Source organism: Lissotriton helveticus, chromosome 5_1, assembly GCF_964261635.1.
Source record: "Lissotriton helveticus chromosome 5_1, aLisHel1.1, whole genome shotgun sequence".
Lineage (NCBI taxonomy): Eukaryota > Metazoa > Chordata > Amphibia > Caudata > Salamandridae > Lissotriton > Lissotriton helveticus.
The window spans coordinates 1,223,934,534-1,224,006,287 of record NC_136065.1 but is presented as its reverse complement, the minus strand read 5'-3'; the positions used below and the strand labels follow the sequence as shown (position 1 = coordinate 1,224,006,287).

General features: G+C 43.0%; 15 non-coding genes across 15 annotated transcripts; all 15 read right to left on the bottom strand.

Moving 5' to 3' along the window:
- Positions 1–6,297: 6,297 nt before the first annotated feature.
- On the bottom strand, positions 6,298–6,370 carry TRNAR-CCG (transfer RNA arginine (anticodon CCG)). Its single transcript has one exon. It is a non-coding gene; the product is annotated as a tRNA-Arg (tRNA).
- Positions 6,371–19,732: 13,362 nt separating this feature from the next.
- Positions 19,733–19,805, bottom strand: TRNAR-CCG (transfer RNA arginine (anticodon CCG)). Its single transcript has one exon. It is a non-coding gene; the product is annotated as a tRNA-Arg (tRNA).
- Positions 19,806–26,447: 6,642 nt separating this feature from the next.
- TRNAR-CCG (transfer RNA arginine (anticodon CCG)) lies at positions 26,448–26,520 on the bottom strand. Its single transcript has one exon. It is a non-coding gene; the product is annotated as a tRNA-Arg (tRNA).
- Positions 26,521–29,804: 3,284 nt separating this feature from the next.
- On the bottom strand, positions 29,805–29,877 carry TRNAR-CCG (transfer RNA arginine (anticodon CCG)). Its single transcript has one exon. It is a non-coding gene; the product is annotated as a tRNA-Arg (tRNA).
- Positions 29,878–33,161: 3,284 nt separating this feature from the next.
- On the bottom strand, positions 33,162–33,234 carry TRNAR-CCG (transfer RNA arginine (anticodon CCG)). Its single transcript has one exon. It is a non-coding gene; the product is annotated as a tRNA-Arg (tRNA).
- A 3,285-nt stretch (positions 33,235–36,519) lies between these two features.
- TRNAR-CCG (transfer RNA arginine (anticodon CCG)) lies at positions 36,520–36,592 on the bottom strand. Its single transcript has one exon. It is a non-coding gene; the product is annotated as a tRNA-Arg (tRNA).
- A 3,285-nt stretch (positions 36,593–39,877) lies between these two features.
- On the bottom strand, positions 39,878–39,950 carry TRNAR-CCG (transfer RNA arginine (anticodon CCG)). The gene has a single exon. It is a non-coding gene; the product is annotated as a tRNA-Arg (tRNA).
- A 3,285-nt stretch (positions 39,951–43,235) lies between these two features.
- On the bottom strand, positions 43,236–43,308 carry TRNAR-CCG (transfer RNA arginine (anticodon CCG)). Its single transcript has one exon. It is a non-coding gene; the product is annotated as a tRNA-Arg (tRNA).
- A 4,504-nt stretch (positions 43,309–47,812) lies between these two features.
- TRNAR-CCG (transfer RNA arginine (anticodon CCG)) lies at positions 47,813–47,885 on the bottom strand. Its single transcript has one exon. It is a non-coding gene; the product is annotated as a tRNA-Arg (tRNA).
- A 3,341-nt stretch (positions 47,886–51,226) lies between these two features.
- On the bottom strand, positions 51,227–51,299 carry TRNAR-CCG (transfer RNA arginine (anticodon CCG)). Its single transcript has one exon. It is a non-coding gene; the product is annotated as a tRNA-Arg (tRNA).
- A 3,244-nt stretch (positions 51,300–54,543) lies between these two features.
- Positions 54,544–54,616, bottom strand: TRNAR-CCG (transfer RNA arginine (anticodon CCG)). Its single transcript has one exon. It is a non-coding gene; the product is annotated as a tRNA-Arg (tRNA).
- Positions 54,617–57,900: 3,284 nt separating this feature from the next.
- TRNAR-CCG (transfer RNA arginine (anticodon CCG)) lies at positions 57,901–57,973 on the bottom strand. The gene has a single exon. It is a non-coding gene; the product is annotated as a tRNA-Arg (tRNA).
- A 3,285-nt stretch (positions 57,974–61,258) lies between these two features.
- Positions 61,259–61,331, bottom strand: TRNAR-CCG (transfer RNA arginine (anticodon CCG)). The gene has a single exon. It is a non-coding gene; the product is annotated as a tRNA-Arg (tRNA).
- A 6,422-nt stretch (positions 61,332–67,753) lies between these two features.
- TRNAQ-CUG (transfer RNA glutamine (anticodon CUG)) lies at positions 67,754–67,826 on the bottom strand. The gene has a single exon. It is a non-coding gene; the product is annotated as a tRNA-Gln (tRNA).
- A 3,325-nt stretch (positions 67,827–71,151) lies between these two features.
- TRNAR-CCG (transfer RNA arginine (anticodon CCG)) lies at positions 71,152–71,224 on the bottom strand. Its single transcript has one exon. It is a non-coding gene; the product is annotated as a tRNA-Arg (tRNA).
- Between the last annotated feature and the right edge of the window lie 530 nt (positions 71,225–71,754).

The window sequence follows — 71,754 nt, the reverse complement described above, 5'->3', positions numbered from 1 at the left end:
CAGTACCCGGCCGCTGACCCCCTGAAATCAGACACTTTTGTATCTTGAACTGAACCTCTGTCAGAAGGATTGCTGTGCTGCTTTAAGAACTCAACTATACTCCTTTTCTGGAAGGACTGCTTTACTGCTTGATGCCCTACTGCCTGCTGCTCCCTGACGGCTGGAAGGACTCTGTCTTCCCTCCAAGTGATCTCCAAGGGCTTGCTGGTTTGCCTCCTGTTCTTCTGAAGTTTCGGGGACACAAAAGACTTCCTACAATACTTGCCTGAGGTGCCCCCTCCAAGCTCTGGGCCTCAGAAGTGGGATCTGCAGCTGTTTCCATCAAAAATCGATGCATTGTATCGACTGCGTGTGAAATTCTGCTGCATCGCCCTTCGACACCCACGAAGCAGCTGCCTGACATCGGCGGTTCCACAGCCTGAGTTGCTCTACAACAAGGTTCTGCACGGCTTGGTGACACATTACCTTCACTTCAGAGAAGCTCGACGAAGACGACACAGCAACCCGACTGCATTGAAAAAATCGATGCATCAAGAACTCCGCTTCGACTCTTTGCTCCATCCAAGATAGTTTCTCAGTGGGCCCTGTGTGGGTCCTGTAGCTGGCCTGTCCGCCATTGCGGTCAGCCTGAACTTTGGATTTGCACCTGTCCCTCACGACCACAGGTAACCTTTTGACCGCTTGTGATTTCTAAGCACTATTTTTGGAGTTTTCTTTAAAAATTCACATCTTGACTTCTTCTTGTTGGATTTTTGTCAATTTGGTCTTATTTTTCTCAGATAAATATTCTTTATTTTCCAAACCTTTGTGGAGTCTTTTTATGGTTTATTAATTGTGTTAATATGAGACAGTGTTGCAAAAATACTCTACACATTGCCTCTTTAGATAAGCCTTACTGCTCTGTGCCAAGCCACAAGAGGGTGAGCACAGGTTTTCTTTTAGCGTGTGTCTTGCTTACCTTGACTAGATTGGTGATTCCTGCCTGGTGTCGGTCGATACCTTAGCCAACCAGTAATCTAATTTTAAGACTGCTACATTTCTTTGTAGTCCAACTTAAACTCTGAGATACCTATGTATTTGCACAACCAATGCTGAAAGTTCTATTGCTGGGCATCAATGATTTCGTTTGCTTACATTTTAATGATAAAGACAACTAAAATCATTCCTTTAAAAAAATACTATGCCCATGCATTCTCTCAGGCCAAATGGTGTAGATCTCTGGCACAACTCAGTGAACTCTCACATTTCTGGAGACCAGAAGGTCACGTTGGATCGTTGGATTCCAAGGGAAGCTGCTAATGTTAAATGTGATGTCAGAATATAAGGGAGGGGATTCCTTGCGGATAATGTGATGACTTCTGAATCTGTGGAAAGGTCTCTCTGCAGTGTGGATCGGTTACCACTAAATTATTTAAGTAGGACATCAGCAGAGATGCAAGCGACCTTTGTATGCAAGGAAGCAAGCTTTCTAAATGGAGAAGAGGAACGGCTAAAGCGAAGGAGTCCACAACCTGAGCCCCAAACAGCAACTCCTCAGTTTTAATGGAGTTGTGTTGGAGGCATTTCATACCATTCACAGAATGACTGCCTTCATGCAGTCCCAGAATCTGGCAGCAACATTCTTCTCCTACGTAACAAGTGAAACAACGATTTGCGAGTCATTGTGATTGGATGTTAATGCAAAGCCATGAGATTGAATCAGTTCTGCTAAGGGGGTGACATATATATTATAGAGAGTAGGGCTAAGCGAGGACACCTAAGGGACCCCGCAGGGAAGAGAGAAAGAAGTAGAGATAAAGTCACCAAGTCTTACTGATTGCTTGTGACCAGTGAGGTACGAGTTTAACAACTCCCAACCTGTTCTGGTGACCCTTATCCTCCTCAAGCGATCCACCAGCAGCCCGTGATTTACAGTCTCAAAGGCTGCTGACAGATCAAGCAGGATCAGGGCTGCTCTGCTTCCCTGATCAAGTGACATACTCATCTGCTCAGTCACTTTAATGTGGGCAGTCTCCATAGTGTGCTCAGCACTAAAGTCAAATTGGTTGTTATTGTGACTTTGCTCCACCAAATGTTTGTCCAGCACCTTTGCAATGATCATGGCCGGCAGTGGAAGACAGGAGATGGGTCGATAGCTGCAAGGGTCTCGTTGATCGAGGGAAGATTTTTTAAATTAATGTTAGAGCCAACTCTGCTTCCAGACTGAATGGAATACTCCTGACTGGCACATTATTTGGATAATGTCGGCCAGTATTGGCCCAATAGTATGTGCGGCAAGGATGGCAACTATAGGAGGACAAGGGGTGCATGGCGAGCCCAATTTAGAGGTTTTGATCAGTTTCGTAAGCTAAAACATAGAAGGTGGCATGAAGTGGCTAAGCGAGGAACCCATATCAGTTTGAATTGGAAATAGCACAGCTGATGAGGATGTAGTTGTAAGAGAGGAGAAGTTATTGTAAACGTCTTTAACTTTGAGGCAGAAGGCCTCCGCCACAGAGTTAGTAAAGGATTGCCTACAGTATAGAGGCGAGGAGGAAGTGTCAGTGGTGAGTTATTTGATAGACGCAAACTGTTGTTTTGAGGAGTTTGCGTCCGCCTCAATTTTGTTGGGGAAGTAGGCCGATTTCTCCTTGTGAGTCAGCATCTAATATCTATATAGACATATCTTATATTTTACCTTTTCTGAGTCACAGTATCTGACTCTCCATCTTTTCTCTTGTCTCCTGCAGAACTGTTTAAGTGCCCTTATGTCATCAGAGAACCATAGGCAGGTAGATGATCTCATTTGATCTTGGTCCTTTTCACAGGTGCCAAGATGGTGCTGGCCAAGTTTGGCTCGATTGTCTTTCATCTTGCTGGAGACAATTACATGACCTTCATGATTATGCTAATCTAGATACCACCATAAGCACAATATGGCCATTTAAGAAAATATCATAAGATCCAGGTGGGACTCGAACCCACAATCTTCAGCTTCGGCGGCTGAAACCTTATCCATTAGGCCACTGGGCCTTGCTGTAAAGAAGAGATAAGAGAACAATCACATCTGAAGAAAAGGACTATTATCAAACAACCTGCAGAGAGCATTAGGAGACTAAAAGATACATCTTAACAGCACACTGACCACATCCAAAGAGTCAGTATGCCAATGGGAAGTAATTAAAGCATGGCAGGGGTAAGAAGCCAGGAATGGAGATATACCGACATTACAAAACACTTCAGGTCCTGGCATTGTGGTTATTGCTTCTAGATTAGATTGTGTAGAACAGAGTGTCTGCCCTGCCTCCGGAATATTAAGCCATGGGCAGTCTGACATCAAAATGATAGATAATCTTATAAGAAGGCAGGGGCGGCAGGAAGAGATACACCCTGTAAATTAAGTGTGATTTCATGACTCCCTATTGTTTTATAAATTCACTCTTGTAATGGCCCAAAGAAGATGTTGGCATACTAGGTTACACTGTAATACCAGTAAACAATGAAGGGAAAGGGTCAAGCAGGCAAACCCTCTCTTCAAGGGTGAGGATGGTGACATTTGAACTCACAGATTGCAGGTTTATCCAGAGAAGATGGTGTCCTCTGAACTAAGGTAAAGATTCTCCCTACGGGAGGTTGGTGGCCTCGGCATCAAGGAGAAGCATCTCTCTGAATACGGAATCCGAAACTCAAGGACAGTCATTACTTTGATGAATAAGTGGGGCCTCTCGATTCAAGGGAAGTCAGATCTCTGATGACTGGGGCCAATGGATTCAAGGATGGTCAGCTCTCTGATGACTGGGGCCAATTAATTCAAGGATGGTCAGCTCTTTGATGTCTTGATGCTGGCCTCTGTACTCTTCGGACGGAGAGTCCCATACAAGCAGAGATGTGCGACAGTGTATCCATTTTTCTACACAGAATTTGTTAAATTCCTTAAACATTGTCTGGCATTACACAAAACAGCAATGTCAGAGGGAAATGTTTTTTCCGGGTTCTTGCATGACATTGTTTAAGCAAACGGACCCCTCATGTGAAAACAACTCTCCAAATAAAACAGGAAACTAGCACTAACACAAATTGTCTTTCTGCAACACATTTTCATTGTAAACCACTCTCCCTCAGATATATTGTGAGACGTCTTAGGCAAGTTGCACTCTGCTTAAAAAATGTTAGGCAAAATTGCTCAGGAGACATTTTGATAAGACTAAAGAATTACACAAACATGTAGGATTTCAGAAGCATAACTTAAAGTTTGCCCAGCCCCAGTGGCAGAGGATCGTAGATGTCCAATGGACTGCACTGATGGAAGTTCCCAGAAGAATATAGAGAGTGGGCGTAGCTCACAAAGGAGGTTTTGGAAAGCAACGATGTACCTGACTCGTGTCCCTATCAAAATATAATTTTGATTCATTATCTTCTACGTTCCTCTGTATTCCATACTTAAACTGTGATATCCCAGTGTGTTTCCACAACCGGTACTGAAGGTTCTGCTGGTTGGCATCAATGATTGCATTGAGTGATGTTTCAATGAGTAAACACAAATAAAGGAATTTTCTTTTTTTAATTATTTACCGATGCATATTCTCTCAAACCAAGGGGTGCCGATCTCTGGAGAGCACACAGTCAACTCTCAAATTTCTAAAGAGAAGAAGGTCACCTTGGATGCAAAGGGAAGCTGCTAATGTTAAATGTGATGTCAGAATATAAGGGAAGAGATTCCTTGGAGAGAATGTGATGACTTCTGGATCTGTAGAAAGGTCTCTCTGCAGTGTGGATTTGTTACCACTGAATTTAAGTCGGTCATCTGCAGAGATGCAGCTTACCTTTGTATGCCAGGAAGCAAGATTTCTAAATGGAGAAGAGGAACGGCTAAAGCGAAGGAGTACACCACCTGAGTCCCAACCAGCAACACCTCTGTTTTACAAGAGTTGAGTTTGCGGCATTTCATAGCTATCGGCAGACTGACTGCCTTCTTGCAGTCACAGATTCTGGTGGCAACATCCGTGTCCTCAATAGCGAGTGAAACAATGATTTGCATACAATCAGAATATGATGTCAATGCAACACCATGAGATCAAATCAGTTCTGCCAAAGGGGTGACATATATTATAGAGTAGGGCTAAGTGAGGACCCCTGGGGGACCCCACAGGGAAGAGAGAAAGAAGTAGAGATAAAGTCACCAAGTCTTACTGGTTGCTCTTGACCAGTGAGGTACGAGTTTAACAACTCCCAACCTGTTCTGGTCACCCATATCCTACCCAAGCGATCCATCAGCAGCCCGTGATTTACAGTCTCAAAGACTGCTGACAGATCAAACAGGATCAGGGCGGCTCTGCTTCCCTGATCAAGTGACATACTCATCTGCTCAGTCAGTTTAATGTGGGCAGTTACCATAGTGTGCTCGGCACGAAAGCCGAATTGGTTGTTAGTGAGAATTTGCTCCACCTAATGTTTGTCCAGCACCTTTACAATGATCATGGCCGGCAGTGGAAGACAGGAGATGGGTCGATAGCTGCAAGGGTCTCGTTGATCGAGGTAACATTTTTAAAATTAATGTTAGAGCCAACTCTGCTTCCAGACTGAATGGAATACTCCTGACTGGCACATTGTTTGGATAATGTCAGCCAGTATTGGCCTAATAGTCTGTGCGGCAAGGATGGCAAATATAGGAGGGCAAGGGGTGCATGGCGAGCCCAATTTAAAGGTTTTGATCAGTTTCGTAAGCTCAAACATAGAAGGTGGCATGAAGTGGCTAAGCGAGAAACCCATATCAGTTTGAATTGGAAATAGCACAGCTGATGAGGATGTAGTTGTAAGAGAGGAGAAGTTATTGTAAACGTCTTTAACTTTGAGGCAGAAGGCCTCTGCCACAGAGTTACTAAAGGATTGCCTACAGTATTTAGGCAAGGAGGAAGTGTCAGTGGTGAGTTATTTGATAGAGGGACACAGTTGTTTTGAGGAGTTTGCGTCTGCCTCAATTTTATTGGGGAAGTAGGCCGATTTCTCCTTGTGAGTCAGCATCTAATATCTAGATAGACATATCTTATATTTTACCTTTTCTGAGTCGCAGTATCTGACTCTCTCCATCTTTTCTCTTGTCTCCTGCAGAACTGTTTAAGTGCCCTTATGTCATCAGAGAACCATAGGCAGGTAGATGATCTCATTTGATCTTGGTCCTTTTCACAGGTGCCAAGATGGTGCTGGCCAAGTTTGGCTCGATTGTCTTTCATCTTGCTGGAGACAATTACATGACCTTCATGATTATGCTAATCTAGATACCACCATAATCACAATATGGCCATTTAAGAAAATATCATACGACCCAGGTGGGACTCGAACCCACAATCCCCAGCTTCGGAGGGTGATGCCTTATCCATTAGGCCACTGGGCCTTGATGCTAAGAAGAGATAAGAGAACAATCATAACTGAAGAAAAGGACTATTATCAAACAGCCTGCCGAGAGCATTAGGAGACTAAAAGTTACATCTTAACAGCACACTGACCACATCCAAAGAGTCAGTATGCCAATGGCAAGTAATTAAAGCATGGCAGGGGTAAGAAGCCAGGAATGGAGATATACCGACATTACAAAACACTTCAGGTCCTGGCATTGTGGTTATTGCTTCTAGATTAGATTGTGTAGAACAGAGTGTCTGTCCTGCCTCCGGAATATTAAGCCATGGACAGTCTGACATCAAAATGATAGATAATCTTATAAGAAGGCAGGGGCGGCAGGAAGAGATACACCCTGTAAATTACGTGTGATTTCATGACTCCCTATTGTTTTATAAATTCACTCTTGTAATGGCCCAAAGAAGATGTTGGCATACTAGGGTGCACTGTAATACCAGTAAACAATGAAGGGAAAGGGTCAAGCAGGCAGACCCTCTCTTCAAGGGTGAGCATGGTGACATTTGAACTCACAGATTGCAGGTTTATCCAGGGAAGATGGTGTCCTCTGAACTAAGGTAAAGATTCTCCCTACGGGAGGTTGGTGGCCTCGGCATCAAGGAGCAGCATCTCTCTGAATACGGAATCCGAAACTCAAGGACAGTCATTACTTTGATGAATAAGTGGGGCCTCTCGATTCAAGGGAAGTCAGATCTCTGGTGACTGGGGCCAATGGATTCAAGGATGGTCAGCTCTCTGATGACTGGGGCCAATGAATTCAAGGATGGTCAGCTCTTTGATGTCTTGATGCTGGCCTCTGTACTCTTCGGACGGAGATTCCCATACAAGCAGAGATGTGCGACAGTGTATCCATTTTTCTACACAGAATTTGTTAAATTCCTTAAACATTGTCTGGCATTACACAAAACAGCAATGTCAGAGGGAAATGTTTTTTCCGGGTTCTTGCATGACATTGTTTAAGCAAACGCACCCCTCATGTGAAAACAACTCTCCAAATAAAACAGGAAACTAGCACTAACACAAATTGTCTTTCTGCAACACATTTTCATTGTAAACCACACTCCCTCAGATATATTGTGAGACGTCTTTGGCAAGTTGCACTCTGCTTAAAAAATGTTAGGCAAAATTGCTCATGTGACATTTTGTTAAGACTAAAGAATTACACAAACATATAGGATTTCAGAAGCATAACTTAAAGTTTGCCCAGCCCCAGTGGCAGAGGATCGTAGATGTCCAATGGACTGCACTGATGGAAGTTCCCAGAAGAATATAGAGAGTGGGCGTAGCTCACAAAGGAGGTTTTGGAAAGCAACGATGTACCTGACTCGTGTCCCTATGAAAATATAATTTTTATTCATTATCTTCTACGTTCCTCTGTATTCCATACTTAAACTGTGATATCCCAGTGTGTTTCCACAACCGGTACTGAAGGTTCTGCTGGTTGGCATCAATGATTGCATTTAGTGATGTTTCAATGAGTAAACACAAATAAAAGAATTTTCTTTTTTTAATTATTTACCGATGCATATTCTCTCAAACCAAGGGGTGCCTATCTCTGGAGAGCACACAGTCAACTCTCAAATTTCTAAAGAGAAGAAGGTCACCTTGGATGCAAAGGGAAGCTGCTAATGTTAAATGTGATGTCAGAATATAAGGGAAGGGATTCCTTGCAGAGAATGCGATGACTTCTGGATCTGTAGAAAGGTCTCTCTGCAGTGTGGATTTGTTACCACTGAATTTAAGTCGGTCATCTGCAGAGATGCAGCTTACCTTTGTATGCCAGGAAGCAAGATTTCTAAATGGAGAAGAGGAACGGCTAAAGCGAAGGAGTACACCACCTGAGCCCCAACCAGCAACACCTCTGTTTTACAAGAGTTGAGTTTGTGGCATTTCATAGCTATCGGCAGACTGACTGCCTTCTTGCAGTCACAGATTCTGGTGGCAACATCCGTGTCCTCAATAGCGAGTGAAACAATGATTTGCATACCATCAGAATATGATGTCAATGCAACACCATGAGATCAAATCAGTTCTGCCAAAGGGGTGACATATATTATAGAGTAGGGCTAAGTGAGGACCCCTGGGGGACCCCACAGGGAAGAGAGAAAGAAGTAGAGATAAAGTCACCAAGTCTTACTGATTGCTCTTGACCAGTGAGGTACGAGTTTAACAACTCCCAACCTGTTCTGGTCACCCATATCCTACCCAAGCGATCCATCAGCAGCCCGTGATTTACAGTCTCAAAGACTGCTGACAGATCAAACAGGATCAGGGCGGCTCTGCTTCCCTGATCAAGTGACATACTCATCTGCTCAGTCACTTTAATGTGGGCAGTTACCGTAGTGTGCTCGGCACGAAAGCCGAATTGGTTGTTAGTGAGAATTTGCTCCACCTAATGTTTGTCCAGCACCTTTACAATGATCATGGCCGGCAGTGGAAGACAGGAGATGGGTCGATAGCTGCAAGGGTCTCGTTGATCGAGGTAAGATTTTTAAAATTAATGTTAGAGCCAACTCTGCTTTCAGACTGAATGGAATACTCCTGACTGGCACATTGTTTGGATAATGTCAGCCAGTATTGGCCTAATAGTCTGTGCGGCAAGGATGGCAAATATAGGAGGGCAAGGGGTGCATGGCGAGCCCAATTTAAAGGTTTTGATCAGTTTCGTAAGCTCAAACATAGAAGGTGGCATGAAGTGGCTAAGCGAGAAACCCATATCAGTTTGAATTGGAAATAGCACAGCTGATGAGGATGTAGTTGTAAGAGAGGAGAAGTTATTGTAAACGTCTTTAACTTTGAGGCAGAAGGCCTCTGCCACAGAGTTACTAAAGTATTGCCTACAGTATTTAGGCAAGGAGGAAGTGTCAGTGGTGAGTTATTTGATAGAGGGAAACAGTTGTTTTGAGGAGTTTGCGTCTGCCTCAATTTTATTGGGGAAGTAGGCCGATTTCTCCTTGTGAGTCAGCATCTAATATCTAGATAGACATATCTTATATTTTACCTTTTCTGAGTCGCAGTATCTGACTCTCTCCATCTTTTCTCTTGTCTCCTGCAGAACTGTTTAAGTGCCCTTATGTCATCAGAGAACCATAGGCAGGTAGATGATCTCATTTGATCTTGGTCCTTTTCACAGGTGCCAAGATGGTGCTGGCCAAGTTTGGCTCGGTTGTCTTTCATCTTGCTGGAGACAATTACATGACCTTCATGATTATGCTAATCTAGATACCACCATAATCACAATATGGCCATTTAAGAAAATATCATACGACCCAGGTGGGACTCGAACCCACAATCCCCAGCTTCGGAGGGTGATGCCTTATTCATTAGGCCACTGGGCCTTGATGCTAAGAAGAGATAAGAGAACAATCATAACTGAAGAAAAGGACTATTATCAAACAGCCTGCCGAGAGCATTAGGAGACTAAAAGTTACATCTTAACAGCACACTGACCACATCCAAAGAGTCAGTATGCCAATGGCAAGTAATTAAAGCATGGCAGGGGTAAGAAGCCAGGAATGGAGATATACCGACATTACAAAACACTTCAGGTCCTGGCATTGTGGTTATTGCTTCTAGATTAGATTGTGTAGAACAGAGTGTCTGTCCTGCCTCCGGAATATTAAGCCATGGACAGTCTGACATCAAAATGATAGATAATCTTATAAGAAGGCAGGGGCGGCAGGAAGAGATACACCCTGTAAATTACGTGTGATTTCATGACTCCCTATTGTTTTATAAATTCACTCTTGTAATGGCCCAAAGAAGATGTTGGCCCACTAGGGTGCACTGTAATACCAGTAAACAATGAAGGGAAAGGGTCAAGCAGGCAAACCCTCTCTTCAAGGGTGAGCATGGTGACATTTGAACTCACAGATTGCAGGTTTATCCAGGGAAGATGGTGTCCTCTGAACTAAGGTAAACATTCTCCCTACGGGAGGTTGGTGGCCTCGGCATCAAGGAGCAGCATCTCTCTGAATACGGAATCCGAAACTCAAGGACAGTCATTACTTTGATGAATAAGTGGGGCCTCTCGATTCAAGGGAAGTCAGATCTCTGGTGACTGGGGCCAATGGATTCAAGGATGGTCAGCTCTCTGATGACTGGGGCCAATGAATTCAAGGATGGTCAGCTCTTTGATGTCTTGATGCTGGCCTCTGTACTCTTCGGACGGAGATTCCCATACAAGCAGAGATGTGCGACAGTGTATCCATTTTTCTACACAGAATTTGTTAAATTCCTTAAACATTGTCTGGCATTACTCAAAACAGCAATGTCAGAGGGAAATGTTTTTTCCGGGTTCTTGCATGACATTGTTTAAGCAAACGCACCCCTCATGTGAAAACAACTCTCCAAATAAAACAGGAAACTAGCACTAACACAAATTGTCTTTCTGCAACACATTTTCATTGTAAACCACACTCCCTCAGATATATTGTGAGACGTCTTTGGCAAGTTGCACTCTGCTTAAAAAATGTTAGGCAAAATTGCTCATGTGACATTTTGTTAAGACTAAAGAATTACACAAACATGTAGGATTTCAGAAGCATAACTTAAAGTTTGCCCAGCCCCAGTGGCAGAGGATCGTAGATGTCCAATGGACTGCACTGATGGAAGTTCCCAGAAGAATATAGAGAGTGGGCGTAGCTCACAAAGGAGGTTTTGGAAAGCAACGATGTACCTGACTCGTGTCCCTATGAAAATATAATTTTTATTCATTATCTTCTACGTTCCTCTGTATTCCATACTTAAACTGTGATATCCCAGTGTGTTTCCACAACCGGTACTGAAGGTTCTGCTGGTTGGCATCAATGATTGCATTTAGTGATGTTTCAATGAGTAAACACAAATAAAAGAATTTTCTTTTTTTAATTATTTACCGATGCATATTCTCTCAAACCAAGGGGTGCCTATCTCTGGAGAGCACACAGTCAACTCTCAAATTTCTAAAGAGAAGAAGGTCACCTTGGATGCAAAGGGAAGCTGCTAATGTTAAATGTGATGTCAGAATATAAGGGAAGGGATTCCTTGCAGAGAATGCGATGACTTCTGGATCTGTAGAAAGATCTCTCTGCAGTGTGGATTTGTTACCACTGAATTTAAGTCGGTCATCTGCAGAGATGCAGCTTACCTTTGTATGCCAGGAAGCAAGATTTCTAAATGGAGAAGAGGAACGGCTAAAGCGAAGGAGTACACCACCTGAGCCCCAACCAGCAACACCTCTGTTTTACAAGAGTTGAGTTTGTGGCATTTCATAGCTATCGGCAGACTGACTGCCTTCTTGCAGTCACAGATTCTGGTGGCAACATCCGTGTCCTCAATAGCGAGTGAAACAATGATTTGCATACAATCAGAATATGATGTCAATGCAACACCATGAGATCAAATCAGTTCTGCCAAAGGGGTGACATATATTATAGAGTAGGGCTAAGTGAGGACCCCTGGGGGACCCCACAGGGAAGAGAGAAAGAAGTAGAGATAAAGTCACCAAGTCTTACTGATTGCTCTTGACCAGTGAGGTACGAGTTTAACAACTCCCAACCTGTTCTGGTCACCCATATCCTACCCAAGCGATCCATCAGCAGCCCGTGATTTACAGTCTCAAAGACTGCTGACAGATCAAACAGGATCAGGGCGGCTCTGCTTCCCTGATCAAGTGACATACTCATCTGCTCAGTCACTTTAATGTGGGCAGTTACCGTAGTGTGCTCGGCACGAAAGCCGAATTGGTTGTTAGTGAGAATTTGCTCCACCTAATGTTTGTCCAGCACCTTTACAATGATCATGGCCGGCAGTGGAAGACAGGAGATGGGTCGATAGCTGCAAGGGTCTCGTTGATCGAGGTAAGATTTTTAAAATTAATGTTAGAGCCAACTCTGCTTTCAGACTGAATGGAATACTCCTGACTGGCACATTGTTTGGATAATGTCAGCCAGTATTGGCCTAATAGTCTGTGCGGCAAGGATGGCAACTATAGGAGGGCAAGGGGTGCAAGGCGAGCCCAATTTAGATGTTTTGATCAGTTTCGTAAGCTCAAACATAGAAGGTGGCATGAAGTGGCTAAGCGAGGAACCCATATCAGTTTGAATTGGAAATAGCACAGCTGATGAGGATGTAGTTGTAAGAGAGGAGAAGTTATTGTAAACGTCTTTAACTTTGAGGCAGAAGGCCTCTGCCACAGAGTTACTAAAGGATTGCCTACAGTATTTAGGCAAGGAGGAAGTGTCAGTGGTGAGTTATTTGATAGACGCAAACAGTTGTTTTGAGGAGTTTGCGTCTGCCTCAATTTTGTTGGGGAAGTAGGCCGATTTCTCCTTGTGAGTCAGCATCTAATATCTAGATAGACATATCTTATATTTTACCTTTTCTGAGTCGCAGTATCTGACTCTCTCCATTTTTTTCTCTTGTCTCCTGCAGAACTGTTTAAGTACCCTTATGTCATCAGAGAACCATAGGCAGATAGATGATCTCATTTGATCTTGGTTCTTTTCACAGGTGCCAAGATGGTGCTGGCCAAGTTTGGCTCGATTGTCTTTCATCTTGCTGAAGACAATTACATGACCTTCATGATTATGCTAATCTAGATACCACCATAATCACAATATGGCCATTTAAGAAAATATCATACGACCCACATGTGACTCGAACCCACAATCCCAAGCTTCGGAGGCTGATGCCTTATCCATTAGGCCACTGGGCCTTGCTGCAAAGAAAAGATAAGAGAACAATCATATCTGAAGAAAAGGACTATTATCAAACAGCCTGCAGAGAGCATTAGGAGACTAAAAGTTACATCTTAACAGCACACTGACCACATCCAAAGAGTCAGTATGCCAATGGCAAGTAATTAAAGCATGGCAGGGGTAAGAAGCCAGGAATGGAGATATACTGACATTACAAAACACTTCAGGTCCTGGCATTGTGGTTATTGCTTCTAGATTAGATTGTGTAGAACAGAGTGTCTGCCCTGCCTCCGGAATATTAAGCCATGGGCAGTCTGACATCAAAATGATAGACAATCTTATAAGAAGGCAGGGGCGGCAGGAAGAGATACACCCTGTAAATTAAGTGTGATTTCATGACTCCCTATTGTTTTATAAATTCACTCTTGTAATGGCCCAAAGTAGATGTTGGCATACTAGGGTGCACTGTAATACCAGTAAACAATGAAGGGAAAGGGTCAAGCAGGCAAACCCTCTCTTCAAGGGTGAGGATGGTGACATTTGAACTCACAGATTGCAGGTTTATCCAGAGAAGATGGTGTCCTCTGAACTAAGGTAAAGATTCTCCCTACGGGAGGTTGGTGGCCTCGGCATCAAGGAGAAGCATCTCTCTGAATACGGAATCCGAAACTCAACGACAGTCATTACTTTGATGAATAAGTGGGGCCTCTCGATTCAAGGGAAGTCAGATCTCTGATGACTGGGGCCAATGGATTCAAGGATGGTCAGCTCTCTGATGACTGGGGCCAATTAATTCAAGGATGGTCAGCTCTTTGATGTCTTGATGCTGGCCTCTGTACTCTTCGGACGGAGATTCCCATACAAGCAGAGATGTGCGACAGTGTATCCATTTTTCTACACAGAATTTGTTAAATTCCTTAAACATTGTCTGGCATTACACAAAACAGCAATGTCAGAGGGAAATGTTTTTTCCGGGTTCTTGCATGACATTGTTTAAGCAAACGGACCCCTCATGTGAAAACAGCTCTCCAAATAAAACAGGAAACTAGCACTAACACAAATCGTCTTTCTGCAACACATTTTCATTGTAAACCACTCTCCCTCAGATATATTGTGAGACGTCTTTGGCAAGTTGCACTCTGCTTAAAAAATGTTAGGCAAAATTGCTCAGGTGACATTTTGATAAGACTAAAGAATTACACAAACATGTAGGATTTCAGAAGCATAACTTAAAGTTTGCCCAGCCCCAGTGCAGAGGATCGTAGATGTCCAATGGACTGCACTGATGGAAGTTCCCAGAAGAATATAGAGAGTGGGCGTAGCTCACAAAGGAGGTTTTGGAAAGCAACGATGTACCTGACTCGTGTCCCTATCAAAATATAATTTTGATTCATTATCTTCTACGTTCCTCTGTATTCCATACTTAAACTGTGATATCCCAGTGTGTTTCCACAACCGGTACTGAAGGTTCTGCTGGTTGGCATCAATGATTGCATTGAGTGATGTTTCAATGAGTAAACACAAATAAAGGAATTTTCTTTTTTTAATTATTTACCAATGCATATTCTCTCAAACCAAGGCGTGCCGATCTCTGGAGAGCACACAGTCAACTCTCAAATTTCTAAAGAGAAGAAGGAGGTCACCTTGGATGCAGAGGGAAGCTGCTAATGTTAAATGTGATGTCAGAAGATAAGGGAAGGGATTCCTTGGAGAGAATGTGATGACTTCTGGATCTGTAGATAGGTCACTCTGCAGTGTGGATTTGTTACCACTGAATTTAAGTCGGTCATCTGCAGAGATGCAGCTGACCTTTGTATGCAAGGAAGCAAGATTTCTAAATGGAGAAGAGGAACGGCTAAAGCGAAGGAGTACACCACCTGAGCCCCAACCAGCAACACCTCTGTTTTACAAGAGTTTAGTTTGCGGCATTTCATAGCTATCGGCAGACTGACTGCCTTCTTGCAGTCACAGATTCTGGTGGCAACATCCGTGTCCTCAATAGCGAGTGAAACAATGATTTTCATACCATCAGACTATGATGTCAATGCAACACCATGAGATCAAATCAGTTCTGCCAAAGGGGTGACATATATTATAGAGTAGGGCTAAGTGAGGACCCCTGGGGGACCCCACAGGGAAGAGAGAAAGAAGTAGAGATAAAGTCACCAAGTCTTACTGGTTGCTCTTGACCAGTGAGGTACGAGTTTAACAACTCCCAACCTGTTCTGGTCACCCATATCCTACCCAAGGGATCCATCAGCAGCCCGTGATTTACAGTCTCAAATACTGCTGACAGATCAAACAGGGTCAGGGCGGCTCTGCTTCCCTGATCAAGTGACATACTCATCTGCTCAGTCACTTTAATGTGGGCAGTTACCGTAGTGTGCTCGGCACGAAAGCCGAATTGGTTGTTAGTGAGAATTTGCTCCACCTAATGTTTATCCAGCACCTTTACAATGATCATGGCCGGCAGTGGAAGACAGGAGATGGGTCGATAGCTGCAAGGGTCTCGATGATAGAGGTAAAATTTTTAAAATTAATGTTAGAGCCAACTCTGCTTCCAGACTGAATGGAATACTCCTGACTGGCACATTGTTTGGATAATGTCAGCCAGTATTGGCCTAATAGTCTGTGCGGCAAGGATGGCAACTATAGGAGGGCAAGGGGTGCATGGCGAGCCCAATTTAGAGGTTTTGATCAGTTTCGTAAGCTCAAACAGAGAAGGTGGCATGAAGTGGCTAAGCGAGAAACCCATATCAGTTTGAATTGGAAATAGCACAGCTGATGAGGATGTAGTTGTAAGAGAGGAGAAGTTATTGTAAACGTCTTTAACTTTGAGGCAGAAGGCCTCTGCCACAGAGTTACTAAAGGATTGCCTACAGTATTTAGGCAAGGAGGAAGTGTCAGTGGTGAGTTATTTGATAGACGCAAACAGTTGTTTTGAGGAGTTTGCGTCTGCCTCAATTTTGTTGGGGAAGTAGGCCGATTTCTCCTTGTGAGTCAGCATCTAATATCTAGATAGACATATCTTATATTTTACCTTTTCTGAGTCGCAGTATCTGACTCTCTCCATCTTTTTTCTTGTCTCCTGCAGAACTGTTTAAGTGCCCTTATGTCATCAGAGAACCATAGGCAGGTAGATGATCTCATTTGATCTTGGTCCTTTTCACAGGTGCCAAGATGGTGCTGGCCAAGTTTGGCTCGATTGTCTTTCATCTTGCTGGAGACAATTACATGACCTTCATGATTATGCTAATCTAGATACCACCATAATCACAATATGGCCATTTAAGAAAATATCATAAGACCCAGGTGGGACTCGAACACACAATCCCCAGTTTCAGAGGCTGATGCCTTATCCATTAGGCCACTGGGCCTTGCTGCAAAGAAGAGATAAGAGAACAATCATATCTGAAGAAAAGGACTATTATCAAACAGCCTGCAGAGAGCATTAGGAGACTAAAAGTTACATCTTAACAGCACACTGACCACATCCAAAGAGTCAGTATGCCAATGGCAAGTAATTAAAGCATGGCAGGGGTAAGAAGCCAGGAATGGAGATATACCGATATTACAAAACACTTCAGGTCCTGGCATTGTGGTTATTGCTTCTAGATTAGATTGTGTAGAACAGAGTGTCTATCCTACCTCCGGAATATTAAGCCATGGGCAGTCTGACATCAAAATGATAGATAATCTTATAAGAAGGCAGGGGCGGCAGGAAGAGATACACCCTGTAAATTAAGTGTGATTTCATGACTCCCTATTGTTTTATAAATTCACTCTTGTAATGGCCCAAAGAAGATGTTGGCATACTAGGGTGCACTGTAATACCAGTAAACAATGAAGGGAAAGGGTCAAGCAGGCAAACCCTCTCTTCAAGGGTGAGGATGGTGACATTTGAACTCACAGATTGCAGGTTTATCCAGAGAAGATGGTGTCCTCTGAACTAAGGTAAAGATTCTCCCTACGGGAGGTTGGTGGCCTCGGCATCAAGGAGCAGCATCTCTCTGAATACGGAATCCGAAACTCAAGGACAGTCATTACTTTGATGAATAAGTGGGGCCTCTCGATTTAAGGGAAGTCAGATCTCTGATGACTGGGGCCAATGGATTCAAGGATGGTCAGCTCTCTGATGACTGGGGCCAATTAATTCAAGGATGGTCAGCTCTTTGATGTCTTGATGCTGGCCTCTGTACTCTTCGGACGGAGATTCCCATACAAGCAGAGATGTGCGACAGTGTATCCATTTTTCTACACAGAATTTGTTAAATTCCTTAAACATTGTCTGGCATTACACAAAACAGCAATGTCAGAGGGAAATGTTTTTTCCGGTTTCTTGCATGACATTGTTTAAGCAAACGGACCCCTCATGTGAAAACAACTCTCCAAATAAAACAGGAAACTAGCACTAACACAAATTGTCTTTCTGCAACACATTTTCATTGTAAACCACTCTCCCTCAGATATATTGTGAGACGTCTTAGGCAAGTTGCACTCTGCTTAAAAAATGTTAGGCAAAATTGCTCAGGAGACATTTTGATAAGACTAAAGAATTACACAAACATGTAGGATTTCAGAAGCATAACTTAAAGTTTGCCCAGCCCCAGTGGCAGAGGATCGTAGATGTCCAATGGACTGCACTGATGGAAGTTCCCAGAAGAATATAGAGAGTGGGCGTAGCTCACAAAGGAGGTTTTGGAAAGCAACGATGTACCTGACTCGTGTCCCTATCAAAATATAATTTTGATTCATTATCTTCTACTTTCCTCTGTATTCCATACTTAAACTGTGATATCCCAGTGTGTTTCCACAACCGGTACTGAAGGTTCTGCTGGTTGGCATCAATGATTGCATTTAGTGATGTTTCAATGAGTAAACACAAATAAAAAATGTTCTTTTTTTTAATTATTTACCGATGCATATTCTCTCAAACCAAGGGGTGCCGATCTCTGGAGAGCACACAGTCAACTCTCAAATTTCTAAAGAGAAGAAGGTCACCTTGGATGCAAAGGGAAGCTGCTAATGTTAAATGTGATGTCAGAATATAAGGGAAGAGATTCCTTGGAGAGAATGTGATGACTTCTGGATCTGTAGAAAGGTCTCTCTGCAGTGTGGATTTGTTACCACTGAATTTAAGTCGGTCATCTGCAGAGATGCAGCTTACCTTTGTATGCCAGGAAGCAAGATTTCTAAATGGAGAAGAGGAACGGCTAAAGCGAAGGAGTACACCACCTGAGTCCCAACCAGCAACACCTCTGTTTTACAAGAGTTGAGTTTGCGGCATTTCATAGCTATCGGCAGACTGACTGCTTTCTTGCAGTCACAGATTCTGGTGGCAACATCCGTGTCCTCAATAGCGAGTGAAACAATGATTTGCATACAATCAGAATATGATGTCAATGCAACACCATGAGATCAAATCAGTTCTGCCAAAGGGGTGACATATATTATAGAGTAGGGCTAAGTGAGGACCCCTGGGGGACCCCACAGGGAAGAGAGAAAGAAGTAGAGATAAAGTCACCAAGTCTTACTGGTTGCTCTTGATCAGTGAGGTTCGAGTTTAACAACTCCCAACCTGTTCTGGTCACCCATATCCTACCCAAGCGATCCATCAGCAGCCCGTGATTTACAGTCTCAAAGACTGCTGACAGATCAAACAGGATCAGGGCGGCTCTGCTTCCCTGATCAAGTGACATACTCATCTGCTCAGTCACTTTAATGTGGGCAGTTACCATAGTGTGCTCGGCACGAAAGCCGAATTGGTTGTTAGTGAGAATTTGCTCCACCTAATGTTTGTCCAGCACCTTTACAATGATCATGGCCGGCAGTGGAAGACAGGAGATGGGTCGATAGCTGCAAGGGTCTCGTTGATCGAGGTAACATTTTTAAAATTAATGTTAGAGCCAACTCTGCTTCCAGACTGAATGGAATACTCCTGACTGGCACATTGTTTGGATAATGTCAGCCAGTATTGGCCTAATAGTCTGTGCGGCAAGGATGGCAAATATAGTAGGGCAAGGGGTGCATGGCGAGCCCAATTTAAAGGTTTTGATCAGTTTCGTAAGCTCAAACATAGAAGGTGGCATGAAGTGGCTAAGCGAGAAACCCATATCAGTTTGAATTGGAAATAGCACAGCTGATGAGGATGTAGTTGTAAGAGAGGAGAAGTTATTGTAAACGTCTTTAACTTTGAGGCAGAAGGCCTCTGCCACAGAGTTACTAAAGGATTGCCTACAGTATTTAGGCAAGGAGGAAGTGTCAGTGGTGAGTTATTTGATAGAGGGAAACAGTTGTTTTGAGGAGTTTGCGTCTGCCTCAATTTTATTGGGGAAGTAGGCCGATTTCTCCTTGTGAGTCAGCATCTAATATCTAGATAGACATATCTTATATTTTACCTTTTCTGAGTCGCAGTATCTGACTCTCTCCATCTTTTCTCTTGTCTCCTGCAGAACTGTTTAAGTGCCCTTATGTCATCAGAGAACCATAGGCAGGTAGATGATCTCATTTGATCTTGGTCCTTTTCACAGGTGCCAAGATGGTGCTGGCCAAGTTTGGCTCGATTGTCTTTCATCTTGCTGGAGACAATTACATGACCTTCATGATTATGCTAATCTAGATACCACCATAATCACAATATGGCCATTTAAGAAAATATCATACGACCCAGGTGGGACTCGAACCCACAATCCCCAGCTTCGGAGGCTGATGCCTTATCCATTAGGCCACTGGGCCTTGCTGCTAAGAAGAGATAAGAGAACAATCATAACTGAAGAAAAGGACTATTATCAAACAGCCTGCCGAGAGCATTAGGAGACTAAAAGTTACATCTTAACAGCACACTGACCACATCCAAAGAGTCAGTATGCCAATGGCAAGTAATTAAAGCATGGCAGGGGTAAGAAGCCAGGAATGGAGATATACCGACATTACAAAACACTTCAGGTCCTGGCATTGTGGTTATTGCTTCTAGATTAGATTGTGTAGAACAGAGTGTCTGTCCTGCCTCCGGAATATTAAGCCATGGACAGTCTGACATCAAAATGATAGATAATCTTATAAGAAGGCAGGGGCGGCAGGAAGAGATACACCCTGTAAATTAAGTGTGATTTCATGACTCCCTATTGTTTTATAAATTCACTCTTGTAATGGCCCAAAGAAGATGTTGGCATACTAGGGTGCACTGTAATACCAGTAAACAATGAAGGGAAAGGGTCAAGCAGGCAAACCCTCTCTTCAAGGGTGAGCATGGTGACATTTGAACTCACAGATTGCAGGTTTATCCAGGGAAGATGGTGTCCTCTGAACTAAGGTAAAGATTCTCCCTACGGGAGGTTGGTGGCCTCGGCATCAAGGAGCAGCATCTCTCTGAATACGGAATCCGAAACTCAAGGACAGTCATTACTTTGATGAATAAGTGGGGCCTCTCGATTCAAGGGAAGTCAGATCTCTGGTGACTGGGGCCAATGGATTCAAGGATGGTCAGCTCTCTGATGACTGGGGCCAATGAATTCAAGGATGGTCAGCTCTTTGATGTCTTGATGCTGGCCTCTGTACTCTTCGGACGGAGATTCCCATACAAGCAGAGATGTGCGACAGTGTATCCATTTTTCTACACAGAATTTGTTAAATTCCTTAAACATTGTCTGGCATTACACAAAACAGCAATGTCCAGGGAAATGTTTTTTCCGGCTTCTTGCATGACATTGTTTAAGCAAACGCACCCCTCATGTGAAAACAACTCTCCAAATAAAACAGGAAACTAGCACTAACACAAATTGTCTTTCTGCAACACATTTTCATTGTAAACCACACTCCCTCAGATATATTGTGAGACGTCTTTGGCAAGTTGCACTCTGCTTAAAAAATGTTAGGCAAAATTGCTCATGTGACATTTTGTTAAGACTAAAGAATTACACAAACATGTAGGATTTCAGAAGCATAACTTAAAGTTTGCCCAGCCCCAGTGGCAGAGGATCGTAGATGTCCAATGGACTGCACTGATGGAAGTTCCCAGAAGAATATAGAGAGTGGGCGTAGCTCACAAAGGAGGTTTTGGAAAGCAACGATGTACCTGACTCGTGTCCCTATGAAAATATAATTTTTATTCATTATCTTCTACGTTCCTCTGTATTCCATACTTAAACTGTGATATCCCAGTGTGTTTCCACAACCGGTACTGAAGGTTCTGCTGGTTGGCATCAATGATTGCATTTAGTGATGTTTCAATGAGTAAACACAAATAAAAGAATTTTCTTTTTTTAATTATTTACCGATGCATATTCTCTCAAACCAAGGGGTGCCTATCTCTGGAGAGCACACAGTCAACTCTCAAATTTCTAAAGAGAAGAAGGTCACCTTGGATGCAAAGGGAAGCTGCTAATGTTAAATGTGATGTCAGAATATAAGGGAAGGGATTCCTTGCAGAGAATGCGATGACTTCTGGATCTGTAGAAAGGTCTCTCTGCAGTGTGGATTTGTTACCACTGAATTTAAGTCGGTCATCTGCAGAGATGCAGCTTACCTTTGTATGCCAGGAAGCAAGATTTCTAAATGGAGAAGAGGAACGGCTAAAGCGAAGGAGTACACCACCTGAGCCCCAACCAGCAACACCTCTGTTTTACAAGAGTTGAGTTTGTGGCATTTCATAGCTATCGGCAGACTGACTGCCTTCTTGCAGTCACAGATTCTGGTGGCAACATCCGTGTCCACAATAGCGAGTGAAACAATGATTTGCATACCATCAGAATATGATGTCAATGCAACACCATGAGATCAAATCAGTTCTGCCAAAGGGGTGACATATATTATAGAGTAGGGCTAAGTGAGGACCCCTGGGGGACCCCACAGGGAAGAGAGAAAGAAGTAGAGATAAAGTCACCAAGTCTTACTGGTTGCTCTTGACCAGTGAGGTACGAGTTTAACAACTCCCAACCTGTTCTGGTCACCCATATCCTACCCAAGCGATCCATCAGCAGCCCGTGATTTACAGTCTCAAAGACTGCTGACAGATCAAACAGGATCAGGGCGGCTCTGCTTCCCTGATCAAGTGACATACTCATCTGCTCAGTCACTTTAATGTGGGCAGTTACCATAGTGTGCTCGGCACGAAAGCCGAATTGGTTGTTAGTGAGAATTTGCTCCACCTAATGTTTGTCCAGCACCTTTACAATGATCATGGCCAGCAGTGGAAGACAGGAGATGGGTCGATAGCTGCAAGGGTCTCGTTGATCGAGGTAACATTTTTAAAATTAATGTTAGAGCCAACTCTGCTTCCAGACTGAATGGAATACTCCTGACTGGCACATTGTTTGGATAATGTCAGCCAGTATTGGCCTAATAGTCTGTGCGGCAAGGATGGCAAATATAGGAGGGCAAGGGGTGCATGGCGAGCCCAATTTAAAGGTTTTGATCAGTTTCGTGAGCTCAAACATAGAAGGTGGCATGAAGTGGCTAAGCGAGAAACCCATATCAGTTTGAATTGGAAATAGCACAGCTGATGAGGATGTAGTTGTAAGAGAGGAGAAGTTATTGTAAACGTCTTTAACTTTGAGGCAGAAGGCCTCTGCCACAGAGTTACTAAAGGATTGCCTACAGTATTTAGGCAAGGAGGAAGTGTCAGTGGTGAGTTATTTGATAGAGGGAAACAGTTGTTTTGAGGAGTTTGCGTCTGCCTCAATTTTATTGGGGAAGTAGGCCGATTTCTCCTTGTGAGTCAGCATCTAATATCTAGATAGACATATCTTATATTTTACCTTTTCTGAGTCGCAGTATCTGACTCTCTCCATCTTTTCTCTTGTCTCCTGCAGAACTGTTTAAGTGCCCTTATGTCATCAGAGAACCATAGGCAGGTAGATGATCTCATTTGATCTTGGTCCTTTTCACAGGTGCCAAGATGGTGCTGGCCAAGTTTGGCTCGATTGTCTTTCATCTTGCTGGAGACAATTACATGACCTTCATGATTATGCTAATCTAGATACCACCATAATCACAATATGGCCATTTAAGAAAATATCATAAGACCCAGGTGGGACTCGAACACACAATCCCCAGTTTCAGAGGCTGATGCCTTATCCATTAGGCCACTGGGCCTTGCTGCAAAGAAGAGATAAGAGAACAATCATATCTGAAGAAAAGGACTATTATCAAACAGCCTGCAGAGAGCATTAGGAGACTAAAAGTTACATCTTAACAGCACACTGACCACATCCAAAGAGTCAGTATGCCAATGGCAAGTAATTAAAGCATGGCAGGGGTAAGAAGCCAGGAATGGAGATATACCGATATTACAAAACACTTCAGGTCCTGGCATTGTGGTTATTGCTTCTAGATTAGATTGTGTAGAACAGAGTGTCTATCCTACCTCCGGAATATTAAGCCATGGGCAGTCTGACATCAAAATGATAGATAATCTTATAAGAAGGCAGGGGCGGCAGGAAGAGATACACCCTGTAAATTAAGTGTGATTTCATGACTCCCTATTGTTTTATAAATTCACTCTTGTAATGGCCCAAAGAAGATGTTGGCATACTAGGGTGCACTGTAATACCAGTAAACAATGAAGGGAAAGGGTCAAGCAGGCAAACCCTCTCTTCAAGGGTGAGGATGGTGACATTTGAACTCACAGATTGCAGGTTTATCCAGAGAAGATGGTGTCCTCTGAACTAAGGTAAAGATTCTCCCTACGGGAGGTTGGTGGCCTCGGCATCAAGGAGCAGCATCTCTCTGAATACGGAATCCGAAACTCAAGGACAGTCATTACTTTGATGAATAAGTGGGGCCTCTCGATTTAAGGGAAGTCAGATCTCTGATGACTGGGGCCAATGGATTCAAGGATGGTCAGCTCTCTGATGACTGGGGCCAATTAATTCAAGGATGGTCAGCTCTTTGATGTCTTGATGCTGGCCTCTGTACTCTTCGGACGGAGATTCCCATACAAGCAGAGATGTGCGACAGTGTATCCATTTTTCTACACAGAATTTGTTAAATTCCTTAAACATTGTCTGGCATTACACAAAACAGCAATGTCAGAGGGAAATGTTTTTTCCGGTTTCTTGCATGACATTGTTTAAGCAAACGGACCCCTCATGTGAAAACAACTCTCCAAATAAAACAGGAAACTAGCACTAACACAAATTGTCTTTCTGCAACACATTTTCATTGTAAACCACTCTCCCTCAGATATATTGTGAGACGTCTTAGGCAAGTTGCACTCTGCTTAAAAAATGTTAGGCAAAATTGCTCAGGAGACATTTTGATAAGACTAAAGAATTACACAAACATGTAGGATTTCAGAAGCATAACTTAAAGTTTGCCCAGCCCCAGTGGCAGAGGATCGTAGATGTCCAATGGACTGCACTGATGGAAGTTCCCAGAAGAATATAGAGAGTGGGCGTAGCTCACAAAGGAGGTTTTGGAAAGCAACGATGTACCTGACTCGTGTCCCTATCAAAATATAATTTTGATTCATTATCTTCTACTTTCCTCTGTATTCCATACTTAAACTGTGATATCCCAGTGTGTTTCCACAACCGGTACTGAAGGTTCTGCTGGTTGGCATCAATGATTGCATTTAGTGATGTTTCAATGAGTAAACACAAATAAAAAATGTTCTTTTTTTTAATTATTTACCGATGCATATTCTCTCAAACCAAGGGGTGCCGATCTCTGGAGAGCACACAGTCAACTCTCAAATTTCTAAAGAGAAGAAGGTCACCTTGGATGCAAAGGGAAGCTGCTAATGTTAAATGTGATGTCAGAATATAAGGGAAGAGATTCCTTGGAGAGAATGTGATGACTTCTGGATCTGTAGAAAGGTCTCTCTGCAGTGTGGATTTGTTACCACTGAATTTAAGTCGGTCATCTGCAGAGATGCAGCTTACCTTTGTATGCCAGGAAGCAAGATTTCTAAATGGAGAAGAGGAACGGCTAAAGCGAAGGAGTACACCACCTGAGTCCCAACCAGCAACACCTCTGTTTTACAAGAGTTGAGTTTGCGGCATTTCATAGCTATCGGCAGACTGACTGCTTTCTTGCAGTCACAGATTCTGGTGGCAACATCCGTGTCCTCAATAGCGAGTGAAACAATGATTTGCATACAATCAGAATATGATGTCAATGCAACACCATGAGATCAAATCAGTTCTGCCAAAGGGGTGACATATATTATAGAGTAGGGCTAAGTGAGGACCCCTGGGGGACCCCACAGGGAAGAGAGAAAGAAGTAGAGATAAAGTCACCAAGTCTTACTGGTTGCTCTTGACCAGTGAGGTTCGAGTTTAACAACTCCCAACCTGTTCTGGTCACCCATATCCTACCCAAGCGATCCATCAGCAGCCCGTGATTTACAGTCTCAAAGACTGCTGACAGATCAAACAGGATCAGGGCGGCTCTGCTTCCCTGATCAAGTGACATACTCATCTGCTCAGTCACTTTAATGTGGGCAGTTACCATAGTGTGCTCGGCACGAAAGCCGAATTGGTTGTTAGTGAGAATTTGCTCCACCTAATGTTTGTCCAGCACCTTTACAATGATCATGGCCGGCAGTGGAAGACAGGAGATGGGTCGATAGCTGCAAGGGTCTCGTTGATCGAGGTAACATTTTTAAAATTAATGTTAGAGCCAACTCTGCTTCCAGACTGAATGGAATACTCCTGACTGGCACATTGTTTGGATAATGTCAGCCAGTATTGGCCTAATAGTCTGTGCGGCAAGGATGGCAAATATAGTAGGGCAAGGGGTGCATGGCGAGCCCAATTTAAAGGTTTTGATCAGTTTCGTAAGCTCAAACATAGAAGGTGGCATGAAGTGGCTAAGCGAGAAACCCATATCAGTTTGAATTGGAAATAGCACAGCTGATGAGGATGTAGTTGTAAGAGAGGAGAAGTTATTGTAAACGTCTTTAACTTTGAGGCAGAAGGCCTCTGCCACAGAGTTACTAAAGGATTGCCTACAGTATTTAGGCAAGGAGGAAGTGTCAGTGGTGAGTTATTTGATAGAGGGAAACAGTTGTTTTGAGGAGTTTGCGTCTGCCTCAATTTTATTGGGGAAGTAGGCCGATTTCTCCTTGTGAGTCAGCATCTAATATCTAGATAGACATATCTTATATTTTACCTTTTCTGAGTCGCAGTATCTGACTCTCTCCATCTTTTCTCTTGTCTCCTGCAGAACTGTTTAAGTGCCCTTATGTCATCAGAGAACCATAGGCAGGTAGATGATCTCATTTGATCTTGGTCCTTTTCACAGGTGCCAAGATGGTGCTGGCCAAGTTTGGCTCGATTGTCTTTCATCTTGCTGGAGACAATTACATGACCTTCATGATTATGCTAATCTAGATACCACCATAATCACAATATGGCCATTTAAGAAAATATCATACGACCCAGGTGGGACTCGAACCCACAATCCCCAGCTTCGGAGGCTGATGCCTTATCCATTAGGCCACTGGGCCTTGCTGCTAAGAAGAGATAAGAGAACAATCATAACTGAAGAAAAGGACTATTATCAAACAGCCTGCCGAGAGCATTAGGAGACTAAAAGTTACATCTTAACAGCACACTGACCACATCCAAAGAGTCAGTATGCCAATGGCAAGTAATTAAAGCATGGCAGGGGTAAGAAGCCAGGAATGGAGATATACCGACATTACAAAACACTTCAGGTCCTGGCATTGTGGTTATTGCTTCTAGATTAGATTGTGTAGAACAGAGTGTCTGTCCTGCCTCCGGAATATTAAGCCATGGACAGTCTGACATCAAAATGATAGATAATCTTATAAGAAGGCAGGGGCGGCAGGAAGAGATACACCCTGTAAATTAAGTGTGATTTCATGACTCCCTATTGTTTTATAAATTCACTCTTGTAATGGCCCAAAGAAGATGTTGGCATACTAGGGTGCACTGTAATACCAGTAAACAATGAAGGGAAAGGGTCAAGCAGGCAAACCCTCTCTTCAAGGGTGAGCATGGTGACATTTGAACTCACAGATTGCAGGTTTATCCAGGGAAGATGGTGTCCTCTGAACTAAGGTAAAGATTCTCCCTACGGGAGGTTGGTGGCCTCGGCATCAAGGAGCAGCATCTCTCTGAATACGGAATCCGAAACTCAAGGACAGTCATTACTTTGATGAATAAGTGGGGCCTCTCGATTCAAGGGAAGTCAGATCTCTGGTGACTGGGGCCAATGGATTCAAGGATGGTCAGCTCTCTGATGACTGGGGCCAATGAATTCAAGGATGGTCAGCTCTTTGATGTCTTGATGCTGGCCTCTGTACTCTTCGGACGGAGATTCCCATACAAGCAGAGATGTGCGACAGTGTATCCATTTTTCTACACAGAATTTGTTAAATTCCTTAAACATTGTCTGGCATTACACAAAACAGCAATGTCCAGGGAAATGTTTTTTCCGGGTTCTTGCATGACATTGTTTAAGCAAACGCACCCCTCATGTGAAAACAACTCTCCAAATAAAACAGGAAACTAGCACTAACACAAATTGTCTTTCTGCAACACATTTTCATTGTAAACCACACTCCCTCAGATATATTGTGAGACGTCTTTGGCAAGTTGCACTCTGCTTAAAAAATGTTAGGCAAAATTGCTCATGTGACATTTTGTTAAGACTAAAGAATTACACAAACATGTAGGATTTCAGAAGCATAACTTAAAGTTTGCCCAGCCCCAGTGGCAGAGGATCGTAGATGTCCAATGGACTGCACTGATGGAAGTTCCCAGAAGAATATAGAGAGTGGGCGTAGCTCACAAAGGAGGTTTTGGAAAGCAACGATGTACCTGACTCGTGTCCCTATGAAAATATAATTTTTATTCATTATCTTCTACGTTCCTCTGTATTCCATACTTAAACTGTGATATCCCAGTGTGTTTCCACAACCGGTACTGAAGGTTCTGCTGGTTGGCATCAATGATTGCATTTAGTGATGTTTCAATGAGTAAACACAAATAAAAGAATTTTCTTTTTTTAATTATTTACCGATGCATATTCTCTCAAACCAAGGGGTGCCTATCTCTGGAGAGCACACAGTCAACTCTCAAATTTCTAAAGAGAAGAAGGTCACCTTGGATGCAAAGGGAAGCTGCTAATGTTAAATGTGATGTCAGAATATAAGGGAAGGGATTCCTTGCAGAGAATGCGATGACTTCTGGATCTGTAGAAAGGTCTCTCTGCAGTGTGGATTTGTTACCACTGAATTTAAGTCGGTCATCTGCAGAGATGCAGCTTACCTTTGTATGCCAGGAAGCAAGATTTCTAAATGGAGAAGAGGAACGGCTAAAGCGAAGGAGTACACCACCTGAGCCCCAACCAGCAACACCTCTGTTTTACAAGAGTTGAGTTTGTGGCATTTCATAGCTATCGGCAGACTGACTGCCTTCTTGCAGTCACAGATTCTGGTGGCAACATCCGTGTCCACAATAGCGAGTGAAACAATGATTTGCATACCATCAGAATATGATGTCAATGCAACACCATGAGATCAAATCAGTTCTGCCAAAGGGGTGACATATATTATAGAGTAGGGCTAAGTGAGGACCCCTGGGGGACCCCACAGGGAAGAGAGAAAGAAGTAGAGATAAAGTCACCAAGTCTTACTGGTTGCTCTTGACCAGTGAGGTACGAGTTTAACAACTCCCAACCTGTTCTGGTCACCCATATCCTACCCAAGCGATCCATCAGCAGCCCGTGATTTACAGTCTCAAAGACTGCTGACAGATCAAACAGGATCAGGGCGGCTCTGCTTCCCTGATCAAGTGACATACTCATCTGCTCAGTCACTTTAATGTGGGCAGTTACCATAGTGTGCTCGGCACGAAAGCCGAATTGGTTGTTAGTGAGAATTTGCTCCACCTAATGTTTGTCCAGCACCTTTACAATGATCATGGCCAGCAGTGGAAGACAGGAGATGGGTCGATAGCTGCAAGGGTCTCGTTGATCGAGGTAACATTTTTAAAATTAATGTTAGAGCCAACTCTGCTTCCAGACTGAATGGAATACTCCTGACTGGCACATTGTTTGGATAATGTCAGCCAGTATTGGCCTAATAGTCTGTGCGGCAAGGATGGCAAATATAGGAGGGCAAGGGGTGCATGGCGAGCCCAATTTAAAGGTTTTGATCAGTTTCGTGAGCTCAAACATAGAAGGTGGCATGAAGTGGCTAAGCGAGAAACCCATATCAGTTTGAATTGGAAATAGCACAGCTGATGAGGATGTAGTTGTAAGAGAGGAGAAGTTATTGTAAACGTCTTTAACTTTGAGGCAGAAGGCCTCTGCCACAGAGTTACTAAAGGATTGCCTACAGTATTTAGGCAAGGAGGAAGTGTCAGTGGTGAGTTATTTGATAGAGGGAAACAGTTGTTTTGAGGAGTTTGCGTCTGCCTCAATTTTATTGGGGAAGTAGGCCGATTTCTCCTTGTGAGTCAGCATCTAATATCTAGATAGACATATCTTATATTTTACCTTTTCTGAGTCGCAGTATCTGACTCTCTCCATCTTTTCTCTTGTCTCCTGCAGAACTGTTTAAGTGCCCTTATGTCATCAGAGAACCATAGGCAGGTAGATGATCTCATTTGATCTTGGTCCTTTTCACAGGTGCCAAGATGGTGCTGGCCAAGTTTGGCTCGATTGTCTTTCATCTTGCTGGAGACAATTACATGACCTTCATGATTATGCTAATCTAGATACCACCATAATCACAATATGGCCATTTAAGAAAATATCATAAGACCCAGGTGGGACTCGAACCCACAATCCCGAGCTTCGGAGGCTGATGCCTTATCCATTAGGCCACTGGGCCTTGCTGCAAAGAAGAGATAAGAGAACAATCATATCTGAAGAAAATGACTATTATCAAACAGCCTGCAGAGAGCATTAGGAGACTAAAAGTTACATCTTAACAGCACACTGACCACATCCAAAGAGTCAGTATGCCAATGGCAAGTAATTAAAGCATGGCAGGGGTAAGAAGCCAGGAATGGAGATATACCGATATTACAAAACACTTCAGGTCCTGGCATTGTGGTTATTGCTTCTAGATTAGATTGTGTAGAACAGAGTGTCTATCCTACCTCCGGAATATTAAGCCATGGGCAGTCTGACATCAAAATGATAGATAATCTTATAAGAAGGCAGGGGCGGCAGGAAGAGATACACCCTGTAAATTAAGTGTGATTTCATGACTCCCTATTGTTTTATAAATTCACTCTTGTAATGGCCCAAAGAAGATGTTGGCATACTAGGGTGCACTGTAATACCAGTAAACAATGAAGGGAAAGGGTCAAGCAGGCAAACCCTCTCTTCAAGGGTGAGGATGGTGACATTTGAACTCACAGATTGCAGGTTTATCCAGAGAAGTTGGTGTCCTCTGAACTAAGGTAAAGATTCTCCCTACGGGAGGTTGGTGGCCTCGGCAACAAGGAGCAGCATCTCTCTGAATACGGAATCCGAAACTCAAGGACAGTCATTACTTTGATGAATAAGTGGGGCCTCTCGATTCAAGGGAAGTCAGATCTCTGATGACTGGGGCCAATGGATTCAAGGATGGTCAGCTCTCTGATGACTGGGGCCAATTAATTCAAGGATGGTCAGCTCTTTGATGTCTTGATGCTGGCCTCTGTACTCTTCGGACGGAGATTCCCATACAAGCAGAGATGTGCGACAGTGTATCCATTTTTCTACACAGAATTTGTTAAATTCCTTAAACATTGTCTGGCATTACACAAAACAGCAATGTCAGAGGGAAATGTTTTTTCCGGGTTCTTGCATGACATTGTTTAAGCAAACGGACCCCTCATGTGAAAACAACTCTCCAAATAAAACAGGAAACTAGCACTAACACAAATTGTCTTTCTGCAACACATTTTCATTGTAAACCACACTCCCTCAGATATATTGTGAGACGTCTTTGGCAAGTTGCACTCTGCTTAAAAAATGTTAGGCAAAATTGCTCATGTGACATTTTGTTAAGACTAAAGAATTACACAAACATGTAGGATTTCAGAAGCATAACTTAAAGTTTGCCCAGCCCCAGTGGCAGAGGATCGTAGATGTCCAATGGACTGCACTGATGGAAGTTCCCAGAAGAATATAGAGAGTGGGCGTAGCTCACAAAGGAGGTTTTGGAAAGCAACGATGTACCTGACTCGTGTCCCTATCAAAATATAATTTTGATTCATTATCTTCTACTTTCCTCTGTATTCCATACTTAAACTGTGATATCCCAGTGTGTTTCCACAACCGGTACTGAAGGTTCTGCTGGTTGGCATCAATGATTGCATTTAGTGATGTTTCAATGAGTAAACACAAATAAAAGAATTTTCTTTTTTTAATTATTTACCGATGCATATTCTCTCAAACCAAGGGGTGTCTATCTCTGGAGAGCACACAGTCAACTCTCAAATTTCTAAAGAGAAGAAGGTCACCTTGGATGCAAAGGGAAGCTGCTAATGTTAAATGTGATGTCAGAATATAAGGGAAGGGATTCCTTGCAGAGAATGCGATGACTTCTGGATCTGTAGAAAGGTCTCTCTGCAGTGTGGATTTGTTACCACTGAATTTAAGTCGGTCATCTGCAGAGATGCAGCTTACCTTTGTATGCCAGGAAGCAAGATTTCTAAATGGAGAAGAGGAACGGCTAAAGCGAAGGAGTACATTACCTGAGTCCCAACCAGCAACACCTCTGTTTTACAAGAGTTGAGTTTGTGGCATTTCATAGCTATCGGCAGACTGACTGCCTTCTTGCAGTCACAGATTCTGGTGGCAACATCTGTGTCCTCAATAGCGAGTGAAACAATGATTTGCATACCATCAGAATATGATGTCAATGCAACACCATGAGATCAAATCAGTTCTGCCAAAGGGGTGACATATATTATAGAGTAGGGCTAAGTGAGGACCCCTGGGGGACCCCACAGGGAAGAGAGAAAGAAGTAGAGATAAAGTCACCAAGTCTTACTGGTTGCTCTTGACCAGTGAGGTACGAGTTTAACAACTCCCAACCTGTTCTGGTCACCCATATCCTACCCAAGCGATCCATCAGCAGCCCGTGATTTACAGTCTCAAAGACTGCTGACAGATCAAACAGGATCAGGGCGGCTCTGCTTCCCTGATCAAGTGACATACTCATCTGCTCAGTCACTTTAATGTGGGCAGTTACCGTAGTGTGCTCGGCACGAAAGCCGAATTGGTTGTTAGTGAGAATTTGCTCCACCTAATGTTTGTCCAGCACCTTTACAATGATCATGGCCGGCAGTGGAAGACAGGAGATGGGTCGATAGCTGCAAGGGTCTCGTTGATCGAGGTAAGATTTTTAAAATTAATGTTAGAGCCAACTCTGCTTTCAGACTGAATGGAATACTCCTGACTGGCACATTGTTTGGATAATGTCAGCCAGTATTGGCCTAATAGTCTGTGCGGCAAGGATGGCAACTATAGGAGGGCAAGGGGTGCAAGGCGAGCCCAATTTAGATGTTTTGATCAGTTTCGTAAGCTCAAACATAGAAGGTGGCATGAAGTGGCTAAGCGAGGAACCCATATCAGTTTGAATTGGAAATAGCACAGCTGATGAGGATGTAGTTGTAAGAGAGGAGAAGTTATTGTAAACGTCTTTAACTTTGAGGCAGAAGTCCTCTGCCACAGAGTTACTAAAGGATTGCCTACAGTATTTAGGCAAGGAGGAAGTGTCAGTGGTGAGTTATTTGATAGACGCAAACAGTTGTTTTGAGGAGTTTGCGTCTGCCTCAATTTTGTTGGGGAAGTAGGCCGATTTCTCCTTGTGAGTCAGCATCTAATATCTAGATAGACATATCTTATATTTTACCTTTTCTGAGTCGCAGTATCTGACTCTCTCCATTTTTTCTCTTGTCTCCTGCAGAACTGTTTAAGTACCCTTATGTCATCAGAGAACCATAGCAGATAGATGATCTCATTTGATCTTGGTTCTTTTCACAGGTGCCAAGATGGTGCTGGCCAAGTTTGGCTCAATTGTCTTTCATCTTGCTGGAGACAATTACATGACCTTCATGATTATGCTAATCTAGATACCACCATAATCACAATATGGCCATTTAAGAAAACATCATACGACCCAGGTGGGACTCGAACCCACAATCCCAAGCTTCGGAGGCTGATGCCTTATCCATTAGGCCACTGGGCCTTGCTGCAAAGAAGAGATAAGAGAACAATCATATCTGAAGAAAAGGACTATTATCAAACAGCCTGCAGAGAGCATTAGGAGACTAAAAGTTACATCTTAACAGCACACTGACCACATCCAAAGAGTCAGTATGCCAATGGCAAGTAATTAAAGCATGGCAGGGGTAAGAAGCCAGGAATGGAGATATACTGACATTACAAAACACTTCAGGTCCTGGCATTGTGGTTATTGCTTCTAGATTAGATTGTGTAGAACAGAGTGTCTGCCCTGCCTCCGGAATATTAAGCCATGGGCAGTCTGACATCAAAATGATAGACAATCTTATAAGAAGGCAGGGGCGGCAGGAAGAGATACACCCTGTAAATTAAGTGTGATTTCATGACTCCCTATTGTTTTATAAATTCACTCTTGTAATGGCCCAAAGTAGATGTTGGCATACTAGGGTGCACTGTAATACCAGTAAACAATGAAGGGAAAGGGTCAAGCAGGCAAACCCTCTCTTCAAGGGTGAGGATGGTGACATTTGAACTCACAGATTGCAGGTTTATCCAGAGAAGATGGTGTCCTCTGAACTAAGGTAAAGATTCTCCCTACGGGAGGTTGGTGGCCTCGGCATCAAGGAGAAGCATCTCTCTGAATACGGAATCCGAAACTCAACGACAGTCATTACTTTGATGAATAAGTGGGGCCTCTCGATTCAAGGGAAGTCAGATCTCTGATGACTGGGGCCAATGGATTCAAGGATGGTCAGCTCTCTGATGACTGGGGCCAATTAATTCAAGGATGGTCAGCTCTTTGATGTCTTGATGCTGGCCTCTGTACTCTTCGGACGGAGATTCCCATACAAGCAGAGATGTGCGACAGTGTATCCATTTTTCTACACAGAATTTGTTAAATTCCTTAAACATTGTCTGGCATTACACAAAACAGCAATGTCAGAGGGAAATGTTTTTTCCGGGTTCTTGCATGACATTGTTTAAGCAAACGGACCCCTCATGTGAAAACAACTCTCCAAATAAAACAGGAAACTAGCACTAACACAAATTGTCTTTCTGCAACACATTTTCATTGTAAATCACTCTCCCTCAGATATATTGTGAGACGTCTTTGGCAAGTTGTACTCTGCTTAAAAAATGTTAGGCAAAATTGCTCAGGTGACATTTTGATAAGACTAAAGAATTACACAAACATGTAGGATTTCAGAAGCATAACTTAAAGTTTGCCCAGCCCCAGTGGCAGAGGATCGTAGATGTCCAATGGACTGCACTGATGGAAGTTCCCAGAAGAATATAGAGAGTGGGTGTAGCTCACAAAGGAGGTTTTGGAAAGCAACGATGTACCTGACTCGTGTCCCTATGAAAATATAATTTTGATTCATTATCTTCTACGTTCCTCTGTATTCCATACTTAAACTGTGATATCCCAGTGTGTTTCCACAACCGGTACTGAAGGTTCTGCTGGTTGGCATCAATGATTGCATTTAGTGATGTTTCAATGAGTAAACACAAATAAAAGAATTTTGTTTTTTTAATTATTTACCGATGCATATTCTCTCAAACCAAGGGGTGCCTATCTCTGGAGAGCACACAGTCAACTCTCAAATTTCTAAAGAGAAGAAGGTCACCTTGGATGCAAAGGGAAGCTGCTAATGTTAAATGTGATGTCAGAATATAAGGGAAGGGATTCCTTGCAGAGAATGCGATGACTTCTGGATCTGTAGAAAGGTCTCTCTGCAGTGTGGATTTGTTACCACTGAATTTAAGTCGGTCATCTGCAGAGATGCAGCTTACCTTTGTATGCCAGGAAGCAAGATTTCTAAATGGAGAAGAGGAACGGCTAAAGCGAAGGAGTACACCACCTGAGCCCCAACCAGCAACACCTCTGTTTTACAAGAGTTGAGTTTGTGGCATTTCATAGCTATCGGCAGACTGACTGCCTTCTTGCAGTCACAGATTCTGGTGGCAACATCCGTGTCCTCAATAGCGAGTGAAACAATGATTTGCATACCATCAGAATATGATGTCAATGCAACACCATGAGATCAAATCAGTTCTGCCAAAGGGGTGACATATATTATAGAGTAGGGCTAAGTGAGGACCCCTGGGGGACCCCACAGGGAAGAGAGAAAGAAGTAGAGATAAAGTCACCAAGTCTTACTGATTGCTCTTGACCAGTGAGGTACGAGTTTAACAACTCCCAACCTGTTCTGGTCACCCATATCCTACCCAAGCGATCCATCAGCAGCCCGTGATTTACAGTCTCAAAGACTGCTGACAGATCAAACAGGATCAGGGCGGCTCTGCTTCCCTGATCAAGTGACATACTCATCTGCTCAGTCACTTTAATGTGGGCAGTTACCGTAGTGTGCTCGGCACGAAAGCCGAATTGGTTGTTAGTGAGAATTTGCTCCACCTAATGTTTGTCCAGCACCTTTACAATGATCATGGCCGGCAGTGAAAGACAGGAGATGGGTCGATAGCTGCAAGGGTCTCGTTGATCGAGGTAAGATTTTTAAAATTAATGTTAGAGCCAACTCTGCTTTCAGACTGAATGGAATACTCCTGACTGGCACATTGTTTGGATAATGTCAGCCAGTATTGGCCTAATAGTCTGTGCGGCAAGGATGGCAACTATAGGAGGGCAAGGGGTGCAAGGCGAGCCCAATTTAGATGTTTTGATCAGTTTCGTAAGCTCAAACATAGAAGGTGGCATGAAGTGGCTAAGCGAGGAACCCATATCAGTTTGAATTGGAAATAGCACAGCTGATGAGGATGTAGTTGTAAGAGAGGAGAAGTTATTGTAAACGTCTTTAACTTTGAGGCAGAAGGCCCCTGCCACAGAGTTACTAAAGGATTGCCTACAGTATTTAGGCAAGGAGGAAGTGTCAGTGGTGAGTTATTTGATAGACGCAAACAGTTGTTTTGAGGAGTTTGCGTCTGCCTCAATTTTGTTGGGGAAGTAGGCCGATTTCTCCTTGTGAGTCAGCATCTAATATCTAGATAGACATATCTTATATTTTACCTTTTCTGAGTCGCAGTATCTGACTCTCTCCATTTTTTCTCTTGTCTCCTGCAGAACTGTTTAAGTACCCTTATGTCATCAGAGAACCATAGGCAGATAGATGATCTCATTTGATCTTGGTTCTTTTCACAGGTGCCAAGATGGTGCTGGCCAAGTTTGGCTCGATTGTCTTTCATCTTGCTGGAGACAATTACATGACCTTCATGATTATGCTAATCTAGATACCACCATAATCACAATATGGCCATTTAAGAAAATATCATACGACCCAGGTGGGACTCGAACCCACAATCCCAAGCTTCGGAGGCTGATGCCTTATCCATTAGGCCACTGGGCCTTGCTGCAAAGAAGAGATAAGAGAACAATCATATCTGAAGAAAAGGACTATTATCAAACAGCCTGCAGAGAGCATTAGGAGACTAAAAGTTACATCTTAACAGCACACTGACCACATCCAAAGAGTCAGTATGCCAATGGCAAGTAATTAAAGCATGGCAGGGGTAAGAAGCCAGGAATGGAGATATACTGACATTACAAAACACTTCAGGTCCTGGCATTGTGGTTATTGCTTCTAGATTAGATTGTGTAGAACAGAGTGTCTGCCCTGCCTCCGGAATATTAAGCCATGGGCAGTCTGACATCAAAATGATAGACAATCTTATAAGAAGGCAGGGGCGGCAGGAAGAGATACACCCTGTAAATTAAGTGTGATTTCATGACTCCCTATTGTTTTATAAATTCACTCTTGTAATGGCCCAAAGTAGATGTTGGCATACTAGGGTGCACTGTAATACCAGTAAACAATGAAGGGAAAGGGTCAAGCAGGCAAACCCTCTCTTCAAGGGTGAGGATGGTGACATTTGAACTCACAGATTGCAGGTTTATCCAGAGAAGATGGTGTCCTCTGAACTAAGGTAAAGATTCTCCCTACGGGAGGTTGGTGGCCTCGGCATCAAGGAGAAGCATCTCTCTGAATACGGAATCCGAAACTCAACGACAGTCATTACTTTGATGAATAAGTGGGGCCTCTCGATTCAAGGGAAGTCAGATCTCTGATGACTGGGGCCAATGGATTCAAGGATGGTCAGCTCTCTGATGACTGGGGCCAATTATTTCAAGGATGGTCAGCTCTTTGATGTCTTGATGCTGGCCTCTGTACTCTTCGGACGGAGATTCCCATACAAGCAGAGATGTGCGACAGTGTATCCATTTTTCTACACAGAATTTGTTAAATTCCTTAAACATTGTCTGGCATTACACAAAACAGCAATGTCAGAGGGAAATGTTTTTTCCGGGTTCTTGCATGACATTGTTTAAGCAAACGGACCCCTCATGTGAAAACAACTCTCCAAATAAAACAGGAAACTAGCACTAACACAAATTGTCTTTCTGCAACACATTTTCATTGTAAATCACTCTACCTCAGATATATTGTGAGACGTCTTTGGCAAGTTGTACTCTGCTTAAAAAATGTTAGGCAAAATTGCTCAGGTGACATTTTGATAAGACTAAAGAATTACACAAACATGTAGGATTTCAGAAGCATAACTTAAAGTTTGCCCAGCCCCAGTGGCAGAGGATCGTAGATGTCCAATGGACTGCACTGATGGAAGTTCCCAGAAGAATATAGAGAGTGGGTGTAGCTCACAAAGGAGGTTTTGGAAAGCAACGATGTACCTGACTCGTGTCCCTATCAAAATATAATTTTGATTCATTATCTTCTACGTTCCTCTGTATTCCATACTTAAACTGTGATATCCCAGTGTGTTTCCACAACCGGTACTGAAGGTTCTGCTGGTTGGCATCAATGATTGCATTTAGTGATGTTTCAATGAGTAAACACAAATAAAAGAATTTTGTTTTTTTAATTATTTACCGATGCATATTCTCTCAAACCAAGGGGTGCCTATCTCTGGAGAGCACACAGTCAACTCTCAAATTTCTAAAGAGAAGAAGGTCACCTTGGATGCAAAGGGAAGCTGCTAATGTTAAATGTGATGTCAGAATATAAGGGAAGGGATTCCTTGCAGAGAATGCGATGACTTCTGGATCTGTAGAAAGGTCTCTCTGCAGTGTGGATTTGTTACCACTGAATTTAAGTCGGTCATCTGCAGAGATGCAGCTTACCTTTGTATGCCAGGAAGCAAGATTTCTAAATGGAGAAGAGGAACGGCTAAAGCGAAGGAGTACACCACCTGAGCCCCAACCAGCAACACCTCTGTTTTACAAGAGTTGAGTTTGTGGCATTTCATAGCTATCGGCAGACTGACTGCCTTCTTGCAGTCACAGATTCTGGTGGCAACATCCGTGTCCTCAATAGCGAGTGAAACAATGATTTGCATACCATCAGAATATGATGTCAATGCAACACCATGAGATCAAATCAGTTCTGCCAAAGGGGTGACATATATTATAGAGTAGGGCTAAGTGAGGACCCCTGGGGGACCCCACAGGGAAGAGAGAAAGAAGTAGAGATAAAGTCACCAAGTCTTACTGATTGCTCTTGACCAGTGAGGTACGAGTTTAACAACTCCCAACCTGTTCTGGTCACCCATATCCTACCCAAGCGATCCATCAGCAGCCCGTGATTTACAGTCTCAAAGACTGCTGACAGATCAAACAGGATCAGGGCGGCTCTGCTTCCCTGATCAAGTGACATACTCATCTGCTCAGTCACTTTAATGTGGGCAGTTACCGTAGTGTGCTCGGCACGAAAGCCGAATTGGTTGTTAGTGAGAATTTGCTCCACCTAATGTTTGTCCAGCACCTTTACAATGATCATGGCCGGCAGTGAAAGACAGGAGATGGGTCGATAGCTGCAAGGGTCTCGTTGATCGAGGTAAGATTTTTAAAATTAATGTTAGAGCCAACTCTGCTTTCAGACTGAATGGAATACTCCTGACTGGCACATTGTTTGGATAATGTCAGCCAGTATTGGCCTAATAGTCTGTGCGGCAAGGATGGCAACTATAGGAGGGCAAGGGGTGCAAGGCGAGCCCAATTTAGATGTTTTGATCAGTTTCGTAAGCTCAAACATAGAAGGTGGCATGAAGTGGCTAAGCGAGGAACCCATATCAGTTTGAATTGGAAATAGCACAGCTGATGAGGATGTAGTTGTAAGAGAGGAGAAGTTATTGTAAACGTCTTTAACTTTGAGGCAGAAGGCCCCTGCCACAGAGTTACTAAAGGATTGCCTACAGTATTTAGGCAAGGAGGAAGTGTCAGTGGTGAGTTATTTGATAGACGCAAACAGTTGTTTTGAGGAGTTTGCGTCTGCCTCAATTTTGTTGGGGAAGTAGGCCGATTTCTCCTTGTGAGTCAGCATCTAATATCTAGATAGACATATCTTATATTTTACCTTTTCTGAGTCGCAGTATCTGACTCTCTCCATTTTTTCTCTTGTCTCCTGCAGAACTGTTTAAGTACCCTTATGTCATCAGAGAACCATAGGCAGATAGATGATCTCATTTGATCTTGGTTCTTTTCACAGGTGCCAAGATGGTGCTGGCCAAGTTTGGCTCGATTGTCTTTCATCTTGCTGGAGACAATTACATGACCTTCATGATTATGCTAATCTAGATACCACCATAATCACAATATGGCCATTTAAGAAAATATCATACGACCCAGGTGGGACTCGAACCCACAATCCCAAGCTTCGGAGGCTGATGCCTTATCCATTAGGCCACTGGGCCTTGCTGCAAAGAAGAGATAAGAGAACAATCATATCTGAAGAAAAGGACTATTATCAAACAGCCTGCAGAGAGCATTAGGAGACTAAAAGTTACATCTTAACAGCACACTGACCACATCCAAAGAGTCAGTATGCCAATGGCAAGTAATTAAAGCATGGCAGGGGTAAGAAGCCAGGAATGGAGATATACTGACATTACAAAACACTTCAGGTCCTGGCATTGTGGTTATTGCTTCTAGATTAGATTGTGTAGAACAGAGTGTCTGCCCTGCCTCCGGAATATTAAGCCATGGGCAGTCTGACATCAAAATGATAGACAATCTTATAAGAAGGCAGGGGCGGCAGGAAGAGATACACCCTGTAAATTAAGTGTGATTTCATGACTCCCTATTGTTTTATAAATTCACTCTTGTAATGGCCCAAAGTAGATGTTGGCATACTAGGGTGCACTGTAATACCAGTAAACAATGAAGGGAAAGGGTCAAGCAGGCAAACCCTCTCTTCAAGGGTGAGGATGGTGACATTTGAACTCACAGATTGCAGGTTTATCCAGAGAAGATGGTGTCCTCTGAACTAAGGTAAAGATTCTCCCTACGGGAGGTTGGTGGCCTCGGCATCAAGGAGAAGCATCTCTCTGAATACGGAATCCGAAACTCAACGACAGTCATTACTTTGATGAATAAGTGGGGCCTCTCGATTCAAGGGAAGTCAGATCTCTGATGACTGGGGCCAATGGATTCAAGGATGGTCAGCTCTCTGATGACTGGGGCCAATTATTTCAAGGATGGTCAGCTCTTTGATGTCTTGATGCTGGCCTCTGTACTCTTCGGACGGAGATTCCCATACAAGCAGAGATGTGCGACAGTGTATCCATTTTTCTACACAGAATTTGTTAAATTCCTTAAACATTGTCTGGCATTACACAAAACAGCAATGTCAGAGGGAAATGTTTTTTCCGGGTTCTTGCATGACATTGTTTAAGCAAACGGACCCCTCATGTGAAAACAACTCTCCAAATAAAACAGGAAACTAGCACTAACACAAATTGTCTTTCTGCAACACATTTTCATTGTAAATCACTCTACCTCAGATATATTGTGAGACGTCTTTGGCAAGTTGTACTCTGCTTAAAAAATGTTAGGCAAAATTGCTCAGGTGACATTTTGATAAGACTAAAGAATTACACAAACATGTAGGATTTCAGAAGCATAACTTAAAGTTTGCCCAGCCCCAGTGGCAGAGGATCGTAGATGTCCAATGGACTGCACTGATGGAAGTTCCCAGAAGAATATAGAGAGTGGGTGTAGCTCACAAAGGAGGTTTTGGAAAGCAACGATGTACCTGACTCGTGTCCCTATCAAAATATAATTTTGATTCATTATCTTCTACGTTCCTCTGTATTCCATACTTAAACTGTGATATCCCAGTGTGTTTCCACAACCGGTACTGAAGGTTCTGCTGGTTGGCATCAATGATTGCATTGAGTGATGTTTCAATGAGTAAACACAAATAAAGGAATTTTCTTTTTTTAATTATTTACCGATGCATATTCTCTCAAACAAAGGCGTGCCGATCTCTGGAGAGCACACAGTCAACTCTCAAATTTCTAAAGAGAATAAGGTCACCTTGGATGCAGAGGGAAGCTGCTAATGTTAAATGTGATGTCAGAATATAAGGGAAGGGATTCCTTGGAGAGAATGTGATGACTTCTGGATCTGTAGATAGGTCTCTCTGCAGTGTGGATTTGTTACCACTGAATTTAAGTCGGTCATCTGCAGAGATGCAGCTGACCTTTGTGTGCAAGGAAGCAAGATTTCTAAATGGAGAAGAGGAACGGCTAAAGCGAAGGAGTACACCACCTGAGCCCCAACCAGCAACACCTCTGTTTTACATGAGTTTAGTTTGCGGCATTTCATAGCTATCGGCAGACTGACTGCCTTCTTGCAGTCACAGATTCTGGTGGCAACATCCGTGTCCTCAATAGCGAGTGAAACAATGATTTGCATACCATCAGAATATGATGTCAATGCAACACCATGAGATCAAATCAGTTCTGCCTAAGCGGTGACATATATTATAGAGTAGGGCTAAGTGAGGACCCCTGGGGGACCCCACAGGGAAGAGAGAAAGAAGTAGAGATAAAGTCACCAAGTCTTACTGGTTGCTCTTGACCAGTGAGGTACGAGTTTAACAACTCCCAACCTGTTCTGGTCACCCATATCCTACCCAAGGGATCCATCAGCAGCCCGTGATTTACAGTCTCAAATACTGCTGACAGATCAAACAGGGTCAGGGCGGCTCTGCTTCCCTGATCAAGTGACATACTCATCTGCTCAGTCACTTTAATGTGGGCAGTTACCGTAGTGTGCTCGGCACGAAAGCCGAATTGGTTGTTCGTGAGAATTTGCTCCACCTAATGTTTGTCCAGCACCTTTACAATGATCATGGCCGGCAGTGGAAGACAGGAGATGGGTCGATAGCTGCAAGGGTCTCGTTGACCGAGGTAAGATTTTTAAAATTAATGTTAGAGCAAACTCTGCTTTCAGACTGAATAGAATACTCCTGGCTGGCACATTAATTGGATAATGTCAGCCAGTATTGGCCTAATAGTCTGTGCGGCAAGGATGGCAACTATAGGAGGGCAAGGGGTGCATGGCGAGCGCAATTTAGAGGTTTTGATCAGTTTCGTAAGCTCAAACATAGAAGGTGGCATGAAGTGGCTAAGCGAGGAACCCATATCAGTTTGAATTGGAAATAGCACAGCTGATGAGGATGTAGTTGTAAGAGAGGAGAAGTTATTGTAAACGTCTTTAACTTTGAGGCAGAAGGCCTCTGCCACAGAGTTACTAACGGATTGCCTACAGTATTTAGGCAAGGAGGAAGTGTCAGTGGTGAGTTATTTCATAGACGCAAACAGTTGTTTTGAGGAGTTTGCGTCTGCCTCAATTTTGTTGGGGAAGTAGGCCGATTTCTCCCTGTGAGTCAGCATCTAATATCTAGATAGACATATCTTATATTTTACCTTTTCTGAGTCGCAGTATCTGACTCTCTCCATTTTTTCTCTTGTCTCCTGCAGAACTGTTTAAGTGCCCTTATGTCATCAGAGAACCATAGGCAGATAGATGATCTCATTTGATCTTGGTTCTTTTCACAGGTGCCAAGATGGTGCTGGCCAAGTTTGGCTCGATTGTCTTTCATCTTGCTGGAGACAATTACATGACCTTCATGATTATGCTAATCTAGATACCACCATAATCACAATATGGCCATTTAAGAAAATATCATACGACCCAGGTGGGACTCGAACCCACAATCCCCAGCTTCGGAGGCTGATGCCTTATCCACTAGGCCACTGGGCCTTGCTGCAAAGAAGAGATAAGAGAACAATCATATCTGAAGAAAAGGACTATTATCAAACAGCCTGCAGAGAGCATTAGGAGACTAAAAGTTACATCTTAACAGCACACTGACCACATCCAAAGAGTCAGTATGCCAATGGCAAGTAATTAAAGCATGGCACGGGTAAGAAGCCAGGAATGGAGATATACCGACATTACAAAACACTTCAGGTCCTGGCATTGTAGTTATTGCTTCTTGATTAGATTGTGTAGAACAGAGTGTCTGCCCTGCCTCCGGAATATTAAGCCATGGGCAGTCTGACATCAAAATGATAGATAATCTTATAAGAAGGCAGGGGGGCAGGAAGAGATACACCCTGTAAATTAAGTGTGATTTCATGACTCCCTATTGTTTTATAAATTCACTCTTGTAATGGCCCAAAGAAGATGTTGGCATACTAGGGTGCACTGTAATACCAGTAAACAATGAAGGGAAAGGGTCAAGCAGGCAAACCCTCTCTTCAAGGGTGAGGATGGTGACATTTGAACTCACAGATTGCAGGTTTATCCAGAGAAGATGGTGTCCTCTGAACTAAGGTATTAGATTCTCCCTACGGCAGGTTGGTGGCCTCGGCATCAAGGAGCAGCATCTCTCTGAATACGGAATCCGAAACTCAAGGACAGTCATTACTTTGATGAATAAGTGGGGCCTCTCGATTCAAGGGAAGTCAGATCTCTGATGACTGGGGCCAATGGATTCAAGGATGGTCAGCTCTCTGATGACTGGGGCCAATTAATTCAAGGATGGTCAGCTCTTTGATGTCTTGATGCTGGCCTCTGTACTCTTCGGATGGAGATTCCCATACAAGCAGAGATGTGCGACAGTGTATCCATTTTTCTACACAGAATTTGTTAAATTCCTTAAACATTGTCTGGCATTACACAAAACAGCAATGTCAGAGGGAAATGTTTTTTCCGGGTTCTTGCATGACATTGTTTAAGCAAACGGACCCCTCATGTGAAAACAACTCTCCAAATAAAACAGGAAACTAGCACTAACACAAATTGTCTTTCTGCAACACATTTTCATTGTAAACCACTCTCCCTCAGATATATTGTGAGACGTCTTTGGCAAGTTGCACTCTGCTTAAAAAACTGTTAGGCAAAATTGCTCAGGTGACATTTTGATAAGACTAAAGAATTACACAAACATGTAGGATTTCAGAAGCATAACTTAAAGTTTGCCCAGCCCCAGTGGCAGAGGATCGTAGATGTCCAATGGACTGCACTGATGGAAGTTCCCAGAAGAATATAGAGAGTGGGCGTAGCTCACAAAGGAGGTTTTGGAAAGCAACGATGTACCTGACTCGTGTCCCTATGAAAATATAATTTGTATTCATTATCTTCTACGTTCCTCTGTATTCCATACTTAAACTGTGATATCCCAGTGTGTTTCCACAACCGGTACTGAAGGTTCTGCTGGTTGGCATCAATGATTGCATTTAGTGATGTTTCAATGAGTAAACACAAATAAAAGAATTTTCTTTTTTTAATTATTTACCGATGCATATTCTCTCAAACCAAGGGGTGCCGATCTCTGGAGAGCACACAGTCAACTCTCAAATTTCTAAAGAGAAGAAGGTTACCTTGGATGCAAAGGGAAGCTGCTAATGTTAAATGTGATGTCAGAATATAAGGGAAGGGATTCCTTGGAGAGAATGTGATGACTACTGGATCTGTAGAAAGGTCTCTCTGCAGTGTGGATTTGTTACCACTGAATTTAAGTCGGTCATCTGCAGAGATGCAGCTTACCTTTGTATGCCAGGAAGCAAGATTTCTAAATGGAGAAGAGGAACGGCTAAAGCGAAGGAGTCAACCACCTGAGCCCCAATCAGCAACACCTCTGTTTTACTAGAGTTAAGTTTGTGGCATTTCATAGCTATCGGCAGACTGACTGCCTTCTTGCAGTCACATATTCTGGTGGCAACATCCGTGTCCTCAATAGCGAGTGAAACAATGATTTGCATACCATCAGAATATGATGTCAATGCAACACCATGAGATCAAATCAGTTCTGCCAAAGGGGTGACATATATTATAGAGTAGGGCTAAGTGAGGACCCCTGGGGGACCCCACAGGGAAGAGAGAAAGAAGTAGAGATAAAGTCACCAAGTCTTACTGATTGCTCTTGACCAGTGAGGTACGAGTTTAACAACTCCCAACCTGTTCTGGTCACCCATATCCTACCCAAGCTATCCATCAGCAGCCCGTGATTTACAGTCTCAAAGACTGCTGACAGATCAAACAGGATCAGGGCGGCTCTGCTTTCCTGATCAAGTGAAATGCTCATCTGCTCAGTCACTTTAATGTGGGCAGTTACCTCAGTGTGCTCGGCACGAAAGCCGAATTGGTTGTTAGTGAGAATTTGCTCCACCTAATGTTTGTCCAGCACCTTTACAATGATCATGGCCGGCAGTGGAAGACAGGAGATGGGTCGATAGCTGCAAGGGTCTCGTTGATCGAGGTAAGATTTTTAAAATTAATGTTGGAGCCAACTCTGCTTCCAGACTGAATGGAATACTCCTGACTGGCACATTGTTTGGATAATGTCAGCCAGTATTGGCCTAATAGGGATGTATGACGTTACAACGCATATTTTTACAACGACTACCATTACAACGAATTTTTTACAACGCAAAAACTTTTACAACGCATACCATTACAACGCAAGATTTTACAACGCAAGTACCTTTACAACGCATACCATTACAACGTAAATATTGGTAAGTATATAATATTTTTTTTAATATAAATTATGTTAAATTATTAAAATATAATTAAATTGTATTTAATTTTATTTAATTAATTTAATTTAAATATAATTTTAATTTATTTTTACAAATTAACCCTGTACCCCAAAAACCCCAAACTGACCCTGAACCCTAAAAATATTTTTTTTAATTTAAATTATTAAAATATAATTAATTTTTATTTAATTACATTTAATTAATTTAATTTAAATATAATTTTATTTTATTTTTACAAATTAACCCTGTACCCCAAAAACCCAAAACTGTCCCTGAACCCTAAAAATACCCCTTTACCCAAAAACCCCAAACTGACCCTGAACCCTAAAAATACCCCTTTACCCAAAAACTGAAAACTGACCCTGAACCCTAAAAATACCCCTTTACCCAAAAACTGAAAACTGACCCTGAACCCTAAAAATACCCCTTTACCCAAAAACGGAAAACTGACCCTGAACCCTAAAAATACCCCTTTACCCAAAAACTGAAAACTGACCCTGAACCCTAAAAATACCCCTACCCAAAAACTGAAAACTGACCCTGAACCCTAAAAATACCCCTTTACCCAACAACTGAAAACTGACCCTGAACCCTAAAAATACCCCTTTACCCAAAAACTGAAAACTGACACTGAACCCTAAAAATACCCCTTTACCCAAAAACTAAAAACTGACCCTGAACCCTAAAAATACCCCTTTACCCAAAAACTAAAAACTGACCCTGAACCCTAAAAATACCCCTTTACCCCAAAACTGAAAACTGACCCTGAACCCTAAAAATACCCCTTTACCCAAAAACTGAAAACTTACCCTGAACCCTAAAAATACCCCTTTACCCAAAAACCCAAACATATAATATTTTAAAAATAATTATATACTTACCAATACTTACGTTGTAATGGTATGCGTTGTAAAGGTACTTGCGTTGTAAAATCCTGCGTTGTAATGGTATGCGTTGTAAAAGTTTTTGCGTTGTAAAAGTTTCGTTGTAATGGTAGTACGTTGTAAAAGTTGCGTTGTAATGGTTGTTTCCCGCCTAATAGTCTGTGCGGCAAGGATGGCAACTATAGGAGGGCAAGGGGTGCATGGCGAGCCCAATTTAGAGGTTTTGATCAGTTTCGTAAGCTCAAACATAGAAGGTGGCATGAAGTGGCTAAGCGAGGAACCCATATCAGTTTGAATTGGAAATAGCACAGCTGATGAGGATGTAGTTGTAAGAGAGGAGAAGTTATTGTAAACGTCTTTAACTTTGAGGCAGAAGGCCTCTGCCACAGAGTTACTAAAGGATTGCCTACAGTATTTAGGCAAGGAGGAAGTGTTAGTGGTGAGTTATTTGATAGACGCAAACAGTTGTTTTGAGGAGTTTGCGTCTGCCTCAATTTTGTTTGGGAAGTAGGCCGATTTCTCCTTGTGAGTCAGCAGCTAATATCTAGATAGACATATCTTTAATTTTACCTTTTCGGAGTCGCAGTATCTGACTCTCTCCATCTTTTCTCTTGTCTCCTGCAGAACTGTTTAAGTGCCCTTATGTCATCAGAGAACCATAGGCAGGTAGATGATCTCATTTGATCTAGGTCCTTTTCACAGGTGTCAAGATGGTGCTGGCCAAGTTTGGCTCGATTGTCTTTCATCTTGCTGGAGACAATTACATGACCTTCATGATTATGCTAATCTAGATACCACCATAATCACAATATGGCCATTTAAGAAAATATCATACGACCCAGGTGGGACTCGAACCCACAATCCCCAGCTTCGGAGGCTGATGCCTTATCCGTTAGGCCACTGGGCCTTGCTGCAAAGAAGAGATAAGAGAACAATCATATCTGAAGAAAAGGACTATTATCAAACAGCCTGCAGAGAGAATTAGGGGACTAAAAGTTACATCTTAACAGCACACTGACCACATCCAAAGAGTCAATATGCCAATGGCAAGTAATTAAAGCATGGCAGGGGTAAGAAGCGAGGAATGGAGATATACCGACATTACAAAACACTTCAGGTCCTGGCATTGTGGTTATAGGAATGGAGATATACCGACATTACAAAACACTTCAGGTCCTGGCATTGTGGTTATTGCTTCTAGATTAGATTGTGTAGAACAGAGTGTCTGCCCTGTCTCCGGAATATTAAGCCATGGGCAGTCTGACATCAAAATGATAGATAATCTTATAAGAAGGCAGGGGCGGCAGGAAGAGATACACCCTGTAAATTAAGTGTGATTTCATGACTCCCTATTGTTTTATAAATTCACTCTTGTAATGGCCCAAAGAAGATGTTGGCATACTAGGGTGCACTGTAATACCAGTAAACAATGAAGGGAAAGGGTCAAGCAGGCAAACCCTCTCTTCAAGGGTGAGGATGGTGACATTTGAACTCACAGATTGCAGGTTTATCCAGAGAAGATGGTGTCCTCTGAACTAAGGTAAAGATTCTCCCTACGGGAGGTTGGTGGCCTCGGCATCAAGGAGCAGCATCTCTCTGAATACGGAATCCGAAACTCAAGGACAGTCATTACTTTGATGAATAAGTGGGGCCTCTCGATTCAAGGGAAGTCAGATCTCTGATGACTGGGGCCAATGGATTCAAGGATGGTCAGCTCTCTGATGACTGGGGCCAATTAATTCAAGGATGGTCAGCTCTTTGATGTCTTGATGCTGGCCTCTGTACTCTTCAGACGGAGATTCCCATACAAGCAGAGATGTGCGACAGTGTATCCATTTTTCTACACAGAATTTGTTAAATTCCTTAAACATTGTCTGGCATTACACAAAACAGCAATGTCAGAGGGAAATGTTTTTTCCGGTTTCTTGCATGACATTGTTTAAGCAAACGGACCCCTCATGTGAAAACAACTCTCCAAATAAAACAGGAAACTAGCACTAACCCAAATTGTCTTTCTGCAACACATTTTCATTGTAAACCACTCTCCCTCAGATATATTGTGAGACGTCTTTGGCAAGTTGCACTCTGCTTAAAAAATGTTAGGCAAAATTGCTCAGGAGACATTTTGATAAGACTAAAGAATTACACAAACATGTAGGATTTCAGAAGCATAACTTAAAGTTTGCCCAGCCCCAGTGGCAGAGGATCGTAGATGTCCAATGGACTGCACTGATGGAAGTTCCCAGAAGAATATAGAGAGTGGGCATAGCTCACAAAGGAGGTTTTGGAAAGCAACGATGTACCTGACTCGTGTCCCTATCAAAATATAATTTTGATTCATTATCTTCTACTTTCCTCTGTATTCCATACTTAAACTGTGATATCCCAGTGTGTTTCCACAACCGGTACTGAAGGTTCTGCTGGTTGGCATCAATGATTGCATTTAGTGATGTTTCAATGAGTAAACACAAATAAAAGAATTTTCTTTTTTTAATTATTTACCGATGCATATTCTCTCAAACCAAGGGGTGCCGATCTCTGGAGAGCACACAGTCAACTCTCAAATTTCTAAAGAGAAGAAGGTCACCTTGGATGCAAAGGGAAGCTGCTAATGTTAAATGTGATGTCAGAATATAAGGGAAGAGATTCCTTGGAGAGAATGTGATGACTTCTGGATCTGTAGAAAGGTCTCTCTGCAGTGTGGATTTGTTACCACTGAATTTAAGTTGGTCAACTGCAGAGATGCAGCTTACCTTTGTATGCCAGGAAGCAAGATTTCTAAATGGAGAAGAGGAACGGCTAAAGCGAAGGAGTACACCACCTGAGTCCCAACCAGCAACACCTCTGTTTTACAAGAGTTGAGTTTGCGGCATTTCATAGCTATCGGCAGACTGACTGCCTTCTTGCAGTCACAGATTCTGGTGGCAACATCCGTGTCCTCAATAGCGAGTGAAACAATGATTTGCATACCATCAGAATATGATGTCAATGCAACACCATGAGATCAAATCAGTTCTGCCAAAGGGGTGACATATATTATAGAGTAGGGCTAAGTGAGGACCCCTGGGGGACCCCACAGGGAAGAGAGAAAGAAGTAGAGATAAAGTCACCAAGTCTTACTGGTTGCTCTTGACCAGTGAGGTACGAGTTTAACAACTCCCAACCTGTTCTGGTCACCCATATCCTACCCAAGCGATCCATCAGCAGCCCGTGATTTACAGTCTCAAAGACTGCTGACAGATCAAACAGGATCAGGGCGGCTCTGCTTCCCTGATCAAGTGACATACTCATCTGCTCAGTCACTTTAATGTGGGCAGTTACCATAGTGTGCTCGGCACGAAAGCCGAATTGGTTGTTAGTGAGAATTTGCTCCACCTAATGTTTGTCCAGCACCTTTACAATGATCATGGCCGGCAGTGGAAGACAGGAGATGGGTCGATAGCTGCAAGGGTCTCGTTGATCGAGGTAAGATTTTTAAAATTAATGTTAGAGCCAACTCTGCTTCCAGACTGAATGGAATACTCCTGACTGGCACATTGTTTGGATAATGTCAGCCAGTATTGGCCTAATAGTCTGTGCGGCAAGGATGGCAACTATAGGAGGGCAAGGGGTGCATGGCGAGCCCAATTTAAAGGTTTTGATCAGTTTCGTAAGCTCAAACATAGAAGGTGGCATGAAGTGGCTAAGCGAGAAACCCATATCAGTTTGAATTGGAAATAGCATAGCTGATGAGGATGTATTTGTAAGAGAGGAGAAGTTATTGTAAACGTCTTTAACTTTGAGGCAGAAGGCCTCTGCCACAGAGTTACTAAAGGATTGCCTACAGTATTTAGGCAAGGAGGAAGTGTCAGTGGTGAGTTATTTGATAGACGCAAACAGTTGTTTTGAGGAGTTTGCGTCTGCCTCAATTTTATTGGGGAAGTAGGCCGATTTCTCCTTACGAGTCAGCATCTAATATCTAGATAGACATATCTTATATTTTACCTTTTCTGAGTCGCAGTATCTGACTCTCTCCATCTTTTCTCTTGTCTCCTGCAGAACTGTTTAAGTGCCCTTATGTCATCAGAGAACCATAGGCAGGTAGATGATCTCATTTGATCTTGGTCCTTTTCACAGGTGCCAAGATGGTGCTGGCCAAGTTTGGCTCGATTGTCTTTCATCTTGCTGGAGACAATTACATGACCTTCATGATTATGCTAATCTAGATACCACCATAATCACAATATGGCCATTTAAGAAAATATCATACGACCCAGGTGGGACTCGAACCCACAATCCCCAGCTTCGGAGGCTGATGCCTTATCCATTAGGCCACTGGGCCTTGCTGCTAAGAAGAGATAAGAGAACAATCATATCTGAAGGAAAGGACTATTATCAAACAGCCTGCAGAGAGCATTAGGAGACTAAAAGTTACATCTTAACAGCACACTGACCACATCCAAAGAGTCAGTATGCCAATGGCAAGTAATTAAAGCATGGCAGGGGTAAGAAGCCATGAATGGAGATATACCGACATTACAAAACACTTCAGGTCCTGGCATTGTGGTTATTGCTTCTAGATTAGATTGTGTAGAACAGAGTGTCTGTCCTGCCTCCGGAATATTAAGCCATGGGCAGTCTGACATCAAAATGATAGATAATCTTATAAGAAGGCAGGGGCGGCAGGAAGAGATACACCGTGTAAATTAAGTGTGATTTCATGACTCCCTATTGTTTTATAAATTCACTCTTGTAATGGCCCAAAGAAGATGTTGGCATACTAGGGTGCACTGTAATACCAGTAAACAATGAAGGGAAAGGGTCAAGCAGGCAAACCCTCTCTTCAAGGGCGAGGATGGTGACATTTGAACTCACAGATTACAGGTTTATCCAGGGAAGATGGTGTCCTCTGAACTAAGGTAAAGATTCTCCCTACGGGAGGTTGGTGGCCTCGACATCAAGGAGCAGCATCTCTCTGAATACGGAATCCGAAACTCAAGGACAGTCATTACTTTGATGAATAAGTGGGGCCTCTCGATTCAAGGGAAGTCAGATCTCTGATGACTGGGGCCAATGAATTCAAGGATGGTCAGCTCTTTGATGTCTTGATGCTGGCCTCTGTACTCTTCGGACGGAGATTCCCATACAAGCAGAGATGTGCGACAGTGTATCCATTTTTCTACACAGAATTTGTTAAATTCCTTAAACATTGTCTGACATTACACAAAACAGCAATGTCAGAGGGAAATGTTTTTTCCGGGTTCTTGCATGACATTGTTTAAGCAAACGCACCCCTCATGTGAAAACAACTCTCCAAATAAAACAGGAAACTAGCACTAACACAAATTGTCTTTCTGCAACACATTTTCATTTAAACCACACTCCCTCAGATATATTGGGAGACGTCTTTGGCAAGTTGCACTCTGCTTAAAAAATGTTAGGCAAAATTGCTCATGTGACATTTTGTTAAGACTAAAGAATTACAAAAACATGTAGGATTTCAGAAGCATAACTTAAAGTTTGCCCAGCCCCAGTGGCAGAGGATCGTAGATGTCCAATGGACTGCACTGATGGAAGTTCCCAGAAGAATATAGAGAGTGGGCGTAGCTCACAAAGGAGGTTTTGGAAAGCAACGATGTACCTGACTCGTGTCCCTATGAAAATATAATTTGTATTCATTATCTTCTACGTTCCTCTGTATTCCATACTTAAACTGTGATATCCCAGTGTGTTTCCACAACCGGTACTGAAGGTTCTGCTGGTTGGCATCAATGTTTGCATTTAGTGATGTTTCAATGAGTAAACACAAATAAAAGAATTTTCTATTTTTAATTATTTACCGATGCATATTCTCTCAAACCAAGGGGTGCCGATCTCTGGAGAGCACACAGTCAACTCTCAAATTTCTAAAGAGAAGAAGGTCACCTTGGATGCAAAGGGAAGCTGCTAATTTTAAATGTGATGTCAGAATATAAGGGAAGGGATTCCTTGGAGAGAATGTGATGACTTCTGAATCTGTAGAAAGGTCTCTCTGCAGTGTGGATTTGTTACCTCTGTATTTAAGTCGGTCATCTGCAGAGATGCAGCTGACCTTTGTATGCAAGGAAGCAAGATTTCTCAATGGAGAAGAGGAACGGCTAAAGCGAAGGAGTCAACCACCTGAGCCCCAATCAGCAACACCTCTGTTTTACTAGAGTTAAGTTTGCGGCATTTCATAGCTATCGGCAGACTGACTGCCTTCTTGCAGTCACAGATTCTGGTGGCAACATCCGTGTCCTCAATAGCGAGTGAAACAATGATTTGCATACCATCAGAATATGATGTCAATGCAACACCATGAGATCAAATCAGTTCTGCCAAAGGGGTGACATATATTATAGAGTAGGGCTAAGTGAGGACCCCTGGGGGACCCCACAGGGAAGAGAGAAAGAAGTAGAGATAAAGTCACCAAGTCTTACTGATTGCTCTTGACCAGTGAGGTACGAATTTAACAACTCCCAACCTGTTCTGGTCACCCATATCCTACCCAAGCTATCCATCATCAGCCCGTGATTTACTGTCTCAAAGACTGCTGACAGATCAAACAGGATCAGGGCGGCTCTGCTTCCCTGATCAAGTGACATACTCATCTGCTCAGTCACTTTAATGTGGGCAGTTACCGTAGTGTGCTCGGCACGAAAGCCGAATTGGTTGTTAGTGAGAATTTGCTCCACCTAATGTTTGTCCAGCACCTTTACAATGATCATGGCTGGCAGAGGAAGACAGGAGATGGGTCGATAGCTGCAAGGGTCTCGTTGATCGAGGTAAGATTTTTAAAATTAATGTTAGAGCCAACTCTGCTTCCAGACTGAATGGAATACTCCTGACTGGCACATTGTTTAGATAATGTCAGCCAGTATTGGCCTAATAGTCTGTGCGGCAAGGATGGCAACTATAGGAGGGCAAGGGGTGCATGGCGAGCCCAATTTAGAGGTTTTGATCAGTTTCGTAAGCTCAAACATAGAAGGTGGCATGAAGTGGCTAAGCGAGGAACCCATATCAGTTTGAATTGGAAATAGCACAGCTGATGAGGATGTAGTTGTAAGAGAGGAGAAGTTATTGTAAACGTCTTTAACTTTGAGGCAGAAGTCCTCTGCCACAGAGTTACTAAAGGATTGCCTACAGTATTTAGGCAAGGAGGAAGTGTCAGTGGTGAGTTATTTGATAGACGCAAACATTTGTTTTGAGGAGTTTGCGTCTGCCTCAATTTTGTTTGGGAAGTAGGCCGATTTCTCCTTGTGAGTCAGCAGCTAATATCTAGATAGACATATCTTATATTTCACCTTTTCTGAGTCGCAGTATCTGACTCTCTCCATCTTTTCTCTTGTCTCCTGCAGAACTGTTTAAGTGCCCTTATGTCATCAGAGAACCATAGGCAGGTAGATGATCTCATTTGATCTTGGTCCTTTTAACAGGTGCCAAGATGGTGCTGGCCAAGTTTGGCTCGATTGTCTTTCATCTTGCTGGAGACAATTACATGACCTTCATGATTATGCTAATCTAGATACCACCATAATCACAATATGGCCATTTAAGAAAAGATCATACGACCCAGGTGGGACTCGAACCCACAATCCCCAGCTTCGGAGGCTGATGCCTTATCCGTTAGGCCACTGGGCCTTGCTGCAAAGAAGAGATAAGAGAACAATCATATCTGAAGAAAAGGACTATTATCAAACAGCCTGCAGAGAGCATTAGGAGACTAAAAGTTACATCTTAACAGCACACTGACCACATCCAAAGAGTCAGTATGCCAATGGGAAGTAATTAAAGCATGGCAGGGGTAAGAAGCCAGGAATGGAGATATACCGACATTACAAAACACTTCAGGTCCTGGCATTGTGGTTATTGCTTCTAGATGAGATTGTGTAGAACAGAGTGTCTGCCCTGCCTCCGGAATATTAAGCCATGGGCAGTCCGACATCAAAATGATAGATAATCTTATAAGAAGGCAGGGGCGGCAGGAAGAGATACACCCTGTAAATTAAGTGTGATTTCATGACTCCCTATTGTTTTATAAATTCACTCTTGTAATGGCCCAAAGAAGATGTTGGCATACTAGGGTGCACTGTAATACCAGTAAACAATGAAGGGAAAGGGTCAAGCAGGCAAACCCTCTCTTCAAGGGTGAGGATGGTGACATTTGAACTCACAGATTGCAGGTTTATCCAGAGAAGATGGTGTCCTCTGAACTAAGGTAAAGATTCTCCCTACGGGAGGTTGGTGGCCTCGGCATCAAGGAGCAGCATCTCTCTGAATACAGAATCCGAAACTCAAGGACAGTCATTACTTTGATGAATAAGTGGGGCCTCTCGATTCAAGGGAAGTCAGATCTCTGATGACTGGGGCAAATGGATTCAAGGATGGTCAGCTCTCTGATGACTGGGGCCAATGAATTCAAGGATGGTCAGCTCTTTGATGTCTTGATGCTGGCCTCTGTACTCTTCGGACGGAGATTCCCATACAAGCAGAGATGTGCGACAGTGTATCAATTTTTCTACACAGAATTTGTTAAATTCCTTAAACATTGTCTGGCAGTACACAAAACAGCAATGTCAGAGGGAAATGTTTTTTCCGGGTTCTTGCATGACATTGTTTAAGCAAACGCACCCCTCATGTGAAAACAACTCTCCAAATAAAACAGGAAACTAGCACTAACACAAATTGCCTTTCTGCAACACATTTTCATTGTAAACCACTCTCCCTCAGATATATTGTGAGACGTCTTTGGCAAGTTGCACTCTGCTTACAAAATGTTAGGCAAAATTGCTCAGGTGACATTTTGATAAGACTAAAGAATTACACAAACATGTAGGATTTCATAAGCATAACTTAAAGTTTGCCCAGCCCCAGTGGCAGAGGATCGTAGATGTCCAATGGACTGCACTGATGGAAGTTCCCAGAAGAATACAGAGAGTGGGCGTAGCTCACAAAGGAGGTTTTGGAAAGCAACGATGTACCTGACTCGTGTCCCTATCAAAATATAATTTTGATTCATTATCTTCTACATTCCTCTGTATTCCATACTTAAACTGTGATATCCCAGTGTGTTTCCACAACCAGTACTGAAGGTTCTGCTGGTTGGAATCAATGATTTAATTTAGTGATGTTTCAATGAGTAAACACAAATAAAAGAATTTTCTTTTTTTAATTATTCACCGATGCATATTCTCTCAAACCAAGGGGTGCCGATCTCTGGAGAGCGCACAGTCAACTCTCAAATTTCTAAAGAGAAGAAGGTCACCTTGGATGCAAAGGGAAGCTGCTAATGTTAAATGTGATGTCAGAATATAAGGGAAAGGATTCCTTGGAGAGAATGTGATGACTTCTGAATCTGTAGAAAGGTCTCTCTGCAGTGTGGATTTGTTACCACTGTATTTAAGTCGGTCATCTGCAGAGATGCAGCTGACCTTTGTATGCAAGGAAGCAAGATTTCTCAATGGAGAAGAGGAACGGCTAAAGCGAAGGAGTACACCACCTGAGCCCCAACCAGCAACACCTCTGTTTTACAAGAGTTTAGTTTGCGGCATTTCACAGCTATCGGCAGACTGACTGCCTTCTTGCAGTCACAGATTCTGGTGGCAACATTCGTGTCCTCAATAGCGAGTGAAACAATGATTTGCATACCATCAGAATATGATGTCAATGCAACACCATGAGATCAAATCAGTTCTGCCAAAGGGGTGACATATATTATAGAGTAGGGCTAAGTGAGGACCCCTGGGGGACCCCACAGGGAAGAGAGAAAGAAGTAGAGATAAAGTCACCAAGTCTTACTGGTTGCTCTTGACCAGTGAGGTACGAGTTTAACAACTCCCAACCTGTTCTGGTCACCCATATCCTACCCAAGCGATCCATCAGCAGCCCGTGATTTACAGTCTCAAAGACTGCTGACAGATCAAACAGTGTCAGGGCGGCTCTGCTTCCCTGATCAAGTGACATACTCATCTGCTCAGTCACTTTAATGTGGGCAGTTACCGTAGTGTGCTCGGCACGAAAGCCGAATTGGTTGTTAGTGAGAATTTGCTCCACCTAATGTTTGTCCAGCACCTTTACAATGATCATGGCCGGCAGTGGAAGACAGGAGATGGGTCGATAGCTGCAAGGGTCTCGTTGATCGAGGTAAGATTTTTAAAATTAATGTTAGAGCCAACTCTGCTTCCAGACTGAATGGAATACTCCTGACTGGCACATTAATTGGATAATGTCAGCCAGTATTGGCCTAATAGTCTGTGCGGCAAGGATGGCAACTATAGGAGGGCAAGGGGTGCATGGCGAGCGCAATTTAGAGGTTTTGATCAGTTTCGTAAGCTCAAACATAGAAGGTGGCATGAAGTGGCTAAGCGAGGAACCCATATCAGTTTGAATTGGAAATAGCACAGCTGATGAGGATGTAGTTGTAAGAGAGGAGAAGTTATGGTAAACGTCTTTAACTTTGAGGCAGAAGGCCTCTGCCACAGAGTTACTAAAGGATTACCTACAGTATTTAGGCAAGGAGGAAGTGTCAGTGGTGAGTTATTTGATAGACGCAAACAGTTGTTTTGAGGAGTTTGCGTCTGCCTCAATTTTGTTGGGGAAGTAGGCCGATTTCTCCTTGTGAGTCAGCATCTAATATCTAGATAGACATATCTTATATTTTACCTTTTCTGAGTCGCAGTATCTGACTCTCTCCATCTTTTCTCTTGTCTCCTGCAGAACTGTTTAAGTGTCCTTATGTCATCAGAGAACCATAGGCAGGTAGATGATCTCATTTGATCTTGGTCCTTTTCACAGGTGCCAAGATGGTGCTGGCCAAGTTTGGCTCGATTGTCTTTCAACTTGCTGGAGACAATTACATGACCTTCATGATTATGCTAATCTAGATACCACCATAATCACAATATGGCTGTTAAGAAAATATCATACGACCCAGGTGGGACTCGAACCCACAATCCCCAGCTTCGGAGGCTGATGCCTTATCCATTAGGCCACTGGGCCTTGCTGCAAAGAAGAGATAAGAGAACAATCATATCTGAAGAAAAGGACTATTATCAAACCACCTGCAGAGAGCATTAGGAGACTAAAAGTTACATCTTAACAGCACACTGACCACATCCAAAGAGTCAGTATGCCAATTGGTAGTAATTAAAGCATGGCAGGGGTAAGAAGCCAGGAATGGAGATATACCGATATTACAAAACACTTCAGGTCCTGGCATTGTGGATATTGCTTCTAGATTAGATTATGTAGAACAGAGTGTCTGTCCTGCCTCCGGAATATTAAGCCATGGGCAGTCCGACATCAAAATGATAGATAATCTTATAAGAAGGCAGGGGAGGCAGGAAGAGATACACCCTGTAAATTAAGTGTGATTTCATGACTCCCTATTGTTTTATAAATTCACTCTTGTAATGGCCCAAAGAAGATGTTGGCATACTAGGGTGCACTGTAATACCAGTAAACAATGAAGGGAAAGGGTCAAACAGGCAAACCCTCTCTTCAAGGGTGAGGATGGTGACATTTGAACTCACAGATTGCAGGTTTATCCAGGGAAGATGGTGTCCTCTGAACTAAGGTAAAGATTCTCCCTACGGGAGGTTGGTGGCCTCGGCATCAAGGAGCAGCATCTCTCTGAATACGGAATCCGAAACTCAAGAACAGTCATTACTTTGATGAATAAGTGGGGCCTCTCGATTCAAGGGAAGTCAGATCTCTGATGACTGGGGCCAATGGATTCAAGGATGGTCAACTCTCTGATGACTGGGGCCAATGAATTCAAGGATGGTCAGCTCTTTGATGTCTTGATGCTGGCCTCTGTACTCTTCGGACGGAGATTCCCATACAAGCAGAGATGTGCGACAGTGTATCCATTTTTCTACACAGAATTTGTTACATTCCTTAAACATTGTCTGGCATTACACAAAACAGCAATGTCAGAGGGAAATGTTTTTTCCGGGTTCTTGCATGACATTGTTTAAGCAAACGCACCCCTCATGTGAAAACAACTCTCCAAATAAAACAGGAAACTAGCACTAACACAAATTGTCTTTCTGCAACACATTTTCATTGTAAACCACTCTCCCTCAGATATATTGTGAGACGTCTTTGGCAAGTTGCACTCTGCTTAAAAAATGTTAGGCAAAATTGCTCAGGTGACATTTTGATAAGACTAAAGAATTACACAAACATGTACGATTTCAGAAGCATAACTTAAAGTTTGCCCAGCCCCAGTGGCAGAGGATCGTAGATGTCCAATGGACTGCACTGATGGAAGTTCCCAGAAGAATATAGAGAGTGGGCGTAGCTCACAAAGGAGGTTTTGGAAAGCAGCGATGTACCTGACTCGTGTCCCTATCAAAATATAATTTTGATTCATTATCTTCTACGTTCCTCTGTATTCCATACTTAAACTGTGATATCCCAGTGTGTTTCCACAACCGATACTGAAGGTTCTGCTGGTTGGCATCAATGATTGCATTTAGTGATGTTTCAATGAGAGAACACAAATCAAAGAATTTTCTTTTTTTAATTATTTACCGATGCATATTCCCTCAAACCAAGGGGTGCCAATCTCTGGAGAGCAAACAGTCAACGCTCAAATTTCTAAAGAGGAGAAGGTCACCTTGGATGCAAAGGGAAGCTGCTAATGTTAAATGTAATGTCAGAATATAAGGGAAGGGATTCCTTGGAGAGAATGTGATGACTTCTGAATCTGTAGAAAGGTCTCTCTGCAGTGTGGATTTGTTACCACTGAATTTAAGCCGGTCATCTGCAGAGATGCAGCTGACCATTGTATGCAAGGAAGCAAGATTTCTCAATGGAGAAGAGGAACGGCTAAAGCGAAGGAGTCAACCACCTGAGCCCCAACCAGCAACACCTCTGTTTTACTAGAGTTGAGTTTGCGGCATTTCATAGCTATCGGCAGACTGACTGCCTTCTTGCAGTCACAGATTCTGGTGGCAACATCCGTGTCCTCAATAGCGAGTGAAACAATGATTTGCATACCATCAGAATATGATGGCAATGCAACACCATGAGATCAAATCAGTTCTGCCAAAGGGGTGACATATATTATAGAGTAGGGCTAAGTGGGGACCCCTGGGGGACCCCACAGGGAAGAGAGAAAGAAGTAGAGATAAAGTCACCAAGTCTTACTGATTGCTCTTGACCAGTGAGGTACGAGTTTAACAACTCCCAACCTGTTCTGGTCACCCATATCCTACCCAAGCGATCCATCAGCAGCCCGTGATTTACAGTCTCAAAGACTGCTGACAGATCAAACAGGATCAGGGCGGCTCTGCTTCCCTGATCAAGTGACATACTCATCTGCTCAGTCACATTAATGTGGGCAGTTACCGAAGTGTGCTCGGCACGAAAGCCGAATTGGTTGTTAGTGAGAATTTGCTACCCTAAATGTTTGTCCAGAACCTTTACAATGATCATGACCGGCAGTGGAAGACAGGAGATGGGTCGATAGCTGCAAGGGTCTCGTTGATCGAGGTAAGATTTTTTAAATTAATGTTAGAGCCAACTCTGCTTCCAGACTGAATGGAATACTGCTGACTGGCACATTATTTAGATAATGTCAGCCAGTATTGGCCCAATAGTCTGTGCGGCAAGGATGGCAACTATAGGAGGGCAAGGGGTGCATGGCGAGCCCAATATAGAGGTTTTGATCCGTTTTGTGAGCTCAAACATAGAAGGTGGCATGAAGTGGCTAAGCGAGGAACCCATATCAGTTTGAATTGGAAATAGCACAGCTGATGAGGATGTAGTTGTAAGAGAGGAGAAGTTATTGTAAACGTCTTTAACTTTGAGGCAGAAGGCCTCCGCCACAGAGTTACTAAAGGATTGCCTACAGTATTTAGGCAAGGAGGAAGTGTCAGTGGTGAGTTATTTGATAGACGCAAACAGTTGTTTTGAGGAGTTTGCGTCTGCCTCAATTTTGTTGGGGAAGTAGGCTGATTTCTCCTTGTGAGTCAGCATCTAATATCTAGATAGACGTATCTTATATTTTACCTTTTCTGAGTCGCAGTATCTGACTCTCTCCATCTTATCTCTTGTCTCCTGCAGAACTGTTTAAGTGCCCTTATGTCATCAGAGAACCATGGGCAGGTAGATGATCTCATTTGATCTTGGTCCTTTTCACAGGTGCCAAGATGGTGCTGGCCAAGTTTGGCTCGATTGTCTTTCATCTTGCTGGAGACAATTCCATGACTTTCATGATTATGCTAATCTAGATACCACCATAATCACAATATGGCCATTTAAGAAAATATCATACGACCCAGGTGGGACTCGAACCCACAATCCCCAGCTTCGGAGGCTGATGCCTTATCCATTAGGCCACTAGGCCTTGCTGTAAAGAAGAGATAAGAGAACAATCATATCTGAAGAAAAGGACTATTATCAAACAGCCTGCAGAGAGCATTAGGAGACTAAAAGTTACATTTTAACAGCCCCTTGACCACATCCAAAGAGTCAGTATGCCAATGGGAAGTAATTAAAGCATGGCAGGGGTAAGAAGCCAGGAATGGAGATATACCGACTTTACAAAACACTTCAGGTCCTGGCATTGTGGTTATTGCTTCTAGATTAGATTGTCTGGAACAGAGTGTCTGCCCTGCCTCCGGAATATTAAGCCATGGGCAGTCTGACATCAAAATGATAGATAATCTTATAAGAAGGCAGGGGCGGCAGGAAGAGATACACCCTGTAAATTAAGTGTGATTTCATGACTCCCTATTGTTTTATAAATTCACTCTTGTAATGGCCCAAAGAAGATGTTGGCATACTAGGGTGCACTGTAATACCAGTAAACAATGAAGGGAAAGGGTCAAGCAGGCTAACCCTCTCTTCAAGGGTGAGGATGGTGACATTTGAACTCACAGATTGCAGGTTTATCCAGGGAAGATGGTGACCTCTGAACTAAGGTAAAGATTCTCCCTACGGGAGGTTGGTGGCCTCGGCATCAAGGAGCAGCATCTCTCTGAGTAGGGAATCTTAAACTCAAGGACAGTCATTACTTTGATGAATAAGTGGGGCCTCTCGAATCAAGGGAAGTCAGATCTGATGACTGGGCGCAATGGATTCAAGGATGGTCAGCTCTCTGATGACTGGGGCCAATTGATTCAAGGATGGTCAGCTCTTTGATGTCTTGATGCTGGCCTCTGTACTCTTCGGATGGAGATTCCCATACAAGCAGCGATGTGCGACAGTGTATCCATTTTTCTACACAGAATTTGTTAAATTCCTTAAACATTGTCTGGCATTACACAAAACAGCAATGTCAGAGGGAAATGTTTTTTCCGGGTTCTTGCATGACATTGTTTAAGCAAACGCACCCCTCATGTGAAAACAACACTCCAAATAAAACAGGAAACTAACACAAATTTTCTTTCTGCAAGACATTTTCATTTTAAACCACTCTACCTGAGATATATTGTGAGACGTCTTTGGCAAGTTGCACTCTTCTTAAAAAATGTTAGGCAAAATTGCCTCAGGTGACATTTTGATAAGACTAAAGAATTACACAAACATGTAGTATTTTCAGAAGCATAATTTAAAGTTTGCCCAGCCCCAGTGGCAGAGGATCGTAGATGTCCAATGGACTGCACTGATGGAAGTTCCCAGAAGAATATAGAGAGTGGGCGTAGCTCACAAAGGAGGTTTATGACAGCAACGATGTACCTGACTCGTGTCCCTATCAAAATATAATTTTGATTCATTATCTCGTACGTTCCTCTGTATTCCATACTTAAACTGTGATATCCCAGTGTGTTTCCACAACCGGTACTGAAGGTTCTGCAGGTTGGCATCAATGATTGCATTTAGTGATGTTTCAATGAGTAAACACAAATAAAAGAATTTTCTTTTTTTAATTATTTACTGATGCATATTCTCTCAAACCAAGGGGTACCGATCTCTGGAGAGCACACAGTCAACTCTCAAATTTCTAAAGAGAAGAAGGTCACCTTGGATGCAAAGGGAAGCTGCTAATGTTAAATGTGATGTCAGAATATAAGGGAAGGGATTCCTTGGAGAGAATGTGATGACTTCTGAATCTGTAGAAAGGTCTCTCTGCAGTGTGGATTTGTTACCTCTGAATTTAAGTCGGTCATCTGCAGAGATGCAGCTGACCATTGTATGCAAGGAAGCAAGATTTCTCAATGGAGAAGAGGAACGGCTAAAGCGAAGGAGTCAACCACCTGAGCCCCAATCAGCAACACCTCTGTTTTACTAGAGTTGAGTTTGCGGCATTTCATAGCCATCAACAGACTGACTGCCTTCCTACAGTCACAGATTCTGGTGGCAACATCCTTGTCCTCCATAGCAAGTGAAACAATGATTTGCGTGCCGTCAGAATATGATGTCAATGCAACACCATGAGATCAAATCAGTTCTGCCAAAGGGGTGACATATATTGTAGAGTAGGGCTAAGTGAGGACCCCGGGGGGATCACACAGGGAAGAGAGAAAGAAGTAGAGATAAAGTCACCAAGTCTTACTGATTGCTGAATTGGTTCTTAGTGAGAATTTGCTCCACCAAATGTTTGTCCAGAACCTTTACAATGATCATGACCGGCAGTGGAAGACAGGAGATGGGTCGATAGCTGCAAGGGTCTCGTTGATCGAGGTAAGATTTTTTAAATTAATCTTAGAGCCAACTCTGCTTCCAGACTGAATGGAATACTGCTGACTGGCACATTATTTAGATTTTGTCAGCCAGTAATGGCCCAATAGTCTGTGCGGCAAGGATGGCAACTATAGGAGGGCAAGGGGTGAATGGCGAGCCCAATTTAGAGGTTTTAGTCAGTTTCGTAAGATCAAACATAGAAGGCGGCATGAAGTGGCTAAGAGAGGAACCCATATCAGTTTGAATTGGAAATAGCACAGCTGATGAGGATGTAATTGTAAGAGAGGAGAAGTTATTGTAAAGGTCTTTAACTTTGAGGCAGAAGGCCTCCGCCACAGAGTTACTAAAGAATTGCCTACAGTATTTAGGCAAGGAGGAAGTGTCAGTGGTGAGTTATTTGATAGACGCAAACAGTTGTTTTGAGAAGTTTGCGTCTGCCTCAATTTTGTTGGGGAAGTAGGCTGATTTTTCCTTGTGAGACATCATCTAATATCTAGATAGACATATCTTATATTTTACCTTTTCTGAGTCGCAGTATCTGACTCTCTCCATCTTTTCTCTTGTCTCCTGCAGAACTGTTTAAGTGTCCTTATGTCATCAGAGAACCATAGGCAGGTAGATGATCTCATTTGATCTTGGTCCTTTTCACAGGTGCCAAGATGGTGCTGGCCAAGTTTGGCTCGATTGTCTTTCATCTTGCTGGAGACAATTACATGACCTTCATGATTATGCTAATCTAGATACCACCATAATCACAATATGGCCATTTAAGAAAATATCATACGACCCAGGTGGGACTCGAACGCACAATCCCCAGCTTCGGAGGCTGATGCCTTATCTATTAGGCCACTGGGCCTTGCTGTAAAGAAGAGATAAGAGAACAATCATATCTGAAGAAAAGGACTATTATCAAACATCCTGCAGAGAGCATTAGGAGACTAAAAGTTACATCTTAACAGCACACTGACCACATCCAAAGAGTCAGTATGCCAATGGGAAGTAATTAAAGCATGGCAGGGGTAAGAAGCCAGGAATGGAGATATACTGACTTTACAAAACACTTCAGGTCCTGGCATTGTGGTTATTGCTTCTAGATTAGATTGTGTAGAACAGAGTGTCTGCCCTGCCTCCGGAATAATAAGCCATGGGCAGTCTGACATCAAAATGATAGATATTCTTATAAGAAGGCAGGGGCGGCAGGTAGAGATACACCCTGTAAACTAAGTGTGATTTCATGACTCCCTATTGTTTTATAAATTCACTCTTGTAATGGCCCAAAGAAGATGTTGGCATACTAGGGTGCACTGTAATACCAGTAAACAATGAAGGGAAAGGGTCAAGCAGGCAAACCCTCTCTTCAAGGGTGAGGATGGTGACATTTGAACTCACAGATTGCAGTTTTATCCAGGGAAGATGGTGTCCTCTGAACTAAGGTAAAGATTCTCCCTACGGGAGGTTGGTGGCCTCGGCATCAAGGAGCAGCATCTCTCTGAATACGGAATCTGAAACTCAAGGACAGTCATTACTTTGATGAATAAGTGGGGCCTCTCGATTCAAGGGAAGTCAGATCTCTGATGACTGGGACCAATGGATTCAAGGATGGTCAGCTCTCTGATGACTGGGGCCAATGAATTCAAGGATGGTCAGCTCTTTGATGTCTTGATGCTGGCCTCTGTACTCTTCGGATGGAGATTCCCATACAAGCAGAGATGTGCGACAGTGTATCCATTTTTCTACACAGAATTTGTTAAATTCCTTAAACATTGTCTGGCATTACACAAAACAGCAATGTCAGAGGGAAATGTTTTTTCCGGGTTCTTGCATGACATTGTTTAAGCAAACGCACCCCTCATGTGAAAACAACTCTCCAAATAAAACAGGAAACAAGCACTAACACAAATTGTCTTTCTGCAACACATTTTCATTGTAAACCACTCTCCCTCAGACATATTGTGAGACGTATTTGGCAAGTTGCACTCTTCTTAAAAAATGTTAGGCAAAATTGCCTCAGTTGACATTTTGATAAGACTGAAGAATTACACAAACATGTAGGATTTCAGAAGCATAACTTAAAGTTTGCCCAGCCCCAGTGGCAGAGGATCGTAGATGTCCAATGGACTGCACTGATGGAAGTTCCCAGAAGAATATAGAGAGTGGGCGTAGCTCACAAAGGAGGTTTTGGAAAGCAGCGATGTACCTGACTCGTGTCCCTATCAAAATATAATTTTGATTCATTATCTTCTACGTTCCTCTGTATTCCATAGTTAAACTGTGATATCCCAGTGTGTTTCCACAACCAGTACTGAAGGTTCTGCTGGTTGGCATCAATGATTGCATTCAGTGATGTTTCAATGAGTAAACACAAATAAAAGAATTTTCTTTTTTAAATTATTTACCGATGCATATTCCCTCAAACCAAGGGGTGCCGATCTCTGGAGAGCACACAGTCAACTCTCAAATTTCTAAAGAGAAGAAGGTCACCTTGGATGTAAAGGGAAGCTGCCAATGTTAAATGTGATGTCAGAATATAAGGGAAGGGATTCCTTGGAGAGAATGTGATGACTTCTGAATCTGTAGAAAGGTCTCTCTGCAGTGTGGATTTGTTACCACTGTATTTAAGTCGGTCGTCTGCAGAGATGCAGCTGACCTTTGTATGCCAGGAAGCAAGATTTCTAAATGGAGAAGAGGAACGGCTAAAGCGAAGGAGTACACCACCTGAGCCCCAATCAGCAACACCTCTGTTTTACTAGAGTTGAGTTTGCGGCATTTCATAGCTATCGGCAGACTGACTGCCTTCTTGCAGTCACAGATTCTGATGGCAACATCCGTGTCCTCAATAGCGAGTGAAACAATGATTTGCGTGCCGTCAGAATATGATGTCAATGCAACACCATGAGATCAAATCAGTAGTGCCAAAGGGGTGACATATTTTATAGAGTAGGGCTAAGTGAGGACCCCTGGGGGACCCCACAGGGAAGAGAGAAAGAAGTAGAGATAAAGTCACCAAGTCTTACTGGTTGCTCTTGACCAGTGAGGTACGAGTTTAACAACTCCCAACCTGTTCTGGTCACCCATATCCTACCCAAGCGATCCATCAGCAGCCCGTGATTTACAATCTCAAAGACTGCTGACAGATCAAACAGGATCAGGGCGGCTCTGCTTCCCTGATCAAGTGACATACTCATCTGCTCAGTCACTTTAATATGGGCAGTTACCGTAGTGTGCTCGGCACGAAAGCCAAATTGGTTGTTAGTGAGAATTTGCTCCACCTAATGTTTGTCCTGCACCTTTACAATGGTCATGGCCGGCAGTGGAAGACAGGAGATGGGTCGATAGCTGCAAGGGTCTCGTTGATCGAGGTATGATTTTTTAAATTAATGTTAAAGCCAACTCTGCTTCCAGACTGAATGGAATACTCCTGACTGGCACATTATTTGGATAATGTCAGCCAGTATTGGCCCAATAGTCTGTGCGGCAAGTATGGCAACTATAGGAGGGCAAGGGGTGCATGGCGAGCCCAATTTAGAGGTTTTGATCAGTTTCGTAAGCTCAAACATAGAAGGTGGTATGAAGTGGCTAAGCGAGGAACCCATATCAGTTTGAATTGGAAATAGCACAGCTGATGAGGATGTAGTTGTAAGAGAGGAGAAGAGTATTGTAAACGTCTTTAACTTGGAGGCAGAAGGCCTCCGCCACAGAGTTACTAAAGGATTGCCTACAGTATTTAGGCAAGGAGGAAGTGTCAGTGGTGAGTTATTTGATAGACGCAAACAGTTGTTTTGAGGAGTTTGCGTCTGCCTCAATTTTGTTGGGGAAGTAGGCCGATTTCTCCTTGTGAGTCAGCATCTAATATCTGGATAGACATACCTTATATTTTACCTTTTCTGAGTCGCAGTATCTGACTCTCTCCATCTTTTCTCTTGTCTCCTGCAGAACTGTTTAAGTGCCCTTATGTCATCAGAGAACCATAGGCAGGTAGATGATCTCATTTGATATTGGTCCTTTTCACAGGTGCCAAGATGGTGCTGGCAAAGTTTGGCTCGGTTGTCTTTTATCTTGCTGGAGACAATTACATGACCTTCATGATTATGCTAATCTAGATACCACCATAATCACAATATGGCCATTTAAGAAAATATCATACAACCCAGGTGGGACTCGAACCCACAATCCCCAGCTTCAGAGGCTGCTGCCTTACCCATTAGGCCACTGGGCCTTGCTGCAAAGAAGAGATAAGAGAACAACAATATCTGAAGAAAAGTACTATTATTAAACAGCCTGCAGAGAGCATTAGGAGACTAAAAGTTACATCTTAACAGCACCCAGACCACATCCAAAGAGTCAGTATGCCAATGGCAAGTAATTAAAGCATGGCAGGGGTAAGAAGCCAGGAATGGAGATATACCGACTTTACAAAACACTTCAGGTCCTGGCATTGTGGATATTGCTTCTAGATTAGATTGTGTAGAACAGAGTGTCTGCCCTGCCTCCGGAATATTAAGCCATGGGCAGTCTGACATCAAAATGATAGATAATCTTATAAGAAGGCAGGGGCGGCAGGAAGAGATACACCCTGTAAACTAAGTGTGATTTCATGACTCCCTATTGTTTTATAAATTCACTCTTGTAATGGCCCAAAGAAGATGTTGGCATACTATGGTGCACTGTAATACCAGTAAACAATGAAGTGAAAGGGTCAAGCAGGCGAACATTCTCTTCAAGGGTGAGGATGGTGACATTTGAACTCACAGATTGCAGGTTTATCCAGGGAAGGTGGTGTCCTCTGAACTGAGTTAAAGATTCTCCCTACGGGAGGTTGGTGGCCTCGGCATCAAGGAGCAGCATCTCTCTGAGTAGGGAATCTTAAACTCAAGGACAGTCATTACTTTGATGAATAAGTGGGGCCTTTTGAATCAAGGGAAGTCAGATCTGATGACTGGGCGCAATGGACTCAAGGATGGTCAGCTCTCTGATGACTGGGGCCAATGGATTTAAGGATGGTCAGCTCTCTGATGACTGGGGCCAATTGATTCAAGGATGGTCAGCTCTTTGATGTCTTGATGCTGGCCTCTGTACTCTTCGGATGGAGATTCCTATACAAGCAGAGATGTGCGACAGTGTATCCATTTTTCTACACAGAATTTGTTAAATTCCTTAAACATTGTCTGGCATTACACAAAACAGCAATGTCAGAGGGAAATGTTTTTTCCGGGTTCTTGCATGACATTGTTTAAGCAAACGCACCCCTCATGTGAAAACAACACTCCAAATAAAACAGGAAACTAGCACTAACACAAATTGTCTTTCTGCAAGACATTTTCATTGTAAACCACTCTCCCTGAGATATATTGTGAGACGTCTTTGGCAAGTTGCACTCTTCTTAAAAAATGTTAGGCAAAATTGCCCCAGGTGACATTTTGATAAGACTAAAGAATTACACAAACATGTAGTATTTCAGAAGCATAACTTAAAGTTTGCCCAGCCCCAGTGGCAGAGGATCGTAGATGTCCAATGGACTGCACTGATGGAAGTTCCCAGAAGAATATAGAGAGTGGGCGTAGCTCACAAAGGAGGTTTTGGAAAGCAGCAATGTTCCTGACTCGTGTCACTATCAAAATATGATTTTGATTCTTTATCTTCCACGTTCCTCTGTATTCCATACTTAAAATGTGATATCCCAGTGTGTTTCCACAACCGGTACTGAAGGTTCTACTGGTTGGCATCAATGATTGCATTTAGTGATGTTTCAATGAGAGAACACAAATCAAAGAATTTTCTTTTTTTAATTATTTACCGATGCATATTCCCTCAAACCAAGGGGTGCCAATCTCTGGAGAGCACACAGTCAACTCTCAAATTTCTAAAGAGAAGAAGGTCACCTTGGGTGCAAAGGGAAGCTGCTAATGTTAAATGTGATGTCAGAATATAAGGGAAGGGATTCCTTGGAGAGAATGTGATGACTTCTGAATCTGTAGAAAGGTCTCTCTGCAGTGTGGATTTGTTACCACTGTATTTAAGTCGGTCGTCTGCAGAGATGCAGCTGACCTTTGTATGCAAGGAAGCAAGATTTCTCAATGGAGAAGAGGAACGGCTAAAGCGAAGGAGTCAACCGCCTGAGCCCCAATCAGCAACACCTCTGTTTTACTAGAGTTGAGTTTGCGGCATTTCATAGCTATCGGCAGACTGACTGCCTTCTTGCAGTCACAGATTCTGGTGGCAACATCCGTGTCCTCAATAGCGAGTGAAACAATGATTTGCATACCATGAGAATATGATGGCAATGCAACACCATGAGATCAAATCAGTTCTGCCAAAGGGGTGACATATATTATAGAGTAGGGCTAAGTGAGGACCCCTGGGGGACCCCACAGGGAAGAAAGAAAGAAGTAGAGATAAAGTCACCAAGTCTTACTGATTGCTCTTGACCAGTGAGGTACGAGTTTAACAACTCCCAACCTGTTCTGGTCATTCATATCCTACCCAAGCGATCCATCAGCAGCCCGTGATTTACAGTCTCAAAGACTGCTGACAGATCAAACAGAATCAGGGCGGCTCTGCTTCCCTGATCAAGTGACATACTCATCTGCTCAGTCACTTTAATATGGGCAGTTACCGAAGTGTGCTCGGCACGAAAGCTGAATTGGTTGTTAGTGAGAATTTGCTCCACCAAATGTTTGTCCAGAACCTTTACAATGATCATGACCGGCAGTGGAAGACAGGAGATGGGTCGATAGCTGCAAGGGTCTTGTTGATCGAGGTAAGATTTTTTAAATTAATGTTAGAGCCAACTCTGCTTCCAGACTGAATGGAATACTGCTGACTGGCACATTATTTGGATAATGTCAGCCAGTATTGGCCCAATAGTCTGTGCGGCAAGGATGGCAACTATAGGAGGGCAAGGGGTGAATGGCGAGCCCAATTTAGAGGTTTTGATCAGTTTCGTAAGATCAAACATAGAAGGCGGCATGAAGTGGCTAAGAGAGGAACCCATATCAGTTTGAATTGGAAATAGCACAGCTGATGAGGATGTAATTGTAAGAGAGGAGAAGTTATTGTAAAGGTCTTTAACTTTGAGGCAGAAGGCCTCCGCCACAGAGTTACTAAAGAATTGCCTACAGTATTTAGGCAAGGAGGAAGTGTCAGTGGTGAGTTATTTGATAGACGCAAACAGTTGTTTTGAGAAGTTTGCGTCTGCCTCAATTTTGTTGGGGAAGTAGGCTGAGTTTTTCCTTGTGAGTCAGCATCTAATATCTAGATAGACATATCTTATATTTTACCTTTTCTGAGTCGCAGTATCTGACTCTCTCCATCTTTTCTCTTGTCTCCTGCAGAACTATTTAAGTGTCCTTATGTCATCAGAGAACCATAGGCAGGTAGATGATCTCATTTGATCATGGTCCTTTTCACAGGTGCCAAGATGGTGCTGGCCAAGTTTGGCTCGATTGTCTTTCATCTTGCTGGAGACAATTACATGACCTTCATGATTATGCTAATCTAGATACCACCATAATCAAAATATTGCCATTTAAGAAAATATCATACGACCCAGGTGGGACTCGAACCCACAATCCCCAGCTTCGGAGGCTGATGCCTTATCCATTAGGCCACTGGGCCTTGCTGCAAAGAAGAGATAAGAGAACAATCATATCTGAAGAAAAGGACTATTATCAAACAGCCTGCAGAGAGCATTAGGAGACTAAAAGTTACAACTTAACAGCACACTGACCACATCCAAAGAGTCAGTATGCTAATGGGAAGTAATTAAAGCATGGCAGGGGTAAGAAGCCAGGAATGGAGCTATACTGACTTTACAAAACACTTCAGGTCCTGGCATTGTGGTCATTGCTTCTAAATTACATTGTGTAGAACAGAGTGTCTGCCCTGCCTCCGGAATAATAAGCCATGGGCAGTCTGACATCAAAATGATAGATATTCTTATAAGAAGGCAGGGGCGGCAGGTAGAGATACACCCTGTAAACTAAGTGTGATTTCATGACTCCCTATTGTTTTATAAATTCACTCTTGTAATGGCCCAAAGAAGATGTTGGCATACTAGGGTGCACTGTAATACCAGTAAACAATGAAGGGAAAGGGTCAAGCAGGCAAACCCTCTCTTCAAGGGTGCGGATGGTGACATTTGAACT